This window comes from Camelus ferus, unplaced genomic scaffold, assembly GCF_009834535.1.
Source record: "Camelus ferus isolate YT-003-E unplaced genomic scaffold, BCGSAC_Cfer_1.0 contig720, whole genome shotgun sequence".
Lineage (NCBI taxonomy): Eukaryota > Metazoa > Chordata > Mammalia > Artiodactyla > Camelidae > Camelus > Camelus ferus.
The window spans coordinates 33,438-105,526 of NW_022589674.1; the positions used below are offsets into that span (position 1 = coordinate 33,438).

At 42.8% G+C, this 72,089-nt stretch overlaps 3 pseudogenes; 1 reads left to right on the plus strand and 2 right to left on the minus strand.

Moving 5' to 3' along the window:
- Window positions 1–6,896: 6,896 nt before the first annotated feature.
- On the plus strand, window positions 6,897–14,937 carry LOC102515097 (annotated as a pseudogene).
- Window positions 14,938–16,418: 1,481 nt separating this feature from the next.
- On the minus strand, window positions 16,419–33,826 carry LOC116662609 (annotated as a pseudogene).
- On the minus strand, window positions 33,284–34,557 carry LOC116662610 (annotated as a pseudogene).
- Between the last annotated feature and the right edge of the window lie 37,532 nt (window positions 34,558–72,089).

A 72,089-nucleotide genomic window follows, 5' to 3' on the forward strand; every position in this document is an offset into this window, starting at 1 on the left:
GAAACCTCCATAGTGAAGTCTTTCTATAATGGCTGTATCAATTTATATTTCCACCAACAGTGTGTGAGGGTTCCCTTTCCCCCATATCCTCACCAGCATGTAGTTATCTCTTGTCTTTGTGATAATAGTCATTCTAATAGGTGTGAGGTGGTATCTCGTTGTGATTTTGATTTCCATTTCCTTGATGATTAATGATGTTGATCATTCTTGCATGTACTTGGCCATTTGTGTGCTTTCTTTTGAAAACTGTCTATTCAGATCCTCTGTCCATTTTTCAATCAGATTGTTTTCTGTTTTATTTTTTATTTTTTGTTACTACATTGTATGAGTTCCTTACATATCCTGGATATTACACCCCTATCAGATGTATGCTTTGCAAATATTTTCCCCATTATGCAGGTTGCCTTTTCATTTTCTTAATTGTTTCTTTTGTAGTGCAGAAATTTCTTAGTTTGATATAGTCTCAAGTATTGATTTTCACTTTTGTTGCTTGTACTTTTGGTATGATATTCAAAAAAAAGTCATTGACAAGACCAATGTCAAGGAACTTTTTTCCCTATGTTTTCTTCTAGGAGTTTTACCATTTTAGATCTTACACTTAAGTCTTTAATACATTTTGAGTTGACTTTTGTGAATGGCATAAGATAAAGGTCCAATTTCATTTTTTTGTATGTGAATATCCAATTTTTCCAACACCATTTATTGAAGAGACTATTCTTTCCCCATTGAGTATTCTTGGCTGCCTTGTTAAATATTACTTGACCCTGTATGTGTGGGTTTATTTATGGGGCTTTTGATTCTGTTGCTTTTGTCTGTGTTTGTTTGTTTTTTTATCAGTACCATACTGAGAAACTCTTTTAAAACAATTTCATACTTGCAAAATATATGACTTTAAGAAGGGAGACAGCACACACAATAAGAGTATTACAGTTGTGCTTTAGATATTTCTTTTTTGTTTGTTTGTTTTAAATCTTAAAATGGTGATAATCATACCTCTCTCTGACGGCTACTATGAGAATTGAGTGAGATAATGAAATGAGGATCCCCAGTTCAGAGCCTGAGGCATAGTAGGTGATCAAAATAAATATTGCTTTATTTTGCCTTCTGCTTTATAATTATATAATTATTTCAATGCCAGAAAAATCTTTTTAGTTAAAATATAGTAAAAAGTACAAAAATAGATGGAAAACTGTGGCTCATTACAAATTACTTTCTCCAAGCTGCTCAGCAATTCAAATTGAATTAATAAGACATAAACATATGAGAAAAAGAAACAAAGAAATGTCCCATCTTACTTATGCTTACTTGGAAGATATAAGACAGGTGATGCCACAGCTCCAGGTTTGTACTGAAAGCTCAGGCCCCTTCTCGACCTTTTTCTTATCATAAAGGAACCTGGGGGACAACTGGACTTTCAGAGATCATTCAGATGCAGTCAATTTCCAGGAGCTCTAGTTTTAATCAGGAATTCAATTTATAGACATTATTGAGCAACTGCTATGTATTGGCCACTGGGATCATTGTTCATGATTATCACAATTAAAAGAAACTGCCATTTTCCTCTGAAAACTGACAAATCTATTACAGCAATTAAGCTCAGTATGACAAAGGAAATATGATAGAAATGAATAAAGTGGGAGCACAGTGCAGGAAGACCTCAGTCTGCCCAGAGACAGAAGGAGAAATCAGGTTCGAGTTTAGTCTTTTAGAGGAGGAATTAGCCAATTCAAGGGCAGGCAGAAAGGAAAAGTTTCTCTTTAGGGACACGCAGGGACGAGATGAGGCATTGTGAAATGGATGGAAATGTGTGATAACAGAAGCCTGCGGAGCATATGCGAACTTGAGGCAATTAGTGTGGAGACTTTTTGACTTCCCTTACTTTCTTTCTTTCTTTTGTCATTGGACAGTATTGTTTATTTTTTTTAAACTTTTTTTTATTGATTTATAATCATTTTACAATGTTGTGTCAAATTCCAGTGTTCAGCACAATTTTTCAGTCATTCATGGACATATACAAACTCATTGTCACATTTTTTTCTCTGTGAATTATCATAACATTTTGTGTATATTTCCCTGTGATATACAGTGTAATCTTGTTTATCTATTCTACTCCCTTACTTTCAATGACACTTCTTCCTGATGGGAGTGAGAGGTGTTCAGGGAAGAAGCTTGCCACATGTAAATTAAAGAAAAACTGATCAACTGTAGATGTTAATAAAGAGTATCAAACATCAAAGAAAGTGAAGTGACTGATAAGATGGTCAGGATAGGCTTCATAAGGGCAGGAGTGATGAAAAAATAGAAATGGATGACAGATTACTATATATAAAATAGATAAACAACAAGGTCCTACTGTAGAGCAGAGGGAACTACAGTCAATATCTTATAATAACCTATCATGAAAAAGAATATATATAATATATAATATAATATAATATATGTATGTAACTGAATCAGTATGCTGTATACCAGAAACTAACACATTGTGAATCAACTATACCTCAATTAAAGAGAAAACATACACGCATGAAGTTGCTAAAATAAAGTAGTCGTAGAGGTATTGGAACAACCAGGAAGAGGCTTTTAGGTGAATAAAAGCAAGTCAGAGGACGGACACAACTTGACTACAAAACTTACTAAAAAGCTGCACTGATCAAGAGAGACGATATTGGCAAAATAATAAACAAATAGATCTAGGGAACAGAATAGGGAGCCTAGAAATAGAGCTACATAAATATAACTCACCTTTGACAAAGGAGCAAAGGCAATACAGTGGAGCAAAGATGGTCTTTTCAACAAATGGTGCTGGGATAATTGGACATCCACATGCCCCTCCCCCCAAGAAAGAATCTAGACACAGACTTTACATCATCCACAAAAACTAACTCAAATGATTCACAAACCTAAATGCAAAATACAAAATGAGAAAACTCCTGGAAGATAACATAGGAGAAAATCCAGGTGACAGGTATCATGATGACATTTTAAACACAACACCAAAGGAACAATCCATGAAAGAAGTAATTGATATGCTGGACTTCATTACAATTAAAAACTTCTGGTCTGCAAAAGATGACGTCAAGTGAAGGAGAAGACAAGATGGAGAAAATATTAAAAAGGCTTATCTGGTGAAGGGCTGCTATCTAACATTTACAAAGGACTCTTATAACTCAACAATAACAAAATATTTACTCTGATTTTTTTAAAGGGGCAAAAGGTCTTAACTAAGATGATATGTAGATAGCAAGGAATCATATGAAAAGGTGTTCAACATCATATGTCTTTAGGGAACTGAGATTTAACACTGTGGGATATCACTATACACCTATTAGAATTGCCAAAATGCAAAACACTGACAACAGCAAATGCTGGAGAGGATGCAGAGCAACACAAATCCATATACTGCTGGTGGGAATGCGACATGATACAACCACTTTGGAAGACAGTCTGGCAGTTTGGTCCAAAATTAAAAATACTCTTACTATGCAACCCAGTAATCACAATCCTTGGTATTTACTCAAGTGTTGAAATCTATGTCCACATGAAAACCTGAACATGTAAGCTTATAGCAACTGTATTCATAACTACCAAAACTTGGAAGCATTCAAGATGTCTTTTAGAAGGTGAATGGATAAATAGACCATGGTATATACAGACAATGGAATAGTATTCAGTGCTAAAAATGAGTTATCAATCCATGAAAATACATGAAGGAAACTTAAGCACATATTACTAAACAAAATAAGCCAGTCTGAAAGGGCTACCTACAGCCCTTTCAGATATTTGACTCCAGATATTTGAAATCTGAAAAAGACAAAACTGTGGAGCCAGTGAAAAGATCAGTGGTTGCCAGTGCTGGGCCAAGACAGAATAAACAGAATTTTTAGAGTAGTGAAAATACTCCATGATATTACAATGATGGATACATGTTATCATATATTTGTCCAAACCCATAAAATGTATAACACCAGAGTGAACTATAATGTGTGTAACCTATGGACTTTGGATGATAAAGATGTGTCAATGTAGGTTCATCAATTGTAACAAGTGTATTCTGGTGAGGTATGTTGATAACGGGGGAGGTTGTTACCTGTGCCGTGGTAGGGGATATGTGGGAATTTCTCAATCTTCCTATTAAATTTTGCTGTGAACCTAAAACTGCTCTAAAAATAAAGTCTATTAATTAAAAAAAAACTGAAAAAGTACAGATAAACACACACACACACACACACACACCAATCCTTTTTCCAGCTGTCAAGACATTGGTTACTCAGCCTTCTCAAACTCCCCAACTCAGGTAATTATTTTTTTTTTAAAGAATGGTTAGGTTGTGTCACTGATGACTTTGAAATATCTGAGATATTTTACCACTATTAATTTAAACCTCAAATGATAAGTTTCTCCAATTCCTGAAAGACATATAAAAGACTAGACAGAAACAGGTATTGATATTCCTTTTAGGGTAGCCGGCTGATTCTTGGAATAAAGTTAATCTCTTTAAATAAAATGAAAAAAATGTTGTCATTGATATAGTTCTATAAGACAAGTAACACTACCTTATTCAGGACTGTGCGATCCTGAGAGAATCTAACCCACATTTTAGTGTGACTGTGTATATTCCAGTTTTTCTTCCCATATTTTTAGTTCCCAGAAATGTGAGGGGCATAATAATCATGGTTTCTGTCCAGTTATAAAATATGAGTATGTTTTCTTAGTTTGCAGTCCTGAAAGTATATGTATGAATTCATTCTTCCCCAAATGAATCATATGTTAAATATGCTAGGAAGGAACTGCACGTATCTATGACAAATTACTTTGTTAGAAGAGAATAATATGTAGTAAATTGAGCTAACCAAATGTGTGATTAGATTATATTTTTTCTAGAAATAACTGGAATAAACACAAGAAGAAAAGATCATATTAAAATGAAAAACCTCAAGTAAATTCATTGCTAAATACATGTCTTCTATATTGTCATCCTGGACTGAAGAAAAATTAATTCTATATAAAATACACCTTGAAAGCATTACTGTCACCTGCAGACCTATTCCCCTTCATTTATTTCATGTGAATCTAGGTATCAAATTCTGAGTATATAATACTACTTATGTGTTTAACTACAAGGATCAAAACTGAAGACCAACTGGGCGGCGGCTGTGAGGAGGCGGTGGCTCCCACGCAACGTTCCCTGGCGACGCGCGCCTGCAAGGCCGCGGTGTCCACCATGTAATTATGCCGGCCCCCTGCCCTCCACCAGCTCAGCCGACTTCACATCACCTACCCCGTGCTGTTCAAGCTGATCGACAAGAACTCGGCCCGCATGACGCACTGCGGTGGGCTGGAGTTTGTGGCTGACGAAGGCATTGCTACCTCCCTCACTGGATGATGCAGAATCTGCTGCTGCAGGATGAGGGCCTGGTTCAAGTGGGGAGCATCAACCTGCAGGTGGCCACATACTCCAAGTTCCAGCCCCAGAGCCCCGACTTGCTGGGCATCACCACGCATTGAGGATCTTTGTGTTCCTGAACGCCGGCGACGTGACTGCCAACAACTGCAGTGAGCAGCAGCCCCGGCAGAGCTGGCCCCTCCCCCGTCGTCTGGGCGTCGGTCTCCCTCGGCAGCAGGTCTGAGGTCTAGATGCCTCTCTTGTCCGTCCACGATCAGAGCTGCGTGGATGCTGCTCCCGACGACTCAGCTGCGAAGTGAGATGCCACCTCATCCTCCATTTCTCACTCACCCTATGCCTAGTTGGCAGAGCAGTTCTCACAAGTCAGGATGGCATCCACTTCCCCACTCTCCGCGCACCCCAGAGGAAGATGTGGCGGTCGGCAAGGCTGCCAGCAGCCCTCGTGCCGCAGGCGTGGAGCTCGGCGATGGGGCCCTCGTCCACTGTGACCACACGACCCCTACATCGCTGCTGCCAGGGGCCTCCCGGCGCTCAGGAGTGACCACAGCCCCAGCGTGGCTTCTCCGAGGCCAGCTGGCTCCTTAACACACCCGCCCGTCCCCCCAGGACTCGGGCCTGAGGTTCAGATCTGTGTCACTTGGGGACCCGGCTTGTTCTCAGACAGTTTCTTCTGTTTGAGAACATATTTTTCAACTTAATGTGTTTTGAGTCACACTTTTACATCTTTTCACGAACTAGGAAATAATCTTGTTCCTTTTAACTCTGGGGGAACGTTTTTGGTATCATCCATCTTCACCGAATACTTTAAGCTTTTCTGGTTAATTTCAGGCAGCCTTAATGTTACTGTTCTTAAATGACTAAGGCAGTAAAATGTTACTGTTCTTAAATGACCAAGGCAGTAATGCCAAACAGGACACTTAAATTGATAATAGATGGTAACGGTGACCTTTTTGCACTGAAAGGGCAGGTGACTTGCACGGGTAGACACAGAACTGAAACTCGAGTTTGGTTCTGCTTTTGGAAGCGTGTAAGTCCACACACTAAAGGGCCCTTCTGATTAAAGCTAGACTGTGATTGGCTTGGGGACTCGCATGAAACGGACGTCTTCACAGCTTTCTCTGCCGTAGTGGTGCTTAGTGAGTATCTGGATCAGAGGCTCCCACAGGAAACCGGGCCCCTTAAAGGGGCCACAGTGGAAGCAGTGGTGGGTGCTGTCCTCTTCTGGGAGAAGGACCCCAGTCTCTCTGGGAACAGCACCCAGTTTCCAGTTGAGTCAGGCCCTCGGGAAGCAAACCACCAGACACCAAAAGCAGGTTTAGACCCTGAGGAAATCCGTATCGGGATCTTCAGGTGCAAATATAAAACAATTACTTATAAAATACTTGAAAAAATGAAAAAGTGGGATCATAAAATTTACAAGTGATGGAAGTCTATCAGAAATATCCAGGAGTATTGGAAAACAACAGAGTTAACAGCTGACAAAGAATTAATGACGAGGAGGTTAAATCTGGAGAAGCGACGTGAAATTCCGCACAGGGAGGCGCGGCAGCGGGACGCGAGAGCTGGAGGCTGTGGAGATGCAGGGAAAGCCGACTGCCGGTGAGCTCCCAGCGGGAGATGCGGCCGCCCAGATGCTGAGGAGGGACGGGCACCGCCTTCTGGAATCCGCTGTCCACCCACAGTGACCGGAGTTGAATGTCCAGCAGACGGGATGGCTGCAGATTCCACACAGCAGACCCGGAGAGGCGGGCAGAGAGACACCACCAGTCACGGAGAAACAGCCAAGAGCAGGCCTCCCAGGAGCAGGCCCTGCCCGCCCCCTCCGGGGAGTGGCACCGTCTGCAGGGGCTGAGGGAGTAACTGCCGTCAGACCCTGAAGCAACAGGGCAAATCCAAACACTTCCAGGTGAGTAAACGCTGAGAGTCTGTTTACCCGTGGAACCTCAGAAGCTTGTGCTTTGGGAACGAGCGTCACCCTGCAGGGAAGGGCCAGGGTGCCCTTCAGTCAGTACTGTTTCAGCCAGTGCGTTTCGTCCGTACTGGTGCTTAATACACGCGGCTGAAGGGTGGTACCTCAGACACTGGAGAGAACCCGCCTCAGGTTTGTTTAGAATTAAAGTGGTCTCTGTTTGCACTTCAGTAAAGGTGAATCAGTAAACAAACAAACAAAAACTGAAGACCAACTACTGATAAATAGCAAGAAAGAATAATTTGAAAACCCATAAATCAACATATCTATTTGTAGTTCAATTGTAAAATTAGTCATTATTTTCAATATGACCTCTGTGCCTTGATTTAAAATATTATGATCCCTATGCTGTACACCAGAGACTAACACAACATTGTAAATTGACTACACTTCAACTTAAAAAATTATAATTTTCCAGTTATGACAGGCTAAATTGTAAGGACCAAGAGTCAGAAGAAAGACATACAGAGAGATGAACATGGAATTTCCCATTTAGTGTCTCCTAATCCCACTGAATGTAATGAAAGGCTGAGTAATGCTTTGAGCAGCTTCTTGGACCACAGTGGACAGCACGAGAAGTTAGAAAGTGCGATTTTTGGAAGACGGGAGGAAGTAGTGATGACGGGGCAATGATCTTTTTATTGACCTTAGTGGTGGCTATCCATCCAAGTGCTCATTGACCGTAAGTCATTGAGCTGAACATTAGTGTTTCGTGCACTAGTCGGTGGGTGTGTGTATACTCCAAACTAACAAGTAAAAGTGACATCATAGTGAGAAATGTCAACCTCTGTTTATGCCCTTAATTCACTTCAACAAACATATCAAAGCATCTTATCTTCTCCATTCTGGTCACTGTACTTAAAAAAAAATGCTAGCATTACAACTTTAAATAAGAAAGACATGTCCCTTCCTTCATCAAGCTTACAAACTAGGAAAAACATGGCATTGTGAAATACCACAGTACAACGTTCAGGAGTTTAGCACTCATGTGGAAAGCCACTGACTAACTTAAAGGAAAATGATGTCAGTTCTGAAGAGTAAACAAAAGCCCAATTTATAAATTTACTATTAAGTTTTCTGCGGTCATACTTTTGCTGTGACTTTTAAACATATTAAATAGATTGCAAAGTCCTTGAAGTTAGAAGTCATGTTTTTTTTTTTTCATCTTTAAATCCTCTGTTCCCTGCATGAGGTCTAGCTATGAGATATAAGTAAACAAATTGGATGAAAAATAAATTAAGATACATAGAATGACTTCTTTAATGTACCTCATTGTCTATCTGACTCTTCCTTTTTAAAGATAAGCCAGTTCAAGGTAGAGAATTTTAATTCTTTAAATTTTATGGAAAAACATTAAATGTCATGCATACATTTAGTGCTTAATAATTCTTTCATGATTATTAAAGATTCATTGCTCAACTTTCAATTTTTAATCTTAGACTGATTCATGGCAATCAGATAATAACTGAATTTTAGCACTTTAAGGATTTGTGATTTAATCCAAGTTTTTCATTTCATTGATGAGATAAGTGAAGTTCCGAGAAGTTTAATCACTTGCCTAAACTCATAAACTAATACATAATACCTAAACAGATCTGACCTGCAAATTCTCTCTTCATATTTAAAGAAGAAAATTTAGTCTGAGGTCAATTTATTGGTTTCCAGAGCTATACTGCTTAGTGGTTGCTTAAGTAAAAAAAAAGAGAAAGAATTCATATTCAGTGTATGAAAAGCTGTGTGACTCTGTTTTAAACAGGAAGGAAAAAGGAGGGGGAAAATATACAATATTTATGTGAGAAAAATAAAGATCTACAAAGTGTGTGTACTTATTACCAACAAATGTTTTCAAAAGAGTCAATACTATTTTTCTGAAGATCAGTAACTGCAAAGTTGTTTTTCTTTTTTCAAGACCAATACACATTTTATTTGTATTTGCCTTTAACATGTACATAAACTCTCAGGAACCCTTCCCACACCTGGGGGGGGTGGATGGTACGTTCTGGAGGGAAGAAGCGTCAGACTAGAACGGGTTTCATATAAATTCAACAAAGCAAAGGTGACTTTTTCTTTCTGTCTCCTTTTCAAGTCTTCTGTGCTCACAGCCAGCTTGATTTTGATAAAGACATAGAGGTGTGTGTATGAATGTGTGCCTATGTGTGTGTTTACTACAGTGTGAGAGTGTGTGTCTGTTGTATGTGTGTGTGTGTGTGAATGTGAGTAATTGTGTGTGAGGGCAGAATACAGTGTCTGCTGTGTGTTTCTGAATGTGTGAGTAGATTTTCTAGCCCAGAAATACGTCTCAAATGTGCTGTTGCTGGTGTGGGATGCCTAGGCTCCAGCCAGTGAATGAGGCGGAGGAGTGACGGCGCGGGGGGGGGGGGCGGCGGGGGGGCGGCAGCAGGGAGAGAGCGAGAGTGCCCAGGGTGAATCAATGGAAACCGCCTCACGAAGCCGGGAAAATATTTCAGCCACAAATAGCGTTGATTATTTCCCTTCACTTCCCTCACCGCCGTGAATTTATTTATTTTTTTTACCATCTCCGACCCCGACGCCCCGGAGTGAGCGCTGGAGGGAGGGAGGAGGAGGGGAAAAAAAGGAATCAACACATCGGAGAAGTCCCTTCCTAGAGCCACCCCCTCCCCTCCCCGCCTCGTGCTGCCGCCGCGGTTCGACTCCCATCCCTGCTTCCAGCCGAGGTGGTAGTGGCTGTCACCCTGAAATGAACCCCCAGCTCTCCTCCATCTGCCACGGCCACACTTAACGTATCCTTGACCCCCAGACATCACCCTGTCCTGTGGTCCCGTGGGCACAGTGCCGCGTCCACACCTCCGGACACCTCCTCCCCCAGCACCCCCTCAGATCCTGTCACTACAGATACCCCTACTGCCCCCTCCACCTCTGAGAGCATGAGGTCCTCAGAGCTGGGGGGCAGCCCCTGGAGGCAGGCTGTGGCCTCATCCCACCAAAGAAGACAGGGAGCCCCAAGAAGAGCCTGGCTTTGGTGGCTTCCCATCAAAGGACCCGAGGGTGGAAGAGGAGGAGGAAGGAGGAGGTCTCCCTCTTGTGGACCTCAGTGACCACTTATTCTTCACAGCTGGAGGTGAGGCCTGCCTAGCGACCAAGCCATCCCTGCCAGGTGGCAGTGAACTCCTGTTACCAAAGAGCTTCCCCTGGGGTGAGGCAGGTGTCGTCAAGGAAGAGACCAGCCCACCCCTCCTTGCCCACCCACCCCCTGCACACCTCACTGCCCTTCACATCCAACATGGCTTTGACTCAATCCAAGGCTTTAGCTCTTCTGACCAAATTCTGTCCCATGATACCTCATCACCATCTCTAGCCACCTGTGAGGGAAAGGATGGAGCCTTCTGGAGCTACCAGCTGGCTCCACACCCACCTGGAGATCCCAAAGATGGCCCCATGGGGAGAAGGGGAGGAGACCCCAGGGTAATCTTCTGGCTCTGCCTCCTGTGCCACCTGGCCTCTGTGGGTCACACACAGTCTAACGGGGTGACACTAACCCCCACTCAACACCAGGGCCTGCTGGGCAACCCAGCCATACTCCAGGAGGAGGTGAGGGCTACGTGGCCCTCCTAAGCTTTCTGGAACCAAGATTGCCTGCTCGCCCTTCTTTAGAACTACCCCTTAACGACAGCAGCCCTGGGAACATGGAGGCAAATGAAGCCCAGACCAAGGATGGTCCCCCTGAGGCAGAAGCCCAGGCCCCTGTCCTGCCCGTGGAAGAAGTCCTGGCTCTCAGCCCACCCTCCCCACCAACCACCCCGGCCACCTAGGACCCCAGCCCAACCCAAGCCGAAGAATCGCCTACAGCGGCAGGCAAGAATGGGCCAGATTGGTTCCCCCAGGGGCAAGAAGAGGATGGGGGGCTCTGCCCCCACTCAACCAAAGCTCACTCACCTCCAAGGAGGGGGGCACTCTCCCTGCCCCTGTAGGCTCCCCCCTAAGACCCTGGTGACCCACCCCAGCCCTATCGCTTAGCCCATCACTATACCCCTGTCCCCGCAACCTTCCAGGGCCTCAGTCTGTCCAGCCATGTCCCTTCTACGCTCACGCAACTCCTGCAAGACGCTGAAGTGTCCCAAGTGCAACTGGCACCACAAGTCCAGCAGACCCTGGACACGCACATGCGGGAGAAGCAGCCTCAGGGGTAACAGCCACCGCAGTTGCTGCAGCGTGGGGTGGGGCCGGGGCGGGGGCGGGGTGCCACGCTCGGGGAGGGAGCTGCAAACCGTGGCTGCACGTCCCTCCGCTGCGGCGTCTGCAACTACTCCACCGCCACCAAGGGCAGCGTCACATCCACACGCAGTCCGACAAGCACCTGGACCACCTGCAGGGCTTCCAGGCGGGGCCCGGGGGGCAGAGGACACCCCCCAGAGGCAGTGCTCCCGCCCTCCTCGGGGACAAGGAGCCCAAGACCAAATAGTCCCAGCAGTGCCAGGTGTGCAGCTATGAGACCGTCTCCCGCAACCTGCACATCCACATGACCTCAGAGAAGCACATGCAGAATGTTCTCGTGCCGCACTAGGGGCTGCCGCTGGGACTGCTGCCCGGGCTGGTGGGGCCAGGACCCCCGCCCCCAGGTGGGGCTGCCCCCCCCGGAACTCTTCCGGTATTTCAGACCGCAGGCCCTAGGGCAGCCTCTGGCTTCCTTGCCTGGCCCCGGACTGAGGCCAGACAAGCCCCTGCTTCTCAGCGGCTTCCACCACCTCGGAGCCCCTGCCTGCAAGGTCCCCACACCTGCCCTGGCAGCTCCCCCCCGGACGCCCACCTGCCTCCAAGTCAGCTCCTAGGCTCCTTGTCTGACCGGCTGCCCACCTCACCACACCCAGATGACAGCCCATCCCCGAAGGTGTTCTGCTGCCTCGTGTGCCAGGCCTTCCGCACAGACGGCCTGGAGCTGCTGCTCTGCCACTTCAGTGTGGGCCGGAGCCTCCTGGGGGCCGAGTGGAAGGAAGTGGCCGGCGACACCCACCGCTGCAAGCTCGGCTGCCATGGCACCCAGCCCAAGGCCAACTTCCAGCTCCACCTGAAGACCGACAAACACGCTCAGAAGTACCAGCCTGCAGCCCACCTGAGGGAGGGGGTAGGGCCATCGGCACCCCTTCCCCGGTGCCCCTGGGCGATGGGGCTCCCTATGGGTCTGTCCCCGCCCGCACCTGCGCTGCAACATCTGTGACTGAGTCCAACAGCAAGAAGATGCAGCTGCGTGCCCAGGGTGCAGCCCATGAAGAAAACAGCCTGATCTGTAAGTTTCTGCTGGAGATGGAGGGGGCAGCTGTCGGGGGCAGAGCTGGGGCTGCTCTGCGGCCTGCTGTGTGCCTGGGAGATGCCTCCCCGCCTGGCGGTGCTGCAGCACCTGTGCCCACCGGGCCCACCGTGACGCCCAGGCCCAGCGGCGTCTGCAGCTGCTACCGAGCGGCCCACAGCTGATGAGGGGCTCTCGGCTCTTCAAAGCATCCTGAGATTCAGCCATGGGCAGCTCCAGACTCCCGGGAAGGCTTCCGTCAACCTCTTAGCTGAGCCACCCACCCCTGAGAAAGATGCCCAGAATAAGCCCGAACAGTTGGCTTCTGAAGGAGCAGAGAACAAGACCGGCCCTCCTGGAGACAGCAGCAACCAGACCATGGTGTTCTGCTGTCCCTACTGCAGTCTCCTGAGCCCAGAGTCCCACCAGGTGGCGGCTCACGCCCTCTCCCAGCATGCGGTGCTGCCCAGGCACCGCTGCCTGCTGTGCCGGGAGCAGCCGGTGGGCCGGCCCGCCCTCCGCTTCCACCTCAGCCGCCTGCACAGCGTGGTGCCCGAGTGTGTTGAGAAGCTGCTGCTTGTGGCCACAACTGTAGAAATGACCTTGACAACCAATGGGCTGCCTGGGCCCACTCTCAGCCCTCAGGGTGATGGCCCTGAGCCTCCTGCTTCTGGGCCAGAGCCCACACCCAGCAGAAGGCCCTCACCTGACCCCAAAGCCAGTCCCAGTCCTCTTCCTGAGCCTCCCTGCCCTCAGCCGAGGCCCCCAACAAGCCCACGGGAAGTCCAGGCCAGCCCCCTTCTCCAGCCCCATCTCCAGCCCCTCGGCCTGAGGCCAAAGCTGACAAAGTGGCTCCCCACCTACCACGGCTGAGGAGGAAGAGGGGGCTGGCAGGGGAGCCCCTCCCGGCAGAGCCAGCTCCGGCTGACTCTCGCCACCCTCTGACCTATGGGAAGAACACCAGCTTTGCCCGGGACAAGTTTCTCGACCCTGCCTGGCCCTGTAAGTGCACTGTGTGTAAGGAATCCTTCACGCAGAACATCCTCCTGGTCCATTATAACCCAGTCTCCCACCTGCACAAGATGAGGAAGGCTGTCATTGACCCCTCCAGCCCTGCCCGGGGAGAAGCCGGCACTGTGCCCACCACCACCGGAGCCACAGACAAGCCCTTTAAGTGCACAGTCTACCGGGTCTCCTGCAACCAGAGCTCCACCCTGGAGATCCATATGTGCTCCATCCTGCACCAGACTCGCTCGAGGGGAGCCAAGACTGACGCCAAGGCTGAGGGGCCAGAGTGTGGCCCTGAAGAGCCCAGGGAAGGCGAGACTGAGGGGGAGGTGGGCACTGAGAATAAGGGCCCTGACCCTGGGGGCTTCATGTCTGGATTACTCTTCCTATCCCCTCCCAAAAATTATTTAAAAAAGAAAAAAAAGTGTGCTGTTGCTCCCTTCTGCTCTAACCAGCCAGGTGATGGTCTCCTGTCAACCACCACCAACGTACATGTGCAAAGAAAATATTTGCTTTCCAAGGGAGTGTTGACAAAGGAAGGTCATGAGAGGCTAGTGCTGGTTTGTACCCTTTTATGGCATCATAATACAAGGTCATATGAAAGATCCCTGAAGCCTTACACTACGTCTTTAAATGGGACCACTTGTCACATAGCCTAAAGTTACAGGACACTAGCTGATGATTCCTGCCCCCAGTCCTGTTTTTTGTTTTGTTTTGGGTTTTTTTGAGAATAAAAAGGGAAAGGTAATTTATGTTATGTTTCCTTCACTCTGTCTAAGTTCTTTCATCTAACTCTCCCTTTTGAAAATGTTCATATTCCTACTGCCACCTAATCTAAGCCCACTTATCTGCCTGACTCTTTGCTAGCCCCTCTTTCTTCCAGCTTCCCTCTAATTGAAAACATGACAACATAATGTTCTAAAATAAGCACTGAGTCCCCACAGAACAACATACATTCTCCTTTGCCTAAAATTCAAGAGACTCCACAATCCAGGCCCAAGACCACTCACCAAGCTTTACCCATCAGTACATAAGTGACCCTCAGCCTGGCTTCATGTGAGAGTCATCTGGGGGCTCCAGCCTAGAGCAAATATGTCAGAATATCTACAGGTGATGGGGGTACCAACCATCCCTCTCTTCCAAAGACTGAAGGGTTTTCTGGGATGCAGAATGTTCAGTGCTGACATTGAGAACGGGCAAATGGGTAAGTTTGGTGGACCCAAGCCCTCCATCAGAATGTTTCCCTGTTGTTTCTGAGGGATCATCAAAAGGACATTTGCTTGCTCTCTATGTTCAACCGGCTTCTTAACCACTGTCATCAGTTGACTGTGCCCTAAACTGCTCTTTTCTCCTGCACGTGGTTCATCTTCTTACGACAGTGTTATCTCTCTCCCTGGGTTCACTGTGGGGTTTTACCACAGTTAATAACAGAGCATTAAGGGCCTAAACTTTCTATCTGATGCTCTTCTTTGCTGTCAAATTCCTTCTGTAGGAGAGATAAAAACCCTTGCCCTCCAACACCAACAATCAAAGAATCAAAAAGCCTCCCCATGTGTAGAAGTTCAGTTTTCATCATAGAGAAGTCCTTTATAAAAAGAATGCTTAACATTCCAGTTGAAGGATTCATACTTGGCATCAATCCACCATTTAGAATCTTGACTATGAAAAATGAATAAAATATTTGTTCTATATTGAATGACTATACAGTTATTCCAGGAGCTATTTCCAAAACAAAAAGATGCATTTCAAAGCGATTTGCTTTCTTTATCCATAGAAATACTAGAAAAATTTAAATTTAGTCTTCCTTTAAAATTTTTTTTTTAATTCAGTGTTTTTTTTTTTTTCAATTGAGGTATAGTCAGTTTACAATGCTGTGTCAATTTCTGGTGTCCAGCACAATTCTTCAGTCATATATGAATATACATATATTCATTTTCATATTCTTTTTCACCATGAGCTGCTACAAGATATTGAATATATTTCCCTAAATTTAGTCTTCCTGAAAAGTCTATTTCTAAATACTTCACTATAAATACTTGCTCTATATGAATATATATATATATATATATATATATATATATATTTCTATTATAAGTATCTGTGGTTTTTGCCATCTCTTTCCATATAGTGGACATAATAGAGATTGCATGAGTATATGTAATTTTGTGTTTTCTCCTCATTTTTTCCTACTCCACATACCCCATTTATTTTGTCAGGTTTCCAAATAACTCTCTCAGCTATGAGAGGACACAAAACAAAGAGAAGAAAATAAATTAACTTTTCACTCTCAAATTTCAAATATATATTTGGTACTCACCAAAAAAATTTGAACTGTCCATACTTTTTAAAACTGAAGTATAGTCGCTTTGAAATGTTGTAAAAAATGTAAATTTCAGGTGTACAGCATAGTGATTCAGTTATACATATATATATTCATTTTCATATTCTTTTTCATTATCAGCCATTACAAGGTATTGAATATAGTTCCCTGTGCTGTACAGTAGGACCCTGTTTACCTATTTCATGTATAGTAGTATCTGCAAATCTGGAACTTCCAATTTATCCAATATTTTTTGAATATGAAGAGTTTAACACCTGAAGGGGCACCGAGTCCTTGCAATATGCCATGGGAGCAAAAAAACAATGAAATTTAAATTACTACTATTGATGTAACTTCATTTGTATTCATAACACAGTGAAATATTTAAGTTCTACAAATACACATTATGTAGAAGAGGATGAATAAAATAAAAGAAATACATATACAGGAACAAATTTGCAAAGGGTGTTTATTTTTCTGTTTCTGGATAAAATCACAATGCTTTGAACATATTAAGGGCTTGATTAAAATATGGTGACAATAAAAGCAATAATGAGACCTATATAGATAGAAACAATTTATCTCTGCTGTTCCTCGAATGTTGAGAAGAGTTTGAAAACTTACAACTTGCTCTGTTTTAAGTTATTAAAAAATGATCTTCATGTGCTAAATCTATTAACACTTGTATTTTGCTTAACTCTCACAACAATCTCATGATTACTTATTATTTACATATTTTACAGAGACATAAACTCAAGCCCATAGAGGATATATAATTTGCCAGGAGTCAGAGACTAAAAAAATTATAGACATCAGACACCAACTCACTTACTTGGGCTCTGAGAGTCAAGTTCTTTCCACAACACCACATTGTCTCTTCCAACTCTTGAATTCATGTATTTCCAGCTCTGTCTTCTCTGGATCCCGTAAGAGCAGATCTCAATATCCCTGACAGGTTTTAAATGGTTTGCTGGTTAGAAACAATGTTATAGTGAATTTCATGATAGTGAATAGGGAAATGGTAATCCACATAGAGAATTATTACATAAAGCATGCAGGGAAGACAAATCCATATTCTTGCAGGTTGCAAAGATTACTGTCTATTCTAGTGAAAATAAACCACCTTCTCTTCCATGCAAGAAGAGGTCTCATGTAATTGAACTGACATGAGTCACCAGGTAAGGGCTTTGGGATATAAGACTCTATTGTGATGGAACTAATTTTTGCTACTCGCAGATGAAGCATTCAGAGAAAGCCATCTTTGAGGCTATGCGTAACTCTCCTCACTGCCATCAGAGCCACTTTCATTCATAAGTCCACTGAATAAATGCAGAGTGCAGAGTATAGTGGTTGAATAATGCCAACACAGGCAATTATCGTGTTCACATGATTACCGAGCCGTGATAATCATGGTGAGCATCCCCTTGAGGTACAAATATCCTTATATTTTGGACAATTTTAAGCCATCCACCCATGAACTTCTTACCAAAACTTTCTTGTCAATAATATTCCAATATCGTCATGAATTTCAAGTCTCTGACCATCTCTGAAAAACATCATATACCCCTACAACCCATGGAAGTGATATATAGCCATAGCACAAGGGTCTCTTCTTTAAAGAAGGGTGGTGGTCATATTTAGCACTTATGTTAGTCCCAGTATGAGGATTCCCATCTCTGTTCTTGTACACAGGTATCCCTCAGTGGACTATAAGAGTGAAATGACCACTTTTGGCTGAGGCCAACTCTTTAGACTGGATCATCTGTAAATAAAACTGAATTTTTTCTCCCCAGTTAGTTGATAATATGAGAACAATTTATGAGATCATAGTTTGGCTAGAAGACATGACAGTACAGCCATGGAAGTGGACACATTGGGAGTATTAGTCATCTGAGCATACAATTTTGGGGAACCTTTTAGACAACTTGGACCCTAATCCTGTATGTTTCATTTCCTATTGGTGGTGATGTCCTGCTGAGTACATTCAACTTTGTGGCATACAAGTTCACGACAGCAGCTCAAGTAACATAGAGGATGACTTGTTGAGCCATTGTATCATTTGGAGTTCAACCAGAGAAGCAGAACTAGTAAGATAAATGTATATACATATACACACATACACATACACACACACACACATACAGAGACAGACTGGCAGAGAATAAAGCTACACACACACACACACACAAAGGTAGAATCTATTAGATAAATTGGCTTACACGTAGTTTGCACTGGCTACACAAACCCAAAGCCTCCAAAACAGGCAGACAGAAAAGGAAAATCGTGAGATTGGAATTCCACTGTTTGCTTCCTGAACAGCTAGGAAGAGATTTATATATGGTGCATGTGATATTATTTGCAGTCTCATTTTTTTCAGATACCCAGCCGGCCCTTCTTTCTAGGGCCTCTGAATATCCAAGAAAAGGCTGAAGAGCCAATTGCATGGTTTGCAACTGTGGCTGCCCTAAGTCTGTCCACCATTTTTCAGAAGCAGCATTTTCATTATGATAATGTTCAAGTAGAATTTTAGTGTATTGTCCAACTGATTCAGTGCCAGGGACACCTTGATCAGTAGCTACTGCCAAAGCTACCCGCTTACCAAACCATTTTGATGATCACTCAAGCCTCACTGATTATTGAGTGACTACTCCTAAACTTGTTTCTTGACCTCTTTCTTGACTCCAGAATCCCAACAGTCCCACCGCTATCAGACAGCCTAGTTCAAGGATAACACTTTCCACCTCTAGTCTTGCCTTATTGAAGAGTTTCTTCACCACAGCTCCTTACAAACACGCTAATGCATCCCTAACATGATGTTTCTCAAAGTCATTTTCAATGGATTTTTCCATTATTATCTTTAATGTATTTAAACATAGGTGAGCCATTAGTACTTGATAAACCCATGCCATCTTTTTAAACTCTATAGGCTTGTCTAATTTTTCTTCTGTAAAACTCAGGAATTTTTGGCATCTCAACTTCATTTCACATAAGCCACTCATATCTAGTCTTCAGCAAACAAATTCTAGGCATTTGCCAGTCTAAATTAGAAATAGTTTATCCTCCTGGACTTGAATCTCAGGTCCTTTCAGTCAAACTGAGATATATCTGTAGTTACATAAATGGTAGGATGGAATACAGAGAAAAATAGGCATTCCCTTGGAAAATTACTGATTACATCATTTTCAAATAAAGCAGGAAGCGCCTCACCAGCCCAGGGGAGTAAGCGGCTGCTAGAACCATCTGGTGACATTCTGTAAAACTGGGGGTTCAGCGTATTCAAAGTCAACTAGATCATTTCAAATACTCACATTAGAAATTTTTATGTTACACTTTTCTCCTATCAATATCCATGTTTTTACTCAAAACCTTGGCAAAGATCTGAATTCTGCCTGTGCTTTTTCATCAACATCACCACTAGTCTCTGGCTCTGACTTTTTTATTATTATTATTGAATTCTAGTCAGTTTACAATGTTGCATCAATTTCTGGCACACAGCATAGTAGTTCAGTCATACACATATATGCATAGATTTGTTTTCCTATTCTTTTTCATTATGGGTTACTACAATATATTGACTATAGTTCCCTGTGGTATATAGAAGAAACCTATTGTTTATCTATTTATAGTAGTTAGTATCTGTAAATCTCAAATACCCAATTGTAATACCCAATGCCTAGAAGGAATGTAAGATATTTTTGAGGGTAGCTGTAGAAACTTCCTGGTTCTTTGACCAAGATTTGAACCAGGATTTGATAACTTGCCTCTATCATTTCTTGCTTCATGCTTTCCAGTTCAGTTGGAAGCAGAGCAGCTCATCCCACTGCCATTAATTCTTCAAAGAAGGTCATAATTTAATAACTCTTTCACCATTAAGTGTTACAGATTACCAGCATTCCAATCCCTACCACCAACTAGACTACCCCTACCTTCAGCCCAACCCAGTCAGGTAAAGAATCCCAGCTCCTGGTACCTTGCCTGAAGCCATTCTGGGATCAGTTATTGTATCTTTCAAAGTTTTTAGCAGAAAATGACATAATCTCTCACAGCTCTACTATACAGGGAGGAATTTATTACAATTATCTTGTAGATTTTCTAGTAATCCAGATTCTAGATGATAGGGGCAGGAAAAAGAGGCTTTTTAGCAAAACGGGACTCAACAAAAACCCATGGTCCCTTCTGTTCTATGATGATACTCATGCCACCAAATTTTTCCAAAGAATCAGTCTGTGCTTGTGGCTGCCTCTTCATAGTTTGGACTTCTTCTTTCCAAGTCTTACATGGTGCACTTGCTTAGTGGAATTTAGGTCACACACAGAAGCCACACTGAGAACTTTTAGCTTTCTAGCCTCTAAAGCACAGGAGGATACACCAAAGGGGACTTAGAGTTGGCATTGTGTAAGACAATCTGCACCATCTAGGTAAAGTGCTTCACCAGCAGGAATCCTGATGTAGCAACATTAATAAATATTATTGAAATAAACTGAACTCCTTTGAGAAGTCCTTCCAAAACCATGCTTGGTTAAATGTAATTTATCACTCTTCTGCATGCTTTTATGATTTTCCAACTCATCTACAGGTGTAAATCTGGCATTTTCCTTGCCCCCCTCCCATTAATGTGAACTCTTTGAAGACTGTGTGATGGACTTCTTTTAGACTCCATGGTTCTCCCAAGGGCACGTTCAAGGACATGAGAGGAGGAACATAGCTCTGACTTCAGACATCTAAGCTGACATTCCTGACTTATTCATGTTAGTCAGTGTGTCATCTTGAGTAAGTACTCACTTCTCTGATTTTAGATTTTGTTCCCTACAAACTGGCAACTTATAAACCAGATGATATGTTTAAAGCAGTTAGTACAGTCCTAGGAATTACAAAATGTTGTATGAACAGATGTTCTGCTAGAGAATGGATGGCTAAAGAAATTTTGTTTGTTTTAGATTTTGTTGTTCCCTTTTCCCTCCTTTTATGCTACAGAAATGCCATATTTTTCACTTTATAACCTAAGATACAATATTACATGGAATTATGGAGAAGTGTTACACGTACTGGTAGGTTTTGTTTGACTAAATCTTAAACTGTCCAACTGTTCATAGAGAGGAATGTAAAAAAAAAAAAAAAGAGAGAGAGAGAGAGAGAGAGGAAAAAACCTTTGATTTGTGAGGATTTAAAGAAAATGTACCATCCTTCTGGGAGAGGTGGTCACCAGAAGGAAAAGCAGGTGATTGTTTTCTAGGTGTGAAAGGAGCAGATAGAGGCATGAGTTCTGATCTAGTACTTTGAGGCCAGGACTTGATATATGAGTTTTAATAGTTGATTATTAAGAGCTGTGATCCTGGGAACCCAAAGAAAGATGACCCTTGCACTGGGGGATGGAAGAATCTGTCTCTTTTAAAAACTATCTTTCTGCCACAGAGGTCTGAAGGAGTAGAAACACCACCAGAGCAGAGGGCTGACGCGGTGCAGCAGACTAAGGTAACAGTCACCCGTTATGACACACTTCAGGAGTGGGAAACTGGCAACTTGGACTTAATCATGCTAAAACTCCTTTAGAATTAGAACTGAAAAACTCCCTAGAATTCTCTGACAATTCAACAGAAAAGGAGAGAGATACTGAAATTCCTGGTATTACAGAGATGAGAGACTGCACAGTTTATTGGGGGGGGGGAGAAAAAGAGATGAGGATATGCTGATACAATTAAGCCTGTGGAGCAATTCACACCATTCACTTCAACTTAGCATGCCTTGCTTTCTCTCCCAGAGCTTCTGTCTTGTCAATAAATGTCTGGGCTTCAGATGTGTCATCAATATTGATGGATAATGCTAAGTAAGATGTTATAATTCCCCAGTGTTCTGATATTATATACAGAAAACCCTAAAGACTCCACATAAAACCTATTAGAACTGATGAATGAATTCACTAGGGTAGCAAGATACAAGATTAACATACTGAAATCAGTTGCATTTCTTTACATGAACAATGAAATATCAGGGGAAAAAAAACCCTTTAAATTTTCATCAAGAAAAATAAAATACTTAGGAACAAACTTGACCAAGGAGGTGAAAGACCTAGATGCTGAGAACTATAAAACACTGGTAAAGGAAATTGAAGATGATTCAAAAAAATGGAAAGACACCCCATGCTCTTGGATTGCACTTTGCTGTGCAGCAGACACTGACACAGCACTGCGAATCAACTGTACCTCAATTTTTAAAAATCTTAAAAAAAATAGTATTAATTCCCCAATGTTCTGCAATGCTTTCTGCTTTTTTCTTTTGGGGGGGGTTAGGGGTAAATTCACTTATATTGGGAAAAGCCTTTTATTTTAGAACTGTTCTTTAACATCTTCCTAACTCAAGCATATAGTTATTTCTCTGTGTATTACAGTTATTTGAAACATTTTAGAAATATCAACAAAATCAAAACACCATGGACTTTCAAGGACAAATGTGTATTACTTCATATTGTGCTCAACACCTAGCACTTTGGGGTAATTGATGGCATTGGGTGGTTTAACCAAAAAAAAAAAAAGTTATTGGCAATTTTCAGAGTCCTATAGCAAACTGTGGGAGTCTTCAAACCAAGAGAGATCCTAAAATCTTAATAAATTTTATATACAAAATTATGACACTGCCTCCTTCTCAGACTCAATGGATTGTCCAGTGGATCTGCATATTTAGATAAGTCATTTGTAGATGTCTGTGTATTCAGTGATCTCTCTCTCCCTGTCTGAACTCCTGGAGCTTGCTGCTTGCACTGTTCATTAGGTGAAAAAGCATTCTAAGTGCCTTGAGACACTGTGTTATACAACCTTGATTGCTCCTCTCCTAATATAATAAATTCTGTGAGGAAGGCCAGTACCTGAACCAGGAGACTAAATGCGGGGAACACAAAATATAAGGCGCTGTCCACCACAGTAGTCCGCCACCCTGGGAATGTCAAAAGCAATGCCGAAATTCTTCAGGAGTCAAAGTACAGCTCTGACCATTATCCCCTGAGCAGCCCACAGGTCCTCCTTTCCTTGTTCTTCTCCAGTGTGTAACTCATCTTCTGGCTGGGAAGAACTCCATCCCTGCTTCTTAGGTTTATTACATGTCCACTTTCTTCATGGCCGTTTCATGATTTCTTACTGATCTCAAACCAAGACTGTACAGTTATTTTATCGTTTAGGTCGTCCTGATGAGCAATTAGAGCTGTTGCTGCCAGACTCGTTCTCTGGCTTCTGAGTTCAAAATGAGCTTGAGACTCCCCCTTTCTATCTTGAATGTGGCCATTAAGGGAGGTTAGAGTTAGACATGAGAATTAGCCAAAATGTAGGATTTAGTAAAAGGCCAATTACACACATGTTGCTTCCTCTATTGTAATAAACCGACCTACTTAAAGGAGAGGAAGTGTCCATGTCTTAAAAGATAAAAAAATCATCATGCCTCTCATCCTAAATATTTTCTTTCTATTCTGGCCCCTGTTCAATTTACAACCTCTTTTCTTAGTTTTTCTTTCACAGCTGAACATTATAAAAAAGTCTTCTTTGGGGGGAGGTAATTAGGTTTACTTATTTGTTTCATTTTTAGAGGAGGTGCTAAGGATTGAACCGAGGACCCTGTGCATGCTAAGCATGACCCTGTGCTTGCTAAGCATGCGCTCTACGACTTGAGCTACATCGTCCCCCCTCCCCCAAACATCTTCAATGAGGGCTTGTGTTTGCTGTCTCCACTCTCTAGGTCCCCTAAAATGGCTCTTCCATTCTCACTGGTTCCCAATAAGTAACAGATGCACTCTTGAGTTAGGATTATTTATGAAAGTGGTATTTACAAAGGGAATATTTATAAGAGATGGTGTAATACCCTGGGGTTAGTAACATAGGAGCTACAAGCAATGACCACTAGGCCCAAGGGAGGGGCGGTTAATGAGACCCAGAAGGAGAGAGCCGTGTAGACCTTGAGAAGAGTGGTGATTTTGGACTATCCCATCTAATGTGGCCTCACAGCGGTTGAGCAGGGAAATAAATATATTGACCTGTCTCTCCTTCCTTCCAGTCTCTTGTTGGCGCACCTCATTGGACAAACCCACTAGAAGCCAGGCACAAAGAGAACACATGGATGGTCAGCTTTTTGAGACAAAGGGCAAATTAAGAAGAGTGATGAAAAGTTGACATGAGAGTGGAAAGACATCAGGCATGTTTACCTCCTTATTACATTGGAACTACACCCATGGAAAGTCTGCCCCCTCTAATGTTCAAACACAATGGCCTCTAGTTTCATTTACATGCCATCTATTTGCCTCTTTTCATTTGGATCCCATGAAACTCATTCTTTTTTTCTTTTCCTCTTCTTTAAAAAATGTTTTTAATTGAAGTACAGTCAGTTTACAATGTTATGTCAGCTTCTGGTGTACAGCATAATGTTTCAGTCATAGACACACATACATATATTCCTTTTCATATTGTCATAATAGGTTACTACAAGATATTGACTATAGTTCCCTGTGCTATACTGCAGAAACTTGTTTATCTATTTTATATACAGTAGTTAGTAACTGCAAATCTCAAACTCCCAATTTATCCTTTCCCACCCCCTTTTCTCCCTAGTAATCATGTCTGTTTTCTATGTCTGTGAGTCTGTTTCTGTTATGTAAATAAGTTCATTTGTGTGTGTGTGTGTGTGTGTTTAGATTCCACATGTAAGTGATACCATATACCACACTCTTGATCTTTCTCTAAACCTTATCTTGTTTATAAGTTTCCATCCATAAACCTACATGTCCTTTCCTGGCACCCCATCCATTTTCCACCTGCCCTTTAGCACTTCCTCTCCATTTCCATGGCACGCTTCTGATATGCCAATCTGTTTACCTGTATAATCTGTTTACCAAGTCCTCCACCACAGTAACATCCAGCTTGTCCTACCAAGGAACACCTCTTGCTGTGACATTTTCCCCCTAAAATGATTTGAGCTCTCCTTTTTGTCCACAGGATAATCTCCAATCAAAGTCTAGCTCCTGTCAAGTTTTCACCCCTCAATTTCTGCTCTCTTCCCCCACACCCTGTGGTCAGCCAGACTATTTCAAATTCTCTAAGCACATTCATACCATTAGGATTTGAAAAAACTGCCCATTTTGTCCATTGCTTTTGCCTCCTTTCTGTGTGATGCACTGTTTTATCCTTCTAGACCCAGCTCAAATGTGCTGTGATCTGTGAGTTCCACTTTGCTTCTTCCCAGGAAGACTTGATCCCTCCCTCTGCTTTGCCCCAAGAGAACTTCCATGGCTTTTTCCCTCATTTCTATCTACTTTGCCACTGAATAAGCCATAATCATTCCTCCCTGTTATGCAGTGCTTAAGGTGGGAGCACTGCTTCACTTATCTTTGTACCACTGAAACTTATCAGAGCATCTGGCAAATGGAAACGTCTCCCCAAATACTTGTAAAATGAATGAGAGATGACTGGCTTGACAGATGGCCCTCTAGCTGGTGTCTGAAGAGCCTTTCTCCTGTGGATCAATAGTTATGTTCATATGTAATAGGAACTGTAGTCAGACAGAGTCCTGGGAAGAAGTGGCATGAGACAGTTCAGGTGCTGCCTGGCTACAGGACAGGGTAAGTGTCCTTCTATGGCCATTTTCAGGCCTGACACTCCAGCACTATGTGGTACAGGGCTTAAGAAGCCTAATAATGCTAAATCAAAATGTAAAAAGTTGAAAGTTAGGAGTGCTGGAGTAAGAAAAGAAGTCTCTACATTTTTATGTAGCAGGGGTCCCAGTCTGAGTCAGAGCAGAAGCTAAAGGAAGTGTCTCCATCAGAGAACCAGAGCAGGGAGATGTGGGAGACAGACGGCTCCTGGTGTGCAGGCGGTCAGCCTGGGACAGAAGATTCTAGTGAGTCTGGTGCCCTGAAGACTAATGACACTAGGAGCTCTGGAGGCAGAACCTTTGGAAGGGATGTGAGTAAATTTATGGCAAGTGCGAGAAAAAGTGGCAGCAGGCAGTGGGCTGGAGAAGGACAAAACAGGCAAAGCATGAAAGGGCTGCTCGTGAGCCCATGAGAGATGTCTTGGAGGATCCTGGGACAACTTGGTGAGATTCTGAAGGCATTTAGATATTGGCAGATGAAGGTAAGAGACCATGCAATAAAGTCAGGGCCATTAATGTAACTCTATACTTGAAGTCTTTGTAGGGTACCTCACAACACCGTGCTAGTGAGGGTGAAAGGGATTTTGCTGTCATAGTTCAGGGTTATATTGGGAGCTCCCTCCATATGTGTTAAATGCAGGACTGGAATAAAGACATCCATCTCTTGGCACATAACAAGATCTCTTTTAAAGACTACATGGAAGAGAAAAGACTTTTCTTACTATCTGACCATGCTTTGGAAAATAACCAAAGAACATTCAAAGGTTTAGATTCCTGGAAATGGAGCACAGATAATGAGGATGTGAGAGCACACATTAAGATAATAGGCATGTATGAAGAGCTAATATAGGTTTTTTGTTCCATACTGAGTTTGAATTTACTATAATTTATTCTTTAAATAGTATATTGTTTACTTAGAGATGCTTTTAAGATGTGGAACCAGCTAAAGGGAACTATTTAGACACAGAAACATGTTTATTCAGACTTGACTTCAGAGTTATCTCTTACAATAATGAGAAATGAGAAAAGTAAATTATTTCCCTAATACAGAACACCAAAGATACTATCACTAGTTAGAGCATAAGATATTATGTAATAAGGAATTTGGCTGGCCTGTGTCCCTGGCTGCTGGGAAGTAGCTTCTAAATCTTGGGAATTTTTGGAGTGATGGGAGTGTCTCTTATTGATGGTGGCTCCTGACAGTTTATGCTAATAAGGTGACTTATGGTGGGGACCCTATGTGGCTTATGCTGATGAGATGACTCAGGATGTGGACTGGCCACACCTGAAAGACTAAACATGCAACTAGAAAGTTGGGGCTCTGAGCCAATGTGATACCAGCATGACCTCTGGGAAGGGAAAGTGGTCAAGAGACTGACTTCAGCTGCATGGCCAATGACCCAGTCATGCCTATGCAAGGAAACACTGATAAAAACTCTGAATGCCAAAGCTTGGTTGCGCTCCCCTGAATAGCGCTATTCTGCACATTGTCACATATCTCTGTGCCGGGAGGGTAACACATTCTAACCCCATGGAGAGAGGACAAGGGGCGCTCTGCATCTGGGACCCTCCCAGACATTGCCCTGTGTGTCCCTCCTTTTGGCCAGTCCTGATTGGTATCCTTTACAACAAAACCGTAATTGTAAGGATAGCACTTTCCTGGGTTCTGTAAGTCATTCCAGTGAATTATCAAACCTGAGGGGTAACGGGATAGCCAGCTGGTCAGCAGTGAGGGTAGCCTGGTTGCGGGAAGTGAGAGCAGACTTACGGAGGACTGTGCCCTTGACCTGTGAGGCCTGGCCTGGTTCTAATTAGTGTCACAAGTCGCTGCAGCTATCAAACTTTGGCGTAGCCTAGTCTCATATATCACACTCTTACTAACATATTTTGTGCTAGGTTCACAGCATGATAACATCTGTAGTTAAAGTTCATGACTAGAAGTGCACAACACCATGAATGTAGCTCCAGTTGATTCAGCCATTCCTAATGTCATCAATGAGAAGCCACGTGCTTTGCACAGACTGTGGCAAGTGCTGGGCTATTCTTTAAGAAACCTTCAGTCCTCATGGTATTTTAGCTCCTCTCATGTGGCATTCCCTTCACTCCTTCAGCATTCTATTTCACTTGATGCTTTCCCCTCTGTACCACTGGTGTAACTAAATGAATTTCTCTCTGTGTGTTTTTTATTCATGACTAGCATTTCATTCTTATCACAGGATCACAGTGGAAATTCCTTGAGAGCCTTAAAAGTACTAAGCTCTGCCATCAAAGAGTCTAAGCAAAACTTCTGCTGGGCTCCTGGCACATCTATCTAATCCACCCAGAGGTTCTTCGATGGCTTAATGTCTTTCATCGACACATGAAACTTTATTTGAATCAGTAGATCTAACATGACCCATTTCCTTCTTATGACAAAAATATTTCCTTTATAGGATTTGAATTTAGGTTACAATTGGCAGACATTGTGTCTCATAACTACTAACGTGCCACCCTTCACTTCCTGAATTGCCAACCACATTCTTTCTAACAAAGGATCACAACCCTCTTTAAAGAAAGCACCTAGGGATTACGTTCAAAGGAAAAAGGCTCAAAAATGTTTTATTTCTTCTTTCAGTCAAAGAGCATTTTATGCTCAGTAAAAATAGGTTAAAAACAGCTTGAGGTAGGACCGGTGTTGTCTGTCAGCTGCCGTCATCCACCTTCACGCTCTGTAACAGGATGTGCACACCCTTTCATTGCTTGCAGATGCTGCATGTAGGCATGAGTGATCACCACTGAGAACCTCATGGTCTCCAGAAATGCACACTACATACCGCATTTGCAGAGTGAGTGATAGAAATTCCCTTTAAAGTACCTAAGGTTTTGTCCAATTTAATTGGTTCCACTTCCTATGGCTATGAACAAAGTGAGCACATCCAGTCTCACACACTTCAGATCTGATTAAATGGCTTTCTTTCATTACCGCTTAAGCTATGTCCACCACGTCAAATTGTTTTAGTAGTTATTAATAGTTAACGTATTTCTTTTGCCTTCTCTACAGTTGTGGCATTGGAGTTCAATGGGGGCAATTCAGTCCACAATTTTTGCCTGTCATTCATTTTCTACCTGTTAAAAGGGGCTGTGGCTTAGCCAGCACCGTGAAAGTACACCATCCCGCTGTCTCTCCCTGCTGACCCCGTGTCACAGCCTGACAGCAGATGGGCTTGGTACTCAGCGCTGTGTATGTTCAAACTGCCTGAAAAAAGCCATGTGATTTTTGTGGAAATGCCTGCTGTTAAAGGAGGAAATCATACACTCTTCTAAGCATTTGAATATAAAGGAAAAGAGAAGAAGTCAAATCAATATAGTAGGTTGAGTAATGATTTACAGATACCATAAAGCATAATTCTTCATTACTTTCAGACCAGGAAAGGACCTCTCCCACTTGAGAAGCTTATTAGCAAACCCAAGGGTCTTCTCTGCAGAAATGCAGAGCTGATACATGTGCATGTCCATAGACATTTTTGCGTTCAGTTTTAGGAGTTTTTTGGTTCTCCAGAAGCTTATATGTGAATCAATTTAGCAACTAGGATATATATTTGCATGCTATATGTAACATTTTTATATCATATTATATGTAAGTTATAAAACAAGGGTGGTTAACTAGGATTCATGTATAGGTTCTGCAGAAAGAAGAACCATATGTGTGTGTGTGTGTCTGTGTGTGTGTCCATACAAATGCATACTTTTTTTTACACAAATTGGTAAGTTTCAAGTGAGAAGGTGGGGCTGGGTCAAAAGACAGTAACAGGGCTTCGGGCTTTCCTCTAGTTACTAAAGTCTATCTGTGGAACTCTAGAGCTTAGAGGAATTTAACTGAAAAAAATCATTGTATTAACTCTATTAAAGAGATCATATAGCAATCAGAAAGGGCGTTGGCCAGCTATGGAGGTGTGGCAAGATTCGCAGAGACAGGACTTTTTTTTTTGGTTCTATTTCACCCCCACTCCATGCCCCCCCACAACTAGGAGTCTGATTATACAGCAGAGAAGGGGACTCTGACAAGGCAGCAGAGGCACCAAAAGCATGTAGAAAAGAGGAGCGCCACGTAACTCCACAGGAGGGAGAGTCACATGTGGAAATGACACTTAGCTCAGCTGGGAGAAGGTTTTCCTCTTACGTACCTTCCTCTGCTTCTTAAACATACATAACTTGTTACCTGTACATTTAATTGTCTTTCCTGACAGCTCTGCTAGTTGTCACAAAACCACAGTCCTACTGGGACACACTATCTTAGCCTGTTTTACAAAACAAAATAAAAACAGGAGGATGAGAGTTGTAGGATCATGTAAATAGGTAAATGCTAAGCGAGTTTCTGTTCCTCAGACCATTTTAAGTATGGAGATATAAGACACAAAATCTTGAGAAAAACATTTTTTTAATGTTAAAAATCTTTAAAAAGCACACATGGGACTTCTCTAACATTTTTTGCTGCTTCCTGTGAATCCGTAAGTATTTCAAAATAAGAAGCTAAAAATGAAAGAAAAAAAAATTACAACATGCATCTTCCATAACACATTTGGAAAATACAGAATGATATTTTTAAAAAGCCATATAAGTATAAAAAAATGCAAGTTTACCTATAAACTGGAACACAATTGTGAAGTGGATATTGACTTAAGTACCTTAAAATCTGAAAATTTAAACACTGTTTTCTAAAAAAACAGGAAAATTAATAGAAAAAGCATTTAAAAGAAAAAGAATTCCCTTTAAAAGTCTAAAATGTATATCTTTGGTAGACAAAACATTTTATTATTGTTTATTTATTATTATTATTTTTAATTTAATGAAGGTAATTTTGTTAACAAAACTAGGATATCAATGAAAAGTTTTCAAAGATCAAATGATTAGGAACTATTTAAAAGGCTAATCTATTATATGCTATACACAATTTAAATAACTAATAAAAGCTTACTCAGGCTTACTCTAACATACAACCTACAATCTTCCGGTGAAATTATTACTCAAAGTAAAACTGTTTCCTTAAGCACACTATTTGACCAATGAACCCTGTGGCTAAGCATTGGCAAAACATCATAACATGACAAAGGATACATGAATATAGGTAGTGAAATTTTTCACCGTTGGGTGTGCAGACTAACTGAACTCACAAGCCCTTCTTTCCGCCAGGATATGCAACAGGTCAAGTGTACAGTGCATTTAAGGATTCATTATACTTTGACTCAGATTTCTCTATCAATGTCTACAATGTGTATTTAAAGAATTTAATAAACAATAAATGCTGAAGAGGTAGGAAATACACTACTAAATATCATTTACAGAAATGACTTTCTTTACATATATACGGTAGTTCACCAGGAAAATGACAAATTTTATCTAAACTTTTGAATAATAATACCACTTTACATTTAACAAACTATCTCATTTGATCCTCACAACAACCCCATAGACAGCAAAAGTTATTACTCCAGTTTAATACATAAGAATGAGGCTCAGAGGTTAAGGAACTCGACTGAGGTCATTTGGACGAGTCCTAGGACCCAGATCCTCTACATCTTGGCCACTATTTTTTCCATCACCCAGGCTACCTCATATTTACCATTTATTAAAATGCAAACCACTATATAACTTCCTTCCTTCCACGTTGGTGGAGGTGAGGAGGGTACCAGAGCTCTAGCAAGCCAATCCTTTTCTATTCCACTTGAAATTTTAGTACTTAAGGGGATATTAGTCATTCATCTTAATAGTGACAAGAAGGATGTGACAGGTCATCTTAGTTGAGAATTATGCATATCAGTAATTCTGTATGTAATCCTACTAAGTAATTATTTTCTTAATCCTGATAAAAGTATCCTTTTAGAAAATTCTCTACAAACAATATCAAAAGTAGAATGGGCTTTTTCACTGAAAAAAATCTGAAACCAAATTTTAGTCCTATTACTCAATAGCTGTACAACTGTGGATACATTTCTTAACTTCCTTGAGTCTCAGTGTCTTTGTCTAAAAGTGAAGATACCACCATTGGCCTCTGTGAGTTGTTAGGCAGATTCAATGAGATTATATTTGTAAAGCATTTAATTCTTAGAAAAGGCCCAGTTCACAGAATAGACCAGTTCTGCTAGAGAAACAAACATGCAGACAGGTAGTGCTCATAGGTAATGTCATTTGCCTGGACTTTACTAATTTAGCTTCTTATGTGACCTTATTTCTTTTCTCTCTCAAATATCTGAGGCAGGACACACTATATCACTCTTGTAATCAGGGTACCAATTAAAGTGAGTGCTGGATTTCAGTCCTCTTCTAAGCCCTTTAGTTAAGGAATATTATAATCAATTATTCGACTGTCTTAGAATTGGCTATATTCAAACCTTATACTATATTCAAAGCTTATACTATTTTTGCTCCTATGCTTTAAGTCTGCTATCATTCACTAGTTTGAAATAAAACTAATAACAGTAAGCCAGTTTTACAAACCATGATACACTGAATTCATGTTGGGTGAAAAGGGCAGGAAGTTTCATGGGGTGAGGGAAAGGACCTAACATTGAGAAATTACGTATTCAGCAGGCCATCCATCATGCACTAAAATGATTTTCTCTCTTTTAATCTTCCCAGGCATCATTCTAACCAAGATTCGCACTGTTTTACAGATTATGCAAGGGAAGCTCAAACTCTGGCTCGCTCCCCCTTGTTCAAGGCACTCTCACCTACAGAAGGCTCTCGCTCAGCTCAAGGCCTTTCCTCTGAATGCTCTCCTGACGCCTGCAAGGCCGTCTCCTTCTCCAGTCTCACCTCACATAGTGCCTGCCCTCATCATTTCTGAAGCAGGGCACACCAACCACTCCAGCCTCACTCCCTTCACAGAACATAAGTGGTCAGTACCCACCTCCTTCCTGTGCTGAAGGGCAGGGATGCTCTTCCTTATCACTCCTGTATCCTGAGTGCTCAGCACAGAAAACGATGCTGGCTTAACGAGTGGACGAACACACCTGCCTACACCCATTCAGCAAGTTAAAAGGCATGGCCTGGAAACCAATTCAGATGAATCTGTCTGTAAACTCCTGCACGGCCCTACCATAACTTTTTTTCCACTGGTGGGAGGGGAGGTGCTTTGGGCTTGGAAATCGATCATTTTTAGATTTTAAAGGAAGTATGGAACTACCTACACATGTATTTAATACTACAAAATAATTAACCAGAGTTTCAAGAGCTCTTACTTCACCTTTTAGAACCACAACTCAATTTGGGAAAACAAAAACCAACCAACCAAACAAAATTCCAGTACATGTATGATGCTCCTGAACAATCAAAAAACCTCCAAACTATCGAGTAATTGGATTGGAACCTGCACCTATGGTTATTTAAGGCCAAAAGAAAATTTAAGTTAAACACATAATGCATTTTACTTAACAGGCTTACTTGTAACATCCTGTTCTTTTGTAAGATGTCTTCAATTCCCGCATACATCATACACAAAAACCTTAAAAGCAGCCATGGGATTTTCATTCTGATCATGGTAATCATGTTCTTTCTTAAAGAAAGATGACAAAAATACACTCAGTCTGCTGCGTTTCACTATTAAACCATGACTTTGCTGACAGAAATCAACTCAGGTAAGATGCCCAGGACCGGTCAGAGCCCAGCACTAACCACAGGCACTTTGCTCCCCTGCCCAGAGGGTTTAATACTTACCGCCGAGTCCTCCATCCTCGGAGAGTCCTGTCCCTCTCACTCGTAGCTAAGTCAGTCCCAATATGAGGGAAAATAAGCAGGCAGCAGCTAAGAGAAACATCCACAAGTGGTGGGCACCGAAACCCCCTGTTGGGGACACCCCCTCCGTTTAAATTGCCTGGAGAAGTTCCTCCTCAGGCTCGGAACGCTTTGGTTTGTTACAGGTGTTTTTCACGTAGGTGTGATTGGAGTGATTGGTCCTCAGTGAACTGGAGGCGGCCACCGCCGCACTGGGAGGGAGGCTGTTGGGAAAAATCCACGCTGAAGGCCCCACCGCCGATATGATGATTGGTCTTAAGGAGGGAGCCTGTAGACGAATCCAAGGTTGAGTCCATGTCGGCGAGCGGCGTTGGCAGGAGAGGGGCCAGGTGCTCAGCGTTAACACAGGCATCTAGGCGCGGGGCTGGAGTCCAGATGATCACACCCTCCTCCCTGCGCCGCCGCTGCCGCCGCTGCCGCCGCCGCCGCCTCGAGGTCTCGGCTTCTGTCCACAGCCTCGGCTCCTGTCTACACTCCCGGCGTGTGTCTACACTCCCGGCTCCGGTCTATACTCCCGGCGCCGCCGCCCTGTCGTGCATCGCGATTCCTCCTCTCCCGGAACTGAGGTCGCAGCCGGCCGCCGGCCGACGTCGCAGGCAGCGGGGAGAGAGGCTCACTCCGGCCCCGCCTGGGCCGGTGCCGGGAACGGGAGCCGTCCTTGAACACCCGTCCGCTGGAGGCCACGTCCCCGGGTCCCCTTCCTCCGAGCCCGAACAGTCTTCCCGGCAGCTGTAGGGAGCAGCCCACTGCCATTCACCGTCCGGCCGGACCGCAGCGGCTCCTCGGCCTCCGGGACCCCGTCCTCGCCGCCCCGCCCTTCGTCCTCTGCCGCCCCGTCTCTCCCCGCTGGGCTCTGCAGCTCCGGAGCCGCCGGCCTCGGGCCGCCCGCCCGGAGCGGGGCTTCCTCCGCGCGGCCGCGTGGCTGCAGGTCACCGCGCTGGCGGCTAGGGGGCGCCGACGGCGGCTTGAGCCCGCGCGGTGCTGGGGCCGAGCCCGGTCCTTCTTCCCGCCGCCGGCCCGGCCCCGGGGACCGGCCTCCACCCCGACTCGGCCAAGCTGGAGCGCCACAGCACTCTGCTGCCGGCCGTGGGGCGCCCCGGGGGTCCGTAGGGGAGGTGGCCCGAGGCCGGCCAGAGCCCCCTCCCCGGAGCGACAACCGTGGCGGCCGCCGCGTTACTGTCATCGCTGTTACGCATCTTGGTGGTGGTGCTGCTGCTCTTCCTCTAGAAGCTTCCTTGGCTCCTTGAGGAAACAATAAATTTATACTATGGACCATTCTACAAGACAGCTTGCTTGACCTCTTCAGCTATCAATATTATGAAGGAAAAAAATAGGCAAAATTATAAAAGACTAGAGAGACATGACCACCAATATAAAGTGTTACATTTGAGTGAATTCAGAATTTCTCAAAAAGCTGTAAAGATATTTACTAATAACTGGGGTAGTATGAATATGGTTGGTATATTAAATAACATTTTATCGATGTTAAACTTTGGAGGTGAGACAAAAATAAGAGCAAGTGAGAGAGAGCGTGTGCACAAATGGGGGGAAATGTTCAGAACTGGTAAAGCCAGAAAGCTATTTGGCTGTTCACTAGAACCATATTTACACTTTTCTATACAACCTTTCCCAGCAGACCTCCTCTCTTTTTCGCTTTTTGAAATCATATTTGTTGCAACATTTTTTACTCATTACTATAGTCATCTTAGTGTGAAGTAGCTAATCAGATGCTATAGCAAGTTTCTATCACACGTTACTTGGAATTGGCCCAGCATGAACCTGGCCTACCTAAGCTGTTGGCTGGTTTGCTACTTCTGGATTTGATTAATTGCAAAGGTGGATAACATAAACACGAAGGGATTGTGTCCCTCATGGAATGGATTCCTTTCATTTTGTGAAGCATAAAGCTCTTTGTTAGCCTATGATGTAGAAGGTAAGCCCCATTTTGGCTTTAATCCTGGTTAAGGAATAAGAGAGGGGAGTAACAATAAAGAACGTCGGCATTACCGCAACGGACTGAAGCAGGAGGGGCTGGAGGTGAGGTGGGATGAGTCAGCTGGTTTGTCCTGCATGGTAAGGAGACTGGAATTATGACAGGAATAAGGCTCAGCCTCAAAGGGTTCTAAGCATGGCATCACCCAGTCAGAAAGAACTGGAGGCAGGTCAGACTGAGGTCACAGAGATGGTTAGGAGGCAATGGAAACAGTGCACACCAGGCATGATAAAGGTGGAACTAGATTCTTAAGGGTGGAGCAGAGGGGACTGGTATGAGGTACACGTGGAAGATGAAATTGCCAGGGCTTGGTGCTTTATTGAACTCAGCAGAATAAGGTGAGGAAATTGTGGAAACTCTTGGGATTTATTTCCCATATAACATATTTAAATGACATAGGTACAGTTTGGTTTAAAATATTCATGTATGCTGAAGGCCTGAAACCACTTTATATGCAAAGATTTAAATTTATAATGAAAATTATGTCATGAAGTATATGGTTTTAAAAATTCATTCAAGGGGTACATGAACAGAAAAAAGGTTGAAAGAACTTTTTAAGCCTCTCTTTTTTTTTTTTTTTTGTATTTTCCACTGAATCATAGAATAGGGATATAACACCTAAAGAGTTTCTAGCGATTTTCTGATTGAGATTTACTTCTATTTCTTCAATAATATGTCTACATGTTATCATTTTTACCTATACTTTTCCTATAAACATATGCCACGTTAAACTTTCAATAATGGTGCTAAGGAACTACTTACAATAGCCAAGGCATGGAGACAGCCTAAATGTCCATCAACGGATGACTGGATGAAGAAGTGGTATATTTATACAATGGAATACTACTCAGCCATAAAAACTGACAACATAATGCCATTTGCAGCAACATGGATGCTCCTGGAGAATGTTATTCTAAGTGAAGTAAGCCAGAAAGAGAAAGAGAAATACCACATGAGATCGCTCATATGTGGAATCTAAAAAAAAAACCAAAACATAAATACAAAACAGAAACAGACTCATAGACATAGAATACAAACTTGTGGTTGCCAAGGGGGTGGGGAGTGGGAAGGGACAGACGGGATTTCAAAATTGTAGAATAGATAAACAAGATTATACTGTATAGCACAGGGAAATACATACAAGATCTTGTGGTAGTTCACAGAGAAAAAAATGTGACAATGAATATACATATGTTCATGTATAACTGAAAAATTGTGCTGTACACTGGAATTTGACACAACATTGTAAAATGATTATAATTCAACAAAAAATGGTAAAAAAAATAATAATGGTGCTAAGGAAAAAGCGATGTTAGACAACAGCTCTTACAAAGTAGTATCTTAGTTAAGAACTTTCTTTGTTTCCTCTCTCTGTTCTTTATGATTTGTGAAATAATACTTTGAACTTCTAACCTTCTGGTAAATATTAAGGTTTAACAACCCAGAATGCAAAATGGCAAATCTAATAAAATCACTCCCTATAAAATAATGTAAAAAGCCCAACAGTGAAACTCACTTCTAGAATATGACAAGCAAGGATAGGGCTTATCCCTGAGAGTGGCAGTGGTGGGAGGGAAGCACCAGGTCATCAGGGATGGGAGGTGAGGAAGTTGTTTAAAAACATGTAGCTTTGAATTTGCCAGAACTAACATTAATGTATTTTTAAAAGGTAAAATTAATTTTAATACTTGTTTGACTTAATTCACTGTATGGAAAATATTATTATTTCAACATGTAATAAATATACAAACTTGTAAATGAGATATTTTACTTTGTTTTATTCCTTGTCTTCATAATCCAGTGTGTATTTTATGCTTCTAGAATAACTTGATTTGAATACTAAATTATTAGTGAAAATACCTGATTTTTTTTAGAATTCATGACATTTATAGTTGGGAAAGTACATTCACATATCCAAGTATTCCAAACATGCATACAAGCTTTCTAATAACTTAAGTATAAACTTTTAAATTTAAAGTAAAGTTAAGCAAAACTAAAAATTCAGTTCTTATACTGCTAGCCACATTCAAGCACCAAACAGCCACATGTGAATTTGTTTTTCCCTCCCCCTTACCCTGAAAAAAAGAAAGCAGGAGAGCACTGAAAATGTTGAAGATGACTGATGAACACACAGGGTCTAACTGCACTATTTCTCCCCATAATAAAAAGTTAGAAACAGCCAGGCTCAGCTGCAGGAAACAGTGAATGACGGACAAATACTGAATGCAAACAAATACATTCAAACGGGTGAGCCTGGATCAAAGACCCTGAACACAAGTGATCATCTCATTGTGAAAATGATCCGGGTCTGGCTCTCCATCCACAGCTCTGAGGAAGGTGGTACACGGATGCATCTAAGACCAGCTCCATCCAAACAGAGCCAGCCCCCGACGTCACTAAAAGCAGCGCAGGTCACCCTGAAGAGATCACAGTAACTCTGAGCAATCCTTACTGGAACATGTATGTTACAATGAGTAAGTCTACCGAGAATAAAGAGACCGGAGGTCTCATGTTCATAGAAATAGTATTTGTCCTGTTATTAGATTCTGTGCACTGTGTTACATGGTGATATAAAAACGTGAAATCTGAACAGTCTGCAGAATTACTGTACGCACCCTAAGGAAGCTCACAAATGAGAGACAGTGAGAGAGGCATGTAGCCTAGCAGATAAAACAGCCCAGACAGCGCACATAAAATTTAGTAAGTTATACACAATATTATGAGAACACAAAGGAGGGTGTGCAGGATGAGCTTAGACGTTAGGAAGACCTTCTAAGACCAACTTTTAATCCCTGGGGGATGGATAGGAATTGGGTGGAGAAAAAAAAAAGTTTTAAAGGGCATCCCAAGCAGAGGAAACTATTTGCAAGGGTGCAGATGTGTGAAGGCCGAGCTTCTCTGAGGGGCTACAAGGACTGTGCTGAGTGAGTGGTGGTGTGGGGACACTGCAGAGGGTGCACCAGAGCCTGTGCAGACAGGAGGAAGAGGCCAGGGCAGGTCGGGGCAGGTCGGGAAGGGCGTCCTGCACTCCCAAGACGTGTAGCTGCTGTCTTGTAAGCAGTGGGGTGTGTAGCTGAAGGATGCAGAGGGGACGGGATGAGAACTTCTGCATTTCAGAAGCATAATGCCTGCGGCACCTGGAGGACCAGGGGAACGGGGCAGACTAAGCTAGAACCCGGGAAGGAGCAGCACATTTCTTCACTTAAAATTTAAACCACTGATGTAACATCCAGCCTGGTTCACTGCACAAACCTGAGTGGATGAGGGTGGGATGGAACCTTTAGCATGTAAACAATGACAGTTAGCAGGTGGCTGAAGGGCTGGCCACCTCTGGTTGTCGCGCTGGGTTCTTCAGTCGTACAGAATGACTGCCACACAGGGTTCTGACAGCCTCTCACCTTACACTGTACGGATCCCATCCTCACAGATTTCACATCCACAGACTGGTAGGTGAGCCACAGGCCGCTGTTTATGTGCTGTATGTAGTGCACTGAGTCCCCGTACTTTATTTCTGACTGTCCCTATGCCATCAACTTCTTTCCTCACCCCTACATCCAATTTTTCCTGAGATAGAGACAATAAAAAAGAGAAGCAACAGTTTAAAAAAATACGAGTTTATAACATCAAGAGAACTTTGCTGTAAATGTGAAAAATGCAACCCTCTGACGGCCTCAGAAATAAGGATGGTCAAAATCTCCTCTCCTAGCAGCTTGGTCTCTACCGGAACCAAAGCAGGAGGCTGCAAAAGTACATCTCACAGTCCCGAGTTATTCACACTGCTAGAAGCTTATTTCGGCCTCAACACAAAATTTTATATGGCTTCATGGCAAACACTAAACCAGAGATATTAAAATTGGTAGTTGAGGCTTCATATTCTTTCCAGATTATTATTTTTATTATTGATGACTAACAGTATAAGCATGGGGACAGAAAACCCAATTTTGAGTACAATCTCTGCCCCTTATCACCTCTGTGACCTTAGGACAAGTTAAGTAAACCTTTTTAAGCCTCAGTTTTCTCATCTGTAAATAAAGCTAACAAAAGAATCTCCCAGCTAGCATCAGAAAAAATGACTAATGGATGAAAAGTTTTCAGCAAAGTCCCTGGGCTAAAATAAATCCTTCAATGAATTTTAATGATTTTGACCATGAAAACAGTGTTGATGATGGTGATGACGATCTCCTTCTTCACAAGGGTGTCAGGGATAGTGATGATTTCTTTCGAACTAATCAAAGCTACAGTTCAGTTCCCACCACTGTGGTTTCCAACCTGGAGCACAGGGGCGTTCACTCCTAGAGGGCTGCTGCGCTGAGCTCCCTGTACTATGAGGGAACAATCGTTCCGCTGATACCAACTGAATGTTTCCCTTAAATCCCTACTTATTTTAACGCTCCCACCTTCAATATGCTCCCTTTCCATTCTCCCTCCCAGGCTTCATTCTGATCTTCAAGAACTCTGTATGTCTTCAAGTTCTCTATAGTTCTTAAAATAACAGCAACAAACAAACAAACAAAACCCCCCAAAAAACTAATGTTCTACTGGTTGCAATACCTCCCGCTGTGGCTTCTTACTCTTCCTCTTGCTCTAACATTCCTTGTTCAACTGACTTTAAGTTTCCTCTATGTCTTTGGCTATTTGACTGTTGTTTGAAATTAGTAATAGTTAAACAACTGTTTTCTAAGATTAGGTTGGAGTAAATTTTATGTCTGTTACACAAAAAGGGACAATTCAAGTAAGACAAAACTTTGATAGATTTCTCATGTCATTTTCACACTGTACTAATAATTAGTAACTCCAAAATAATTATGGGTAGTCCATCAACAATTGAAAATTAAAATTTAAGAGTTGAAATTCTTTATGTAAAAAGGTTAAAGTCATACAAGAAAGTGAATACAATTAAGTTAAACTGATTTAACCATTATGCAAATAATTTGAAACACTATTCTAAGAATCCACAATGAAACAGATAATAAACCATTCCAATTTCATTCTATCAAACAAGATAAGCTACTAATCTCCTTCCATCAACCCTATAAATGAGAAAATTAAATTCTAGGGAAAAATATAACAATGCAATTATCTCCTCAGAATCAAACAATAAGCCTCTAACATTCACACTTTTCATTTTCTTTTATCCAAGGAATTAGTTTGTAGTCTATTTATAAGCCTCTGGATTGTGTTTTGAGAAGTCACAGTTACTAACTGCAAAGTTATGCTTTGTGTGCTTTTTACTGAAGTAGTTCACATCACTCTCTGGATTAGAAGTTGTCATTGTGAAACTTCACAATAACCATGTTTTTGTAATTACTCTGATCCTCGAGAACTGCTTGAGTGAAATGGAAGCAACCTAAATGTCCACAGAGAGATGAGTGGATAAAGAAGATGTGGTGTATATTATATATATACACACACACACAATGGAATACTACTCAGCCACAAAAAGGAATGAAATAATGCCATTTGTAGCAACATGGATGGACTGGGAATTATACTAAGTGAAGTAAGTCAGAGAGAGAAAGACAAATACCACATGATAGCACTTATATGTGGAATCTAAAAAAATGACACAAATGAATTTATTTACAAAACAGAAAAAAAGACTCACATAGAAAAGCAAACTTAAGGTTACTGGGGGAAAGGGGAGGAAGGATAAATTAGGAGTTTGAGATTAACATATCCACACTCCATATATAAATTAGATAAAAAACCAAGGATATACTGTATAGTAAAGGGAACTATATTCAGTATCTTCTAATAACCTATAATGGAAAAGAATCTGAAAAAGAATACATATACATATAACTGAATCACTTTGCTGTACACCAGAAATTAACACAACATTGTAAATTAACAATACTGCTATTTAAAAAAAGGTGACATTAGAGGAAAAAAAAAAAAGAAGTGTGTTTATTTGATGTTTAAAAGAACATAGTCCAGTCACATTCTTTCCTTTTTATAGTTCCTATCATTTTCTGTAGCTCAGACTTAGGACAAATTCAGGTGAAAATAATCAAGATGCTCTGACCAACCACTATGCGGTAAAAGCATCTAACAGAAAATTAGCCTGTATTACTAGAAATAAAGTGTCTCAGATTAGGCAAGTAATATTCTTAACAAAACCCTGTATTAGCCACTCTATATTGGTTAGTGGCCTTCAGCTTTGGTATCACCTTTTAGATTTATTTCTCTTTTGACTTTTTCTGGCTTTGGGAAATGATGGAGCAGTCAGTTGGGCTAATCCTCCCATAGATAAAAATTGTAAAACTTGGAAGAAATATTTTTCAGAATCTCTTTGAAGGCACCTGAGAGGGAACAAAGGCATAGAGAAAGTGGGCAGCAGACCTTTCTGAAGACAAGAGTAGCCAGGTGACTTATAAGAAGCTGCCTCTGGCTCGGGGCATGCCCTGCGCCTCTGCCTGCAGCTCAGGCAGGTGAAAGCTGCTTACTGACACCTCAGGTGTCAGAGGACACACTCTGGGGCTCATGAGCAGAAAATCAGATGAGCCAATTCCTGGATGAGAGAGGGAGCCACAAAATCCGTTGATAAAATTGGCCCAAATTCTTGCGCTATATCATGCATGCTCAGGGGAGGCCAGGTTAACGGCAGCAGCTAGAAACGGAAGTAACTGAGCACAAACAGTACAAGCAGCTGCCCGCGGAACTAGAGAGAAAGGAACTGGAGTTTCAGTCCGGCGAGGTTAACCACCTGCCAAAACCAAAGCTGCTCTTCAGGGAAAAAACTACTCACAATCTTACCCTTCAAACAATTCCACTCATGAAGGCTTGGAAAATCTAATTTTCAACTAAGTATCACAAGGCTTCCAGAAGTGTAAAAGATCAGCCTGGAACATAATAAGTGATATTTTGGCACTGGGCACACCAAACTGGCTCATTTCTAAGTCAAAGCTATTTCTGAATAACTGTCCTCATTAAGTGATCTCTATGCATTGGCTATACGAAATTACTCATTAAGAAATTTAAACTCGTCCTGTAGGATGATGTTTTTATTACACGGACCAAGTTCAGAGAGTCTTCTAGCATTAACTGAAATCTTCCTTAAATGTATCCAAACTATTCTGCCAAGTGGCTGAAGGGAAGAAAACAAAGGCTTTTATCCTTAGATGATGGCGTGTGTTTGTTTTTATAATAGCCAGTTCTCCTTAAGTCAAATAATGGGTAAAGTTAGGACAGTTAAAGGGTCGAAAGAATATTTTTTTATCTGCTTCTCAATGGTGTCACCTTTTGGCACAGAATAGCTGATCACTGTGAAACAGGAGTCTAAACATGCTACAGGGTCACAGAAATTGCTGGGACTGACAGGCCGGGCCAAGCTTAGCCCATCCAGAGCAGAGCAGCAAAAAATATATAGCTTGCTTTATCCCCGGTGTTCAGGAATGTCATGAGGAGACATGCCGATGGGTGGGTTTGTGGAGAGAAGGGCTTTAAAACTTTTCTTGTACTGAGAGGGTCCTGGAAGGGCTTCCATGGGGCAATGAAAGGAGGTCACAGAGCCTCAGGAGAAGCCCTTGAATATCTTGTACTCGAATGCCCTCCCTTGCAGTGTGGACCAAGCCAACAACATGGTGGGCTACCACCCCATGATGAGGGTGTGTTACACGGCACAGGTGAAAAGATCTTGCAGAGGGAATTAAGATCCCTATTCAAATGATTTTGAGCAAATAAAATGGGAGATGATCCTGGGTGAGTGAGACTTAATCAGGTGAGGCCTTTAAAAGAGGGCTCAGGCTTTCCCTGAGCTCAGACACTACAGAGAGTGAGTGCCTCAGGGCCCTATACTGCTTAAGATCTCTCAAGGCCAGCTGCACGGAGGACCCAGGCTCACCCACCCAGGCCTCTCAGTCTCAGAAAGCAGGTGCACACAGTACCTCCCCTCACATACGCACACCTCACAGCTTTTCCCCTCTGGCTGAACTCCAACTGAGACACCTCATTACTTTTTGCTTTTGTTTTGCTGTCTTTCTTTTTTCATTTTTAGTAACATTGTTTTTTTCTAATTTTACAAGCAATACACGTTCCTTGCAGACAACTAGAAATACATAGACGTATAAAGTAAAAATTAACCATCACCCATAATCTCCCCCAAAGATAACCATCATTAGCATCTTGATTTTTAATTGTCTACATTTTTCTAACTGAAGTTTAACTGACCTACAACACTATGTTGGTTCCAGGTGCAGAACACAGTCATTCAATATTTCTATACATAACTCAATGATCACCACAATGTGTCTCGTTACAGCTGTCACCATACGGAGATACTACAATGTAACTGACTGCATTCCTCACGCAGTTCGTTTCGTCCCTGGAAGTATGTACCTCTTAGTCTCTCTCACTTATTTCACTCATCTCCCCACCTCCCTTCCCTCTGGCAACCAACATGTGTTTGTTCTCTATAAGTATATTCTGTTTTGCTATGTTAGTTCATTTGTTTTGTGTTTTTAGATTCCACATATATATAAGTGAGATCAAATGGTATTTGCCTTTCTCTGACTTATTCTCTTAGCATAATACCCTCTAGGTCCATCACAGATGACAACATTTCATTCTTTTCATGGCTGAGCAATATTGTGTGTGTGTGTGTGTGTGTGTGTGTGTGTGTAGCTCACATCTTCTTTATCCATTCATCTGCTGACAGGCACTCTGGTTGCTTCCATACCTGGCTATTGTAAATGATGCTGCAACAAACACAGTGCTGCACACAGTCTTTCAGATTAGTGATACACCTCAACTTAACCACAGATGGTTTCAGTGAGCTCCCTTTCATGCTTACTGCAACTAAAAATATCAGCATAGAAACTATAACTGAATTTCTGTATCTTCTGTAAAACCATAGTTGGCATTATTTTCTATTATACTATCAAAACTCATTGAGAAATATCCTGATTGCAAAAATTTATTTTGAATTTAATCCTGATTAAACGCAAAACCCATCTCCATTGATAATTTTGTATAACTATTTTGGTAAGAAAAAAGCCCAAATTTTCCACTTTGCTTTTAATTTTTAGCTATTTAATCAATCACTAAGCAACTATAATATTCAGACGATCACAGATGAGAACATATCTTTTCCATCTGCTATTATTATTAAATCATAAATTTTCCTATTAAAGGGGGCTTTGGTTTTACTAAGTTTCAGAGTTTGGATCTGCCACTTGACTAATCTAAGCCTAAATATCTTCATCCGCATAATGAAGATGTAAACTGTTACCTAACCCTCACAGGTTTGAACTAGGATTGAATATGAAAATGCATGTGAAGTGCTTAGCACATCATCTGGCATGTAATAAATTGTGAGCTATTACTCTTACTTTCATTGTGTGGGTCTATGTGTCTTAAAACATCTTAAACATTTTACAAGAATAAAAATCTAAAATAAAAATAAAAGACTAAAACCTATGTCCTAAAAATGTTTTGTTCTGTTTTTGCCGTTTGCTCCATAATCCTTGTAATCTCATTGGCAATCTTATTTGAGGTTGGTATTTCATCATTTCAACAGCAAAAGGTTTCTAATTCATGGTGCATGAGGGAGGAAAAACTGGAGGAAATCACCTCCAGAGGAATATTTTAGTGACATTTTAATCTAAAAAAAAAAAAATGACATCTTGGGGGCAGTGTACTACATGTGTGATTGGCATGACCTACCTTATGATTAAAACTGACATTTAAACATGCTTGAAAGTGATGGTTAAAATTCTAGGAATAAAGAAAGTGAAGAGTAGAGCTAGGAAAACCTGTATGAATCAGACTGAATCTTCATGATGTAAAATGTTTTCTTTAAAAGAAGACCAACATAAGCATCTTGCAATAAATTGTTGCATCAAATCATCACATTGTGCATCTTAATTTTATGTCAATCATATATCAATAAAGCTGGGGGAAAAGGAGGACCAACGTAGATTATATTATAAACTGTCTTCCACTTTATTGTTTATTCTGAATATATATAGCTATCAACAATTGTTGATTATTCTGCAAATCCTGAATTTGAGATTGGCTAGTGAGTGTTCACATTAGTGCAAAGATATCCCAAGGACAAGCTAAGAAAATTGCTCTTTATATTAACTGGTAGAATAGGTTTTTAAAGCCATTCTCACAATTTTAAATAAGAATGATCTCAAAGATCTGTAATTTTTTAAAATGTACATTTCAAGAACATGCTTATAATTTCCAAGTGTCTCACATAACCACAGGTAAGGAAACACTAACATAAATATAAGGGTTCATGAGAGACGATCTTCACTTCAGAATTTCCCAAATTATACCCATGAATCCAAGATAAAAGTTGATATTTTCAACTGACCTAAAAAAGTTTAATTTTTCATCAGTTATGAAAACTTGATTTACAACATAGTAATTATATCAAATAGTCATTTATTAATTGTGTACTCAAAGTATACCAAGAATTGAAGAAATATGTTACACAAAAATGTCCTTGCCTTCCAGAAATTTAAGTATTCATTATTTTCATTGGAAATAGTAACAAAAATATGGCAAGCATTTTCAACCTGTCAGTGGTACTCAGGGAAAAAAAAGTACCAAATACACCTTTAAGTAAGTAAACCTGATACTTATTTCAAAGGCCAAGGGCCATGACTAAATGTGATGATTAACAAAAGGATGAAAGAAACTGTTTAACTATACCATTTCTAAAATATTGACAATATAAAAATTTTTTTAAACATACAATCTATAATCAAGGAGTCCACTTCTTAAAATTCTATTTTAGTTCTAAGTTCAATGCATCCTTATTATGTAATTGCAATTTTCATGATGAATGAATTTTAATAATTAACCTATTAGTATCAAATATGTATATATTTGCTAAAAACTGAAACACACACACAATACAGTTGTTTCTGAGTGGTGGATGGTACATGATTTTAATTTTCCCCTTATCATATTTTTGTAGTATTTCCTTTTAAATTTTTCTGTAGTGACTATGCATTATATATAATAAGTATTTTTAGAAAGAAATAATATAGTTACTGTCTCTGTCTCATAGAAAACACATTATTAACTAATTTGTCAGTGATTTAAAACAAAAATTCTGTGATTTTAAAAATAAAATGATTTCCTGGATTTCACCTCCACCATCACTACTCTCAACCATGTCATCACATACAACTCTCATCACGATAACTGACAGTAGGTTATCAACAACCCGCATATTAGAGTGGTTCCATGAACATGGGCTCCAGGAAGGAGACCAGCTTTAGATAAACTGAATTGTTCACTGAAAGGCAATGCTGGAATCCTAGTCTCTTTACTCTCAGTGTAAGCTGTGACATTACAGAATTGCCAAAAGCCAGAAACAGAATCTCTGAGCAGGGACCACAGAAGGATCTGGTCAGTAAAAATTCTTCAAATGCAAGCTACACTCTAACACTGAGAAAGTACTAGCAGAGATATTTAGGGGAAAATATTTCAAAAGTTATTGCTTTGGGCAAGAACTGTTATCCAGAGATTTTTAAAATATTCATAGCTTTTGAGCCAATATTTCCATTTCTACATCTCCCCCTAAAGAAATAAATATGTGCACAAAATTTATGTCCAAGTATGTCAGTGCAACGGTTGATTTTTTAGCTACAAAGGAAAAACAGCTGTTATAATAGGCAAAGTAATCCGGAGACTTATTGTTTAGAAGTTAAAAAATGTTCCCTCATACTCCCATTCACCTTCCATTTTGATCTTCCTAAAGTAGTCAAAGTTAAAAAGATTAGTTTAGATTCTTCCCCATTTAACATATAATCATACACACAAGGGTTTTTTAAAGTTAAAAAAAATCTTAAAACTGCATTACAGTCTTTTCTTTTTCATTCAACAATAGATGACAGAAATCTTTCCAGATCAATATATTTATAGCTAATACCACTTAGCTATCAACTCTATTTGTTGAACATTTAAGTCTTTACCAATTTTTTGCCATGACAAAGAATGATGAAGGTAACATGTACAGGTTTTATTTTATTTCTGTAAGACAACCCCTCTCATTAAAAATAAAAGTAATCATATATATATATAGAAGGGTGCTGGATCAATGATTGTATGTATGTAATAAATTACTGAAATATGTTACTATACTCTTCTCTTTTGCATTTGCATCTCCATTGGAATAATCTGATCCCTGTTTTGCCAGAGGCATCCACTGCCCTCCTGGAAAATCGGGATTGTTATAGAAAGAATGAAAGGAGGACTGTGTCAGAATTCAGCTTTTGATAGCAAAAGCAGGATTTTTGGAGACCATGGGAACATGACTGTTACAGAAATAATGAAAAGAGAAAGAAGAGCTCAGTGTTCAGATTTCTACAGCAATGGCAGGATTTAGGGGAGACTATAGCTGGACAACAGTATCCGGCAGCTGCCTGGGAGCCTGTGGAGGGGGTGGGGGAACCCATGCAGCTACAGGGCACCTCCAGGCCCCTGTGGCCTCCCTGACAGCCCAGGGGTGAACTAGTGACTGGCCAGTGCAGGGTTACTGAAACCTACCCTGGCCAGTGCTTTGGGGTAGAGATAACCTCATGTTCACTGGCTCTTCTATGCTCCCAGTCCAGGGACATGGACAAGTGATGCATCCCTCTGGCACTTAGTTTCTCCATTTATAAAACGGGGGTCCTGATTCTCAGCGAGATCAGTTATGGAGAGAACTCAACTCAACTCGACAGACCTACCATCACAGAACGGTAGCAGCTACTGTCTTCAGAAGGCCAAGGAGAGGGGAAAGAAAGGCCCTCGTTTCCCAGCGCCCACAGCAGGCTCTGGGAGGGCATGAAATGCCAGCCTGTCCCCACTCTCAGACCAGGTCAGGTCAGCCCCACACATCCCTGAGTGGTGCACAAATGCCCACTTCCCTTCTTTTACCAACTTCTCTCTTGTCCACAACCCTATTTTAGTAAACTTTATTACATTGGAGTCTTTGGCTTTTACTATTCAATATCTTATTTATGACTTGATTTTGCAGTTTTAAGAAAGTTTTTTGACTTCTCACTGTTTCATAGGCAGCAATCAGAGAACCTTTCACTTTGCCTCTCTCACTTTTTGTTAGACATATTTTGCTTTTTTAAGTGCCGTATCTTGAAAACCTTCCAAGTGTCTTTCACTGTGATATATCTGTTCAGATTTTCCTCCTTCTTTGGGATTTTATTTTGGTTGATTACATTTTGCTGGGATGGCATATGCATTTCTTTTCATTTTTCCAATTTTCTGCCATTAAGCTGTATGCCACTGTGTGCCATCATTTTTACTTGAAAAGGGTTTCTACCAGTCAAATAACTGATTGGTCTTCAGCAGGTTGAATTTTTTCCTTTCTGGGCTGAGATGCTATCAGTGGACAAACCAGCAAATTCCCACCTCCCTGCTTAAAGTCTTGAGGAATAAGCCGACCAGTGCCAAGTGTGTTCACAATGTGATTACCTGCGCTTTCTATCTACAGAGACAAGGAGCAACTCACTGCTCACCCGAGGTCCACCGAAGTGCCCCTCCAGAGCCCCGCTTGGTCTCCACAACAAATTACAGATGCCCATCCTGTCTCAGATTATCCACTGGAGTTGACCAGCTTTGCCTTTCTCCAGGGGATGGGGACCATGCTGGCTGTCTCCCCTGGAGATCTCTGGGGAATGCGTCAAATCAGAAGCATCTTCTACCATTCTGTGTCCTCCAAAGCAACAGAACTAGAGCATGGCTACTGTCCACTCAGCCTCCTGAGTATGCTGACGTCTTTTCAGAGTTACTTCTGGTCTTGCTCAAACTTCCCTTTATCGGTAACAGGGGCATAAAGTCTTCCATCTCTCTGACAAAAGCGAACCAGTAATGCAATACCTTTCCTACCATTATGCCCAAGTTTCACAATCTTCATTAAATTAAGGGCAGAAAGATTCAATTATCATAAAAATGCACATGGTAGATGCTTGGCATCTGTCAAATAAACAAGTGATTTTCAACTACTCCTGAGCAATCTGCTGTTCAGGAAAACTGCTGCTTTGCCAAGGCCCAGTTAGGAACCCACCACCCTGCAGGGCTGGTGAGCTGGGCACCTCCCATGAGCACAGAGTGGGCCTTGCTGTGCTGAAGCAGCAGCATTCCCACCTGACTTCGATGTGTATTTATTTCTATTCTAGTCATCATCTAGTTCAGAGGGATTCTCTTGAAAGAGTTGAAGGATTCTCTCAGAGGTTGTGTTCTGACAAATGATTCGACAGACATTAGAAGAAAGGTTCGTGTACAGAGCAGCTATGGAAGTGTGCCGTGAGAAAAAGGTCCTGGTGTGCCCACCCCCGTTACACGACGGTAGCACGAGGTCTGCGCTAACTGCACTGTCAAAGTCCAGGAAAACTGAAAGGGGCTGGATGGATGCACTATGTGTCAATAACCAAAGAACTAGCCACCAGGTGAAACACCAGGGCAGGTTTCAGTGGTTTAGGAAATGGATTTTACTGAAGAGGGATGGACGGAAGAGACAGTGGGCATTTACAAATACACAGAAAGCACACATCACTTCTTTTTGCCTTTCTAACATCAAAGGAAATGTGGTAGGGATATACTTACAGGAAATCCAAAATTATATTTTCTGTCTTACCTTGGAAGATCGTATGGTAAATGCTGTCGACTTGATGTCAGCTTTTTCCTTGTCCATGAGTAGAAGGCTTTTGTCCTCTAGGAGACTCAAGTATTTCCCTGTTGTGACGTGGTGGAGTCGGAAAGGCTGGCCCCACCTTATGTGGCTCCCACTCCACCTAAGAAAAACAGTTAAGACTTGATCCAATGGCCAACACAACCACAGGAGAAACAGCAATTACAATGTGTGTGTCAGACAGTGAACAAAGGTGCTCTGCATATATTGTCTTATTCAATGTTCTCAAAGACCTTATGATGTTGGTGATATTAATTTCATTTCACAAACAACAAAATGGTTATTTGGAACAACTAGGTAATATTCCATGTCAGGCAGCTAACAGTAAGTGGAAGTGAAATTTAACTCAGCTCTTCTGACATTAAATGTAATACTATCCACACCAAACACTACTCCATGCAAAGATGACTAAGAACTTGTTTTCTGAGTTAACTTCTAATTATGAGTCACAATTACAGACATTATGACTTTAATGATACTTAAGAATTTACCAGTTTTGAGCTGGATTTGCATAGACTTGAAAAATAGTGCCTAATTATGGTTAACTGGAACTCATATATATAAAGTGAATTATGTAATATCTGAAAAAGGAAATCACTTCCTATTATTTAAGTTTTACTGTGGAATAAAGCTATCATTAAAAATCAATGAACAAAAAAAAACAAATTAAGAAAATAAATTCTAGTAAGTTCAAGAGGAAAAAAGGGAAAAAAAATAAATACAACACACAGAAAATACAAACTAAGAATGCAGAAAAAAGATAAAAAGCAAAGCTATGACCATTAAAATCTGCTTTTAAAAATAATGACATTCAGATAGGGCAGAAAAGAAAAATTAAGATATAAATTGTCCTTGCTTTGCCAGCACTGTGTTAACTGAAATCTGCACACATCAGGCCCTTGCACTCGCTATGGTATAGAGCGGAAACAAGGTTCTGATAACAGTGATGCTAAAAATCAAATATGTTTTTAAAAAATAAAAATGGTTTACCAGGCATATATAGTATCAAAAGAAAATAAGGATGGTAAAGTTGGTATTAGACAAGCTAGAATTCAAGGCAAAGCGTATAAAGGGGACACTGGGTACTTTATAATGAAAGATATACTCTCAAGAGAATGTACTGTCATAAAGCTTCACATGTCAGTGCAAACAGAAAATAAAACAAAAGAAAGAAACACAAGGGGCTTAGAATTTCCAACACTGTGATAAAGGGAGAGAACGTCAATGCTGTTGCTGCTGCTGAGTTTACTCTCCGAGTCTGAGAATTCTCACCTACAAAACGAGTGTACAATGCACGCTGACCGCCTCGCCAGCCATGCACAATCTGCATGGCCATTTTTATCAGCCGTGGGGAGGCTAGTCTCCCCAGCAGCAGTGGCAATACCACCAAACAAAGAAGAGAACAGAATGCCGAGGGGATAGAGCCCAGGGAACCTGGGCTAAGACTTGAGGGCGTTCCTTGAGATCACCAGTTCCAGTATGTGAATATGCAGTGGGCAGACTGCAGCAACAGGCATGGGCACTGGAGAACACTGGCCATCAGAACTCCCTCCCCCCTCCCCTCTACGATTCAACAGTATGACAAGCAACTCAACATTCTAGTCTGTATCTTGATACCACAGATCTTCTGCAGTAGAAACTAAGGAAGTATAAATGTTCTTGATGAAAGAGGTGACTGCTTCAATGTTTTATATTTATAGCTGTATCTTTAGTTTTTAATATTTGATGCTTCTTTTAGGTAAGATTCAGGAAGCCCCTCTAACTTAACCTGCTGTGCTCCTATGAGCAGAAATAAATAAACCCATTCAGAGATCAGTTTAGGTAGCTACTGGAGAGGGATCTTCTCAGGGCCAACTCATTCTTAGAGAACTTCCAAAAAATTCAGTTCTATTCAAAAATTGGATCACTGGAGGGGTCAGACAAAGGCGGTCTTCTCACTGTGTAGAGCCATCGGCCCAGAAGACTCTCTGGACCTACATGGATTCCTGCACTCAGTGGCGCCGACTGCGGGACACAAGCGGGGCGCTGCTCTGAGCTCTCAGCAGGAATGCTGTCACTTCAGTTGTGACTGAGGCCCAGCGGGGAGGGAATTCAGGTCAGTCTCCTAAGTTCTTATTGCAGAGTATCAGCTCCTCCACAGGTGTATTTGGCATGTAAGACACAAGAAGTTCTCTTTAATCAGTACTGCAGAATAAGAGGGCCTTGGGGACTCAGTGGAGAAGTCTCGTCTGTGGACCAGGAGTCGGGCACTTGCCAGCGGGTGACGCACCTTAGCGCGCTTGAGAAGGATGGTCTGGAAGGCGCGTCAACGGTTAACCTCTGCTCGCTTATGCTCCATGGTCCTTCACTCAGGATTTCCATTAGTAATAAGTCTATACTATGGTCCTTAACATCCCACAGAAATGCTGTCACTGCATCGTCATTAGCGCTGAGCCCTCAGACCTGAGAGAGCGGCAGGAGGAGAAGCAGCCATCTGGAGGATGTTTCTGTGCATTTTGCCACATCGTCATGTGACAATGCGGTCTACTTCGGCACCAAAGTTCCTCATTGTTCTAGGTGAGAAAAGCCCACCATGCTCAGAAAAATGAAGGTATTTGACTTGAAACATTATGGTTTATTTGTTACTATTATCATTTGTTTGGGCTCATGAAAAACTCGAAGGTAAACAAAGCGCTCAAGTGCAGTAATTAACACTTCAGGGGACTGCTCAAACTGCTTCTTCCCTTTCAGTTAGTACTGGCCTCTTTTTAAGATTTAACTGTCCCTTTCTGTAGTTTTAATATTGAAGCAGTCTCAAAAAAAGACTACATATAATTACTAACTAAATATGCAATAAAATTTTAAATAAATAGTTGTAGGAAAAGTATACATACATATATTATCGATGAAGTTGGGAATTAAATTATCAGCTTAAATCAGGCAAGTTTAACAGGATCATACCAGGAAACAAACATGTGATGGAAGGAGAGAGGAACTGGCCAATCTGCGGCATCTCAGCTTCCACCCCCTGTTCCACGTTTCCTGAGTTTTACTTTTACTCCTCATGGGAACTCTCCTTACAGTGCTGCCTTTTTATAGCTACTTCTTCCTCCTTCTCAGTATCTTTACAGATACCAGAGATTTAAGTAGGAGGTACAGCAAACGTTAATAACCAGCCAGCTACAGGGATAAAATTCAATTATCATACAAGTTTGTTACTCCCAAATTCATGTAACATAATTTGTTTTAAGGATTATGAAACTGCCAAACAACCTTTCAAATTCACTACAGCTTAGATGAAAAATTCCCCTATTAGACTGCATCCAAATGATGTTAAACAGCCAGACAACTCAATGTAAAAGTCTGGTACATTATTAAATTTATTAAGAGAAAGTAATAATCCAGTTGTCTGGTCAAATTTTTCAGTGGTTTTGTTGGTTTAGAGGGTCAACCTCAGACAAATTTATCTTCATAAGTGATCGATTGTCAATTTTGACAAACACAACTGTTTTTCAACTTGGGAAGGGTTCATATTATTTACTTACAGAGTATATATTTTGCAAATAGTAGACTGTTACACAGATTAGGCATAAATAATAAGTTACAGTCTGAAATTCACATGGAGGGTCAGTAAAACACTGGTTAAGAAGTGAAAATTTCCAAATCTTGTCTATTGTGTTACACACGTGAACACATGGCAATCACTGCAACTTCAAATTCCTGTCTCGTCCTGGGACAGTCACCCTCGCCAGTCTGTCTCCTTTTTGGGACTAATCACCCGTTTTCACCGTCATGTCTTGCCCACCACTCTAAATCCGAGGCATGCAGCCCCCTCTCCAGGCAGGGCTCCGTGCGTCTCCCGACTGCCTGCTGGGATGGCCTGGGTCCTGCGCTCCGCAGGCTGAGACTCCATGACTAGTTATTCCCAGACTTCCTGCCTCAATAGGGGACCTTCTAACATCACCAAATAGGATCCTATTTGCCAAATGGTATTTGCTCTTAGGTCTCCTTGAAACTGCAGTCCTCTTTCAAAGTAAAACATTTTCTTACCCAGCAACACCCCTCATCCTGGCCTTGCATATCCACCCCCTTCTGTGCACATCCTGGACTTGAACTTCAGTGTTATCCATGAGATCAAATCTCTGGTGGATGTTACGAGGTCTCTTCATGTTTTCAATCCTCACTAAGTCACAGGAATTCTATCTGAGACAATTAGTGATAAAACTACAAAATCTATACATTAGGATCACGCTCACCATACCTATCATTATAAACCCATAATATTACTAAGTGTTATGCCTATTATATGCCATTAAATTATGCCCATCTGATTAGAGCTAAATCTGATAGCCACTGCATGAACTCAAATTTTAAAATCATGTAAGAACAATATATTCCCCCAAATATAATAGTGAGTAAAAATCATGACAATTTGTTTCTTCTAAGTAGATTCTTTGTGACATTCTAAATTCACCTTAACAGCAAATATTTCACTTTTTTAAAAATAGAAGGCAAAAAAGAAGACTGCACTTCCAAACTGAAAAGGCTTTTTTCTTTTTTTTAACTAAAGTCATAACGGGTATCTTCTTCCTGGGACGTTTATGATTGATTTTTCTACTAAATAGTCTCATGAATGTAAAATGGAAGCTTAACAGGGTTCATATGGAAGTAAAACTTTTGTAATTCGAGATCAGAATGTTTTGTCCTACAGAATAGATGAACAAGATCATACTGCATAGCACAGGGAAATATATACAAGAGCATGTGGTAGCTCACAGTGGAAAAAAATGTGACAATGAATATATGTATCTTCAGGTATTAACTGAAAAATTGTGCTCTACACTGGAATTTGACACAAAATTGTAAAATCACTATAACTCAATAAAAAATGTTAAAAAAAAGAGAATGTTTTGTCCTAGCAAATTTCCCTGAGACGTAGCTGTTTAGAATGTTAAGAGCGAGGAAGGCTCCCCTAGTTCTCCCTATAAAGAGACACAGAGTCGACCCTGGAACCGTGAGCAGCATCTCTAGACGCCAACTGCAGGTGTGCTGGCTCGGCGGGAGAGCAGACTTACTGCCCCTCCCGAGCAGCGAGCAGCGAGCAGCGCCACATTGCAGCGCTCTCCAGGACATGAGCCTGGCAGGAGGACCCTCAAGAGGGATGAGGCCGGAACGCGGCACCGGAAGTCAACAGCTAAAGCTAAATCACTGAAGGGTGGACTCTCATCCCAGGGCCATGGGCAGCTCAGAGTTAGCACAGAGGGTAAAGTGTCAGATCGGGAGTCAGGTAAACTGCAAGAACAACAAACCTGTGTCACGGAAGGGATACTGAAGAGACCAATTGCGCTGGAGCTACAAACTGGTAGAGAGATTGATTTTTTCTTTTGAACAAAAGAATCGAAGATATTGGGTCTAACAAAGGTAAATGTCACAAGAAGCTGAAACTCAGACCCAGACAAATACACACGTACATATTGTTTTACCTTGCTGCGCTGCAATCCTGTGACCTCCAGAAAGAATGAGGACAAGAAGCAAAATAGCAATAAACAACTGCTCGGAACACAACCAACAGACCGTAAATGGTGTGCACTTCAGGAAGACAGTATCGCTTGCTGCTCACAGCTCATTCTAACTTGGCTCAGTTTCTCAGCAATAATGATGGATTTGAGAATAGAATACATATACATTAGAAAAGATTAGAGTGTCACACAGGAAATTAACCTCACGGCATTTTTCTCAGTCAGCGATACTCAAGGGTTATTCTCAAATTAGTTCATTTTGGGGTTTTTTCACACAGCGACTTCAACTGCTTCAGAGATGCTCACATCAGACTGTCCCTGAAAGGGGCACGACTCCATGTTTACTCCTCACCTACGCTTCTCGGTGGGTCCACTATGATTAAAGACCTACTGCTGCCTACTAATACATTTCTAGACTTCTAGCTTTCCAAAGATGACATGTAAATTAACAGAAGAAAAGAAATGTCTAATCTATCTCTTTCCATTGAATTTCTTTCTGAAAAATTCAAAAAAAAAAAAAAAAGAAAGGAAAAAGAAAAGAAGAACCAATAAATATGGAGTGGTAATTAGCAACAACTTGTCTCTCTTATACAAAGCAAAAGTCTAGTCTAATCAAAAGGGGAAAATAGTATTTACTTTCCCTTTGGCTAATTAATATTGAGCAGTATTTCAAATTACGTGGAAATTTAAACTGAGGCCACCTGAGGAAACACTGGTGCACTAGGAGACAGCCCTAGGTTACCGCGCCCTGCCTCATGCGAGCAGGCAGCCCTGGTGCCTGTCGATATATGTGCAGGGGATGAGTGGCCCAACCGGGTGGAAGGCAAGAGGCCAAATCGTTAAGACTTCTTCGGGTCAGGAAAAGATATCAGACCGAGGGTTTAATTAAACCCTGGACGTCGTGTTGCTGTTCAGGAAACATTTTTCTCCCGTGTCTGCTGGGAATTTCCGAGCACAACATGCACTGAGCTGAGGACAGAACAAGCGGAGCCCTGCCTGGAGAGGGGGCTGCATGCCTCGGATTTAGAGTGGTGGGCAAGACATGACAGTGAAAACGGGATGATTAGTCCCAAAAAGGAGACAGAGACCGGCGAGGGTGGCTGTCCCAGGACTGAGACAAGAATTTGAAGTTGCAGTGATTGCCACGTGTTCACATGGCAATGTTCACAATAGACAAGATTTGGAAATTTTCACTTCTTAACCAGTGTTTTACTGACCCTCCATGTGAATTTCAGACTGTAACTTACATCTAACCACTTCCTCCGAGGCTCCCGGGAACACTCATCCTGAACATATGGGTTTCACCTGCTTCTTTAACTACTCTATGTCCCTCAGTCTTAACTTCAGCAAACATGAGGACTCAGATTTGTCCATCCAGCTTGTGACATGCAGTTCCTTGACACAATAAGCTGCAGTAAGCCATGAAGCAAGAAACATAAATGTCAGTTAGAAGCTATGAGACAATGTTTCCAGGTGGACAGGGACGGGCAGTGGGAAAAGGCCATCTTACTTCAAAGCTCTTCACCTCCTCTTGGCCGTCATCCTCCTCCTCGTCATGACAGCTCAGATGTGCCAGGAACACAAGAAAGGTCAACAGGGTTAGAACAGGCTGAGGCAGGAAGTGCAAGGTCACTGAGCAAGGGACACCAATCACTTGTGCTAATTTCTCACCAATATTGTTTAAATACACACACAATAAGCTTAGATGACATGATCAATGAGTTCGTGACTGAAAGGAACCCTGTGCCGTGCTTATGGTAAGTTACCAGTTTCCTCACATCACGGGGACATCCACGAGGTCCGTGTCATGCTGCGTACACTACTCACTCATGCGCTTTCCTCGCTCAAACCAAGTCACAAGCCTTAAAGACAAGGATCACTGTTTTCTCTTTTTTATGCTGCCTTTATAAGGCATTAATACAGATACAATAAATAATCATGAATAAAATTAATGGAAAGCAGTGTCCATTAATTAAAGTGAATCTTGTCATCTTTTTTTTTTTTTGGTAAGTTCAATTTTTTATTGTATTTGGTCTACAGGAGGAAAGCGAAATCCCACCTGCTATGAATATTACTCTTTTCTACCAAAGTGGTAATACTGACAATTTCATTATTTTAAGTTATTTTCCCAGACATGGCAAAGGTCTTGTGAGGCACTGTGATCTGATTCCCGCAGCTGAAGACCTTGCTGGATGAAGCAGTGCTGAGCGGATGAGGAACACGGCCTGAGGCTTCAGAGCGCCTGCCAATTACTGGCTGTTTGGCCCAGGGCAAGTTCCTTTCTCTCTCCGGGTCTCCACACCCTCGTATGTAAAATGGAAAATACCAAGAAGGGAAGCCAGGTTCCTGAGAGGAACACATGAATTAATACATGTGAAGTGCTGGCCACTAAGGCACAAGCGTCTGAGAAACAGTAACCTGTAACAAACCTCGACTGCTGTTCTCATCGTGGTTCGGCACTAGAAGTACCGTGCTGACCAAAGGAAGCTGGTCAGCGAGCGGTGCCTGTGGTAGGAAGAAGCCACTACTCTGCGAAGTTCGATTATTCCAGCCCTTCTCATGGAATGTTATGGCTGGTACACTCAGTGTAGCAATGAAGCTCACGGAGGAAGTGGTTAGATGTAAGTTACAAGTCAGGAAAATACTTTTGACTCGATGATTCAGAGTACTTTGAAGTGAGAATGGGAGCAAGGGTACAAAATGTCATCCTTCCCCCAACTCAGTGATAAATTCTACAAGATTTGTTCTGTTCTTTCATTCATTCAACAGATACGCACTGGGCATCACCTTTCCCACTTCAGGAGAATGTTGACGTGGTTTGCGAAGGAGAAAACAGCCCTGTGACAATTTCACTGCACGGACAGGTTGCTAAAGAGTAGGTTCCACCACAGAAACCAAGATGTTAACTGTCCGTCAGACCACAGGAGCTTGTCTGCTGTATGCCAAGGTCACCTTGACTCCCATGTCGTCAGTTAACCAGCATTTTGAAAACAAAAACCCATAAGAACTTTAGCAAAACATATCTGGAAGGCAAGTCTGTACCCTCCATGAATACTGTACCTCTAATGTCGGGTATGGAGGAATTTTGTCTGACCTGCTCCTTAAGATTACCTGTGCAGTATTTCCCTCCACGCCAATTTCTGCAGAAGGAAATATCCTTCTTATCTCTCCATCCGTGTTCTTTAAACTATGGGTTTCAACCCATTAACTGGACGTGAAATCTGTTTAGCGAGTCATGGTCTCAAGCAACTTTTTAACTTAGATAGAACAGACAGTATCAGCCCACACCGCCCGTGGTGCAGGTGCGATTTCATGGGAGCTTTCTTCCCAGGATATCTGCTTTGGTCTCTCTGTAAACACACTGGGCAAAGGAGTGTCTCACTGTGGGCCATGGTTCCAAAGGGGCTGGAGAGCCACGCCTTTCCTCTTATGCTCTGTAACCTGGCCAGCCCCTCTGCTCCCACCCACTCAAGGCTTCACTCCTCAAATTATTCCTTTGTCTGTTCTTTTAGGTCCTTCGGCCCAGAATAGAACCATACTCAAGTCTCTCTTTTAAAAAAAAAAAGGTAAAAAATGGCAAAGAAGCAAAACACAATCTCCCGCCAACCTCACAGCCCCATCTAGACATGTCCCACCCCCGTCCCAGCCGCGCTCCCGGTCTTCTCAGTGGAGACGTCCAGGCCACACGGGCCCCGCCCGCACCTGCACCTCTACTGCTCCCTCTCCCCACCCTCTGCCACTGTGCTCGCCACCATCACCCGACAAATGCAATAAATCCTGGAGAGTTTTCAGTCCTTACTGTGTTCAGACCCTCAGCAGAGTACGATTTTGTTGACCACACACTCCCAGAGGCCCTACATATGCTCACACATAAGGTTTCTCCTGTTTTTGTGGAGAAGGGTCTTTTTCTTCTGACATCTCTTAGCATCCCCGTCTTTGGAGGCCTGGGAGGAACAGGCCCTGGGCCTCCTGCTCCCCGTGCTGCCCTCCCTGCCTGGCCGAGCCATCTACTGCCTTCATTTCTCTCCTGTGCTGACGAATCCCAACCTACTCACAAGCCTGCCGGGAGGTGTGGGTGTCAGACACGACCCTCCTCTCACACGTCTGAGGTCTCCACCTAGCCACCTCACACTGCTGTGTCCACAGCCTAACCTGCCACCCTTCCTCTTTGCTCTAGGCGTGCGATTGTCCAGGGGTTTCCCGGTCCCAGCCTCTGGTGCCACCGTGTGCCCTGTGCCCGAGCCAGCAGCCTCAGGGAGACCGGACTCCTTTTTCATCCTCCTCCCCCAAGCCTTCTTTCTGTTATGGGATTAAATGAAATAAGCACACAGTGAACACCAGCTCTTACAGTTTTCACATGGTCACCCTGCAACAGTCATTCCACAGCAGAGGACTCCCTTGAACCGAGACTAAGCCGGCTGTGCGACCTGCTCCCAGTATTCCTGACAGTTCCTTTGCCACTGGGCTTGTCAGGCAGGGCTTTCTAGGATCATCTGTCAAGATTCGTCTTCTCCATCAGATGACAGACTCCACGCAGGCAGCGTGTGTGTCTGTCTCACTCACCATGTGTCTCCAATACCGTGACGCCCATGAGTATTTGTTGAATGAATGAATGTTTGGAAAATTAGTGACTCCCCCAAAAGTAAAATGCTAAAGGAAGAAAGAATAATAACCTGTCAAGAAAGTCAGAACAGATATTTATAAAACAAGGGGGAAGTTCAGATTAGTGTCCCTTAAGTTTCTAAAACTTAATATTTAATCTTAATCCAGAAATACATAGATTCTTATGCTTTGCCAGATGAAAATGATTTCCATTTATAAAAACTAAACATTAGAATCAAGATATTTATTTACCTTTGCCATAATATCTGCATAAGCCATATATAAAAAATCTTCTTCCAGTTTGCTATGAAAAACAAGAAAAAAAATCAGTTTTGAAGTAGAAGGCTAGTCATATGCAAAAGTACCATCACTGTATAAAATAATCTTTGTTTTTCAACAAGTATCTCTTTTTAAAGGAAAACAAACACAAACTTAGGCAAAGGAATCATTCAAGAATACTGCAGAATCAGAAGCAAAGACCTCTGGCTTCCTAAACAGCAGGCCCCACTTTTCCTTACAGAAGAGGCCCAAGTCTCGAGAGACAGATGGTCTATCCTGACTTACAAATGTGACAGCTGTCATTCTCCTGGAACTACAAAAGCTGAGACAAGCACATTTCAACGAGACAGAGGCTCCTGACAGCAGAAGTGATACCTGACGTTTGCTGGAAAGACTCCCCAATACCACTGCGCTGCTCTGTAGTTAAACAATACAGCGGTCAGAGTGATTCTTAAAAACTAAGAAAGGTTAAAGTACGTTTATTATTCTCTTTTTAAAAAGTGTGAAAACCGCTAACTCATGAAGAAAGGCTTCCATCAAAAAAATACCTGATGTTTGCCAAGTCATTTCAGCAGTTAAACTTCAGCCCTCGGAAAGACCACTTATGAGAAACACCTCATTATGTGGCCGTGCCAGACAGAGGGCTGCTCTCTGCTTAGGGGTGAGATGGCTTTGCAGTTAGGAAATAGTAAGAGCGGGAGAGAAGGGTGAGCACGCTGGCTAAGAGGGAGACATGTACACGCGCAGCACGTGCCTGGAGGTCAAGCGAGCTCTTCAACTCTCGTGGATGAGGAATGACAATTAAATGTTCTCCCCGCTTCTGCAGAAGACGAGGAGGGCCTGGGGCAAAGCAGGCTTTCCTCCAACTGCAGGGAAGCAGATGGAGGCGTCAGAGCCCCTGACACGTCTTCTTATCTGCAGAGTCAAGCTACGTGGTGCCCCTGAACGGAGCAGGTGCTGAGCACAAATGGCTTATCGGTCTACGAGTGCATTTCTCATTTAACTCCAGAGAGGTTTGCCCTTTGTGGCTTTGGTGAATTCACGTGAGCCAGACCACAGGAGCCAAGAGAAATGGAGAATGCCCTTAATCCCCACCCCACAAGAAACTGCCCACTGAGATGATGGCTCACTTGTCTCCTAAGGTTTCCCAAGACTCACTGCATAACAGAGACAGAGTCTACCCAGGAAATTTAGGGTCACCCATGGTCTCTAAGCATTTCTGGCACTGAGATTTGCTTTGGGTTCTTTGGTTTTATTTTATCAAGACTGTTTGTGATAGAGGGGAAAAGCATTTTATAAGAAGATTCAGAATCAACTCAGTCAGCTAATTACAGAGCTGTTAAGAAAGACCAGAGCTACATAACTACTTGATAGGTAAGTGTCAAAGCCGGAATGGAATGGTGCTGGTTCACAGGTGGATGCCAGGCTGGTCACGTCTTTGAACAACCCTCTCTCCTACCAAGAACGAGATGCAATCGAGACACAAATGCGACACACAGGACACTCAGACGTGGGGACTCTGTTCCTCCTACGCCTCCTGTGAACCCTCCCCGCCATACCATTTCTCCGTCAGAGCCGTTCAACTGAACAGAAGGTTCAGCTGGTGCAGAGGATCGACCCTCTTAGTGCCTTCATCTTCCTCCAGAGGCTCCGCTCCAGGCTTCTACAAAGAAAGTCAAATTCAAAAATTTCACATTTAGGCGAAATGTTCCCCCAAACCCAGGAGCAGCATGATGGCCAGGAACAAAAAGTATTCAAAACCAGGCCCTTCTCTTCCTGCTGTGGCATGTGTGTATGTATCATGTGTTGGAGCTGCACATACGTATGTGTTGTATTATCAATGCCAAAGCATGCAGCTTTTTAAAAAAAGCAGTTTAATAATAGGACCAAAAAACACAACGGGCAAGAATGAGTTACATCATTTAAAAATTCTGAACGCTGCTCTTAGGAGCAGATTCGTAACTGGAAGTCCATCTGCTATGCGGATGTCAGCTGCAGGGAGTGCTCGGTTTACAGAGACCTGCAATAAAGCTGCATGTCACTCCGAGCATAAAAATTTAGCTCACATAGCAATGCAAACTGATCATCCAATGAAACACTTTCTTTGCCTACATAGACAAAGATAAGCAAAAAATGCTGATGGAGTTAATGTTTGAACCACTTCCACATTAATTTCCTCATCTTTGGTTATTGTTAAAACTTAAAAAAGATTTCATTCTATTAGATAGAACATACACCATGAGGAAAATTATTAAGCATTTTTACTGACTGTAGAATTAATTAATCCTGACTTTCTGGTGAATGATTTAATGAGTTCTGTGTCTCCATTAGACTCAACCATTCAGAGTGACTGTCTCTCTACAGAAACGGTCTCCTTTCCCAGATTTAAGGTTTAATGTTGCAGGTACTGGGAAGATGCCTACAAGGTATCTACTACTCTACGGGCTGTTTGATTCTAAAGACAAATGAAATTCATTTAAAATATATGGAGGTAACCAGGGTTAAGGTATTATGAACTAGATTTGTTTACCCCCTATGTTCCCTGATAATCTGTGAGTTAAAAAAAAAAAAAAAAACCAGAATCTTTTAGACAAGAGGTCTTTGAGTTGGGAGTCATGAAGCCTTTAACTAGTCTGCAAAATTCTGCAGGACTGCGTGCTTGCAAACGTTCCTGAGAAGATGGCTTTTTGTCAGGTTTTTTAACAGGCCCACAGCTTGTGAAAACTTAGGACGAGGGCCCCCCGAGCAAGGCGCTGCCAGGAACACAAGCCCCCTTGTCGGGGTGGCTGGGCCCAAGCTCAGCTGCCCCCTCGACGCACTCACCGCGACCTGGGCTCCTCCTGGGCCCGGTCTCGCGCTCTCTGCCCTGCATTGTTTAAAAACCAGCTCCTTCTCACTGGCTCTTCACAACCTGCAGCTTATTCTTTACGGTTCAGCTTTTAGAGTTCTGTCCTGGTTCTGAGGTATTTGAAGGTGCTTTGAGCAAGAATTTGAAGAAAAGAGTCAAAGTTTAGTTAGCTCCTGAGCTGCTTGGCGTTGGTGAGAGCTCTCTGAAACAAGGAGAGTGAGTGCGGCCCTCCACCCTGAGCGCAGTAAGACCCGAGAATGAAGTCTCCTAGGGCCAGGCCACGCCGCAGGGTCTCCTCCCATGCTACAACTGCTTGCACCACCGTCACCCGCCAGGCCAGGCCCGCTTTCGCCTCCCGCCCACCAAGAATGCACCGCCAAGTCTTCTATCAGTTTATCTTCAAAGTAATGCTCTTCTGTTTCAATCCAAGACTTTTCAGATCCCTGAAGAAAGAGATTGACAGCCCGATGCCTAAAAGATAAGCACACATTCAAACAAAGAGTTTAAAAAAATTAACTGAAAGAGTTTTCAGTAGTGCTTTATCGCTGGATTATCTGTGCGCTAAAAGAATAAAATAAAACAGGCTTCCTACTCTCGACTGGGGAGGCAAGACTTGTCAGCCACACGCCAACCTGGATCTAGTAGTCATCCGACTCTGTCAGCTTTCACATCTGTCACTTATAGAATTAGGGTAACGCCCTCGAGTTTAAGTTCTGTGGGACTCAAACTGAGGTCAAGAATGGAGAGCACGTGGGATGGATGCTCATGAAGTGGCAGCTGTTACAGCATAAAGTTGACTCAGGATCAACCATGTGATAAACATCAAGAGAGGACGCGCCACCGTGTTCCAGCTCACGGCAGAGACAGGCCCCGAGGACTGCGGAACACCGCGTGTTCAGCGGACTGCTGTGGGGGCAGTCTGCATCCCAAGACCACCCTGCAGCACTGATGACGAGCGGCTGCCTGCAGGGAGAGACCAGCAAAGACCACGAGCACGTAACCCGACCGTGAGGCCAACGAGAGAGGTGGGTGAGGCTCCCCCTGAAGAGAAGGCAGGAGGAAGTCATGGCAATAAGGTGACCTGATATGAGAACATCGGAGTGTTAGAACCAGCTGGCATCGCAGGGCAAGGAGCGCTGAATGATACCAAGGTGGGCTGAGGGGTCATGAGACGTCAGGTCAGGGAGGTTTATGAAGGGCCTTGACACCGGGGAGAGGAACTGACGATGCGGCTGGAGTGGCCAGAACCCACCAGAAATCCGTGTACGGGCAGAGGCTCGACCACACCGGTGCAGCAGAATCACCTGTGGGGCCCTGAAACAGGGCCCGTGCTAAGCCCTCAGAGAAAGTCCGATTCAATGGGCTGAGGCTTAGATATTTCCCCAAATGATGCCTGAGTGTATTTCCTGAAAGCACTGGAACAAGGGATACGATTTTGAGTATGTCACACTGGAGAGAGCGGGCCGCAGACTGTGACACAGTAGAAACACACTCACAATCCGCTGCACCCACGTGCCGTGAGCAGGCGGCACAGTGAGCGCGAGCGGGGACGGTGAGGGAAGGGCGGCGACGCGGGACAGGTCAGAGCGCATCTGACGGCACCCGGAGGAGGGCTGGGTAGGAGGGACCAGAAGAAGACTGAGAACAGGAATTCAAGGCCAGTGTTCTACTTGAGTAAACTGTGACACCATGGTTGAGTCAGAGGACTGAGGAGCAGCACATGGGCTGAGGAGGAAGTTTAATGTATTTTCTACTCAGTGAGTGACGAGATGGCAAGGAACGCACCTGCCTTAGGGGGCGGGGAAGGTGTGACGTTTTGTTCATTTTGCTTTGTTGGTGGTGGGGGTGGGGTGGGGATTTTTTTGGTGTTCTGGTTTTGCTTTTTTACTCCCTGACATATTATTCATTCATTCAAACACTTACTGAAAGGCAGCGAAGTTCTGGCTGCTGAGAGTGTGAAACTGAACACAGCTCTGAAGGGTCTCGAAGTCTGAATCAGGGACACAAACAGCTCCAACCCTCTAAGAAATGTGCACAACTGGAGGTGCATAAAAGTGTCCCAGGAACAGAGGAGGAAGCATTCCATGTGCAAGAAGTAGGAGGGCGTGGCCCAGTCAGAGATGTTCTAAAAGAGATGCAGCCGGGCTGAGCCGTGGACCAGACACGGGGCGGACGCCACGTGCATAAAGCTCAGAGCAGGAAGGCGCAGTCTCTCAGGAGAGCCACAGGCAGGCGGGGGTGGCGCCGTGGGCTGGACTTCAGTGCACTGGTCACTTCCCTGTTAACAAGCATGCCTGCTGCACATCTAGAAGGCTGGTGGGTCTGCCAAACAGACTGGTGTTATTCCCGTGACTTAGTTCCTTGCCGGTTCTTTTCCCCAAAGGCTAATCCTCACAGAAATAACCAACGGTGAGGAACGTCCACTGCGTCGGGTTCCGCTGTAAGCTCGCTGTATACCTCAGCCCACTGAACATTCTGAACAACCTGAGGGGGCAGATCTTACGGTACAGAGAAACCTGTAACAAAGTCAGGTAAGAAACTCGACCAAGCTCATGCATCTCTAAGCTGGGAGATGAGGGGTCAAGTGGAGGCAGTGGCCCCTGAAGAATGTGTCCCTAGTTCCTCTCTCCTGCCTCATGTGTGTGTGCAGAGCTGCCTCAGCTCAAAGGCATTTGGCAATGACATTACAGACCAACAAGAAGACCCAAGAAGAAAACCCAAGTGCCACACGGAAGAGCCAGCAGGTCTCCTCCACCTCTCGGACCGCTGTGCTCACGCTGAGGTGGGCCAGACTCCTGTCACTGGCTAGGGGCAGAGCAGCTGCACCACGAACAGCAGAGGGACTCTGACCTCGGCAGGTTGTACAAGGGGCCATCCGGAAGCAGGCCTCCACCGCCCGCTTCCTCTGCTTGGAGAGCAGCTCGTGCCACACGGCCTTCTTGGATCTCTGCGGATGCTCCACCTGAGGGAGGACACAAAGGCGCATACACTCAGACCCCAACTGCCCTCAGACACACAGTGTTCAACTGCTGCACCTTTTAGCTGAAGACTTCTAGAATTTCAATTCCAAAGGGACCCCACAATTCTTATAGACAAACCCACGTCCTAAAAGTTACCAAACGCTCAGTCTGAAATAGTTTCAAACGTTACATTATGTTCTTTAGTAAAAATATAGTATTTCCCCAATAATGTGTACTGTAGAAGCTATGTCATCTCTAAAATCAAAGAAATAGAAAACCACTCTATATAAAACCATTCTGCATCCTTTACAGAATTTGGATATGGTGCCAAAACATATTTTCTCTCTACTCAAAAAAAAAATTCACCTATTCTTGTTTATGTACTCAATTTTATTGTGAGTTAGAGCAGTAAACATGAATAGAGGCAGCTAAAGAAAATCCTAAAGAAAAGTCAACTGTTTCTTAATATAACAGGATGGAGAGATGACAAGTCTTCATGAACACATTACTAGGAGTGAGAAAAAGAATTCAATTTTGCAAAAATGTTAAAACATATAATTGTTTTGTTAGACAGGGACAAATGAGAACTCAAACGTTGCAGTAAATGTTGCAAGCAAGCTATCTGTTTAGCTAATGGTGCTTGGAATTTCAAGAAGAAAAAGAGATTAATTATAAGTATTAGAAAAAATTCCAACATGTAATTCTACATTAATTAGTAATTTCTAGGCAATTGAACACTGTACTTCCCAGATTGTAATATCTCCAGTGCATAGATATAGATTTCTGGAAAAAATGAAAATGTTACATTAGCTAAAAAAGAAAAACTAAATTTATTACCCTTTGCAGTAAAGGGTCAAAGTATGAATGTAATCATGCTTGAAGAAAACATTAAGAATGTCTGGATGACAGTGGTTTGGAACATTTAACAAAGCAGCCAGTACAATCTGAAGGCCCCTGTCTCTGTGATCCTCTTCCCTCCACTGGATCAGGAGACACTTTTTGATGATTATCAACGTTAATTTTCTTCTTCGTTATGTTAAGCGAAACACAACATGTTTGAGACTTAACGTTGTAGGTGAAAACAGAACTGAGAGAAGTGCCGTTCAACTAGAACAGGGCAGTCTGATCAGTGAGGGTGACAGTCAACACAGTTAAGTTTGAGGCATTGAAGACACAGGTGTGAACATGGGAGAAAAGGCCCCTGCTTTCATGAAGTCTACCATTTCACAGAGCATTCTATTACCCAAGGGAAGACCTTAAATAAGTGATTTTCCCTGTACATCCAGTAAATAGATGTCAGTAAGATCTGTGAGCCAAAGGTAGATACCAAGATGTGTCTTGTACCTATCTGAATGCCTCGGTGTGCGGATAGTGTCAGCCTGACTAGAGTGTGATGATCTGAAAATTCCAAGGAGACAGCTTACTCTCACGAGAAAAATTACCGGGTGTACAGTACAGAATGTTCATTTGCAAAGGTCGCTGATACTGGAGATAAATTAAATGAACTATTTCCTGGGCACCCAAAAATATTCTTTACAAACTATTCTATGACTTAGTTACAAATTAACACGAGAATAGAGGTTTAAAGGCACGAATTCACCATACTTCCACTGTTTTCTATTCTTTGATAATCGACTAGTTCTTTTTACTCATATTCTTTGTTGTTTCCTCTTCACACGTGGGTATTCTTAACATTCTGAAGCATACATGGCCTTAACTAACATCTAACCCTCTTACCTTTCCCTGGGTGATTCCTCTTTCTTTAGGATTTACACAGGGGTCCTGTCAGTCAAACTAGATCAAGCGTGGGCCCCTTTTATTCTCTTGTCAGTACATCTGGTATCCCAGCACATCTCCATCATTACATGTTTATCTACCTGTCCACGCCCTCTACTTGAGCAGAGGAACAGAAGTCAGTGCCCGCACTCCCAGGGGACAATGCTGCTTTATGGCAGTGCACAGATCAACTGCTTGGTAAGAGGAACCTCACTGCTTTACAGATGACATCATCACGATCACACAGATCTATGCATACATAACATATGACTATAGTAAAGCACAGTCAGATTTCAAGGAACCTCATTTAGTGTATCTTAAATCACTCATGCAAATCCAGATACGTGCATGAAAACCAGGAAGAGTTAGAAACTGCTGACAGAGTCATGGGCTCAGAGATGGCTCTCCAGCAGCCATTCAGTTAATGCTGAGCAGTCTTCTTACATGTGCACAGCACTCTGGAGACAAACTCCATGACTTTATATATCACTTAACATTCCATTGTCTCAAACTTTGTCATCTGCTGACTGGATGCTAACTTGTATTTATTTAATATATCATGAAAACACTTAGAAGTATTGAGTTCTCTAAAGAATATTTTATTAATATTATGGTGTTACAGAATGTGGTTTAAGAGTCTCCTACTTTAATCTCATCAGCTCGAGTGATAAACTGTTTGGCACTGGAGAAGTGATTAGCATTTGGGGCATCTGAGTAAGCAAGAAGGAAATTAAGAGGATACTACATTAGATGTATCCTTAGCTTATTTAACTGGCCAGGCCAGGGATGGGAGATGATCAGATAATATAAAATAGGAACCAAAGAAACATGTTTATTATTGCTACTCTGAAATATTCTGCAAAACATTCAGATGACAGCATTTCTGAGATGCCATGGGACACTTTGTTATTTTATTTTCAGCGTGAACTAATTCGGCCAGTGACAGAGCACACTTTGGGGTCTACCCTGAGCACCCTCATGGTGTCATCTTCCTGAATGGACCTCATGGGAAACAGGGACTGTCTCTGCACTGCGGATAGTTTACCTAAGCCAGGAGATTCCTTACCCCAAAACATAACCCACCGACTGATAATGTTCAGGTATTATTGTTTTGGGAACTCTTGAGTAGAGGTAATAAATAAGAAAATCAAACACACAGTGAGCTTTGTAGATTAAAATAGAATACAACTGGGAAACGATATGAAAACACTGTTCTCAGGTGGTTTTAACAGCAATGCATTGCTCTTCTCTAAATATAATTTATTGCTGATCTTGTGGAAAAATTAGCTTCAAAATATTTAAAAGAAAGGTTAAGAAACTGACAGAAAAAAAAACAAACATTAAGCCAGGGAAAGACAGCATCTCGACATTGATATGAGCAGCAGAGAAAAATGATCCAAGTATAAAACATTTGAAATCAGGTGTAACTCCTGACATTTTTGTTAGCGTGATTTAAAACTGAGTTTACAATCCTCATGATGTGTTTACTTTTGGAAATATTTTGAAAAAGACAATAAAACAGAGGCCTTGATCCACCAAAACACACCATCGATCCTATTGCTACAAAAATCAAGGCTTGGAGACGACGCTGATTAGCGACCAAGCGCTCCTGAGTCACAGATTCTCTGTAATGAACATGCTGATCATATGTTTTCTGGCCCACAGTTCACAAGCTGCACACATCAGTTTTTAAAGTGTTTCTATGCAGTTAAGGCAAGTGTGAGTGAGCCGACACAGAATCGAACCTGCTCAAGGTGGAAGAGCACGTTTGCTATGTGCAGTACCATTTCAACTCTTAAACTGAAAACATCCAGTTTTGTATCTTATGTTTTTCCTACTTAATGATGTATCCTGGTAATTTTCCTCATGTCCATGTCATGTGATGTCTGTATAGGTCTATTGTTAGCTATGAATTTGTTTCCAATTGCTTTATTATAAGTAATGCCACAGTGGACATCTTTGTGCCCATGTATAACTCCTTCCTTGGGACAAATTCCTTGAAATTGCTGATCAGAAGGAAGGACTATTTTAAAGGCCTCACCCCTTGAAATATCATACTCCTTTGTGTGGACATTTTCCAGCAGAGTTTAAGAATGCCCAGAGATCATTCCAACAGCTCCCTTCCCAAGGTCACACTGACCCCCTCAGGGTCGGCAGGGTTGGACTTGAGGCAGAACCCCAGTCAGGTGCAAGCGAGAGGCAGAGGATCTGGTCCGCTGCTGTTCTGGTCCTGGGAGCATTGGGCAGATGTAGCTTGGGACTGGGATCTTGGGGTGGTAGCCGGGGAGACCTGCCTCCCTCCCACCTGCTGTCCCTGTGGTGGGCTCAGTGCTCAGACTCCATGCTGCAGCAGGACCATGCACACCTCAGAGAGTGCAAGACACTCAGTATCTCCGGTGTGCAGACCTCCTCACTCCTGAGGGCCTTGGGGAGGCAGGTCCGGGGGCCAGGAGGGAAGACCCTGTGGATGTCCTCTTTCTCCCCAGCCTACCCTGCACTGGAAGTACTTTCGGCCCCTCCAGTGGGGGAGAACTGCCCATGGGCCGGCCCTGGGTTTGCCTCAGCGCCTGCTCCATCAAAAGCCAGCCTGTGCTCAAATCGCTGGACCTGTTGGCTCGGTGGCAGATTTGCATCCCTCAGAGGTCTGTCTGGTTGCTTCCTCACCTCTGGAGCTTTTCTCCTGGAGAGAGAGGGGAGGGCGAGGGGCCGCTCAAGTCCTGCCTGCCCGCCCGCCGCCTCTGGCCCTGCAGACCTGCCAAGACACTGCGGCTGCAGGAATCCACCGTGGCAGCGGGACCAGGTCCCCCAGGGGCACGGGGTACTCGCCGTTCTGCCGCCCACCCGCCGCACAAAGCCCGCACTTGTTTGGCTGCCTCGGATGCGTGCCCCAGGGCCCCGACCTCCCCGGGTCCTCTCTGGCCCGCGCTGAGGGGCCTGAGCGTCCTGACCACGCCGGGAAGGGGACGTGCTGCCTGCCGTGGACTCCCGCTGGGGGCTGGGGTCACGCTCTGCCAGGGCTCCTGGGGCCCGGGCTTGGGCTTTCGCTCCACCATGCAAGGCCAGACCTAGGCCTTGATTTCTTGCCTCTCCCTGGCCAGTGGGTTTCTCAGGCTGCAAGTCATGGGCATTTGCCACCTACTGAGGCGATAAAGATGACCTTGTCATGGTCACCCCTGCAGTGGGCATGTTGGAGGTGCTGGGGTGGGAGCACGGTAGAGGTGGACAGGGGCGCAGGGTGACTTCCCTGGCGCTGTCTTGCCAGTATCCCACTCAGGCGGGCCTTGGCTAGACTCGTCCTCAGAGGCGGACCTGCCCCCTCCCTCCAACACTGGCTCATCACCCACCACCCACCACACAGCAGGGTGAGTGGCTGATCTTTTCCAAAGCCTGGCAATTGGCAGCAAGGCATTCCTCAGTCCTCTGACCCTGCATGGCATTCCTTACACATGCACCTCTCACGATGATGGACATCCATTCCTCCACTCACTTCTCTACTTAGCATCCATTTATTGAACACCTGCTGTGTGCCAGGCACTATTCCAAGTCCTGAGAAGACATCAGAGAACAAGGCAGACCTAGTCTCTGCCCTCAGGGGTGCTGTGGCCCAACTCCAACACCTGTTCCTCCACCACTATTACACTGAATTTGGCAGATCACCTCCCACTGGCCTCAGCTTTCCCTACCTACAGATTCAACATTCTGGATCCACAGGACAGACTGCCAGTCCTGTATAGTGTTTTGCCAAAGATTCCTTTATTGGTGACTGGCAAAGAGCACTGTGGGGAGGAAAAAAAAAGAAGAAATCCCAGGAAAATGAGATGAAACATGTGCAAAAACTAGGCACCACACCAGTCATCATTAAATCAAGATAGGGCCTGATTGGAAAGGAGTGCAGATCTGTGATTTCTCGCTGAGCCCTGTTGTCACTCAGCAAATTCAAGCAAGATTCCACGTTCACATCCAGAGGGCAGGAAAGAAGAAAGCAGTGACTGTTTGCTGTGTAGGCCGGGGGGTGGGCATGGGGGTTTGGGGGGAGTGGGGTTGGCATGATCTAAACACAAGGGCATTGGTGATAAGACCACAGGCCAAATCCTCCTCTGTCTATAAACTCCATTTTCACCTTGT